Raw genomic sequence first — 71,729 nt, forward strand, 5'->3', positions numbered from 1 at the left:
TATATATATATATATATATATATATATATATATATATATATATATATATATATATATATGGGGCTGCAAAAGTAGGTATACAGTAAGGATTATTCCAGTACTATAATAGTGGTGCTAGGTTTCATTTAATACTAACTTTTGTGTGAACGTTTTGTTTTTCATTACTGTATACCTACTTTTGCAGCCCCCTGTGTGTGTGTGTATATATATATATATATATATATATATATATATATATATATATATATATATATATATATGCATTTGCCCTGTGATAGACTGGCAACCTGTCCAGGGTGTCCCCCGCCTCTCACCCAATGTCAGCTGTGATTGGTTGCAGCTCACCCATGACCCACAGTGAATAGTAAGTGGTATATGTTGTATTCAGTTACGTGACTTTTGCTTGTGAGTTTATTTCCAGTGAATGAAGTGGTGGTTAGGCAAACCAGTTCCAGACTGCAGACAGCTGATCTGGGTAACGTCATCCAAAAATCCCTGTTCAAAAATTCATATCCCGCTCAGTTGACTTGCACCTGCATATTACTTCCCATCCGTGGAGTTTATGCAGTAGCCCACCAAAACCAGAACCAATTTGGCTTCCGTTTTGTGAAACCGTCTCCAACTATTTTCACAGTTTAGAGGCCAATGCACACTCAAGATACCTTCAGAAAGTTGCTCTTTGCAATGGGATAGATCTCATCTCGTCATCTGTAGCCGCTTTATCCTATTCTACAGGGTCGCAGGCAAGCTGGAGCCTATCCCAGCTGACTATGGGCGAAAGACGGGGTACACCCTGGACAAGTCACCAGGTCATCACAGGGCTGACACATAGACACAGACAACCATTCACACTCACATTCACACCTACGGTCAATTTAGAATCACCAGTTAACCTAACCTGCATGTCTTTGGACTGTGGGGGAAACCGGAGCACCCGGAAAAAACCCACGCGGACACAGGGAGAACATGCAAACACCGCACAGAAAGGCCCTCGCCGGCCACGGGGCTCAAACCCTGATGAGTTGCAATTTGGTCCTCCAGCTGTTCCTTTTTTGTACCTTTAACTTTTCCAGCCTCTTATTGCCCCTGTCCCAACTTTTTTGAGATGTGTTGCTGTCATGAAATTTCAAATGAGCCAATATTTGGCATGAAATTTCAAAATGTCTCACTTTCGACATTTGATATGTTGGTTCTATTGTGAATACAATATCAGTTTTTGAGATTTGTAAATTATTGCATTCTGTTTTTATTTACAATTTGTAGTTTGTCCCAACTTTTTTGGAATCGGGGTTATAATAATAATAATAATAATAATAATCCTCCAAGAAGACCATTGCCTTTGTCAGAGCAGGAGAGCAGCCCAATCCTACCAAAAGAACAGCATCGGCAGGCATCCTTACCTCAGCACAGGACTGGCAGCAGTTGGTTGACATTGGACGACAGCTGAAGTTCCCCAGCCACATCACGGCCACCACCATGCGACCAGAGATTGTCCTCGTGTCTGAGTCAACCAAGCAAGCTGTGATGCTGGAGCTGACAGTTCCATAGGAAGATCGCTTGGAAGAAGCTTTCGATAGGAATCTCTCAAAGTACGCAGAGCTGGTGTAGGTACAGTCGCCACCTATTGTCTAAGAACTACAACAGTCCGTCTAAGGACTACAACTCCCAGCCAACTTCCGCGTTGACCTACGTCACGCCTGGGCGGGATCACCTACGTCACATCCTCCACGACTCCATAAGGGACCTGGAAATCCGCCATACTTTCTCTTTGGCGTCTGCAACTACACGGGAACAGACCTAAAAGGAGGCACTTGCTTATCGGACCGTCCGAAACCATGACTTCTTTCTTGCAAGATCCACGATTCAGGGCGTTTTTCTTTTTGTTTACCCTTGATCACGGTAAACTCCAGAATCACGCGATTTTTAACTCAGTCGAGTTACAACCGGTTTTCAGTTATTCCTTATGAGTACGTACAACTGCAGCCCAAGCAGTTTAATTTGTAGTTAAGAAGCGGCTGGATCCCTTCTAACTAAAGCTGTGCACGTTGTTTGACCAGAGTTTTCCTTCCCACGAGCTACGAAGCGTCGGACCAAGAATTCTCTGTTTCCCACAGAAGTCTTTACGAGCTCCTGTGAAACTCAGCCTCTCCAAGAATTCTCTGCTTTCTACAAAAGGGCGAGATACTGAAGTAAGACTTGGCATTTTGGGCAAAAGACTAGTCTTAGGAATTAGTTTATTTACTTAGTGTGAATTTAAACTCAGGGACTGTTTAAGTGCGCACACTGATTTTGTGTTTCTATCATTTGTTCTATTTTTGATCTCTCAATTGTTTAATAGATAGGCTGTGCATGCTTCTCGATTCCTTACTAACATCCTTAATTTCCTTATTACACATTTTGACCGCATCAAGATTTCAGTGGATTCAGTACTGTTATAAGCTAGTGAAATTAGCCTACGGCTAATTCTTTTGTCTCATTAGCATCCAAGGCTAAAGGTATTGTCTCAAGGGAACATGTGGCGGTCCTCCCCCACACTCATATACACACCTTTTGTCTTAACTCCACGAGGTAGGATCCTTGGGCCTTAGCTAGCCACATACGGCTAATCCTTTTGTCTAATTAGCAACCAAAGCTAACTCTCTTGTTTTACTTAGAACCACATGATCACCAGGCCTCTCACACACAAACACATGCTAGCTAGCCTTCCTTTGCCTTAGCTAGCAAAACAAAGCTAATTCTTTTGTCTTAGCAACCAAAGCTAATTCTTTTGTTTTACTTAGAAACACGTGGTCAACTCCCCCCACACATACACACACCTAGCCAGCATTCAAAGCTAATTCCTTCGTGGTAGGCCAGAAGGCTTTATACACACACTACATGTTTCATGTTTAATTTCCTTTTAATACACACACACTACATGTTTCATGTTTAATTTCCTTTTAATACACACACAAACATGCACACACATATACATACCTCACTGTTTGCTGAAGATTTCAACTGTTATTATTCAATTTTATCTTTGTTATAATAAATTCCATTATTATTGAAACTGGGTGTGTTTATTTTGTTGTCCCAATACTTTTGAAGTTGTCCAAATCTCAAAAGAAATTTAGAGCAGCCAGTTGACCTAATCTGCAGGTCTTTGGACTGTAGGAGGAAACCCACACAGGCATGATGAGAATATGCAAACTCCACACAGAAAGGCCCCAGTCAACCAACAGGTTCAAACCCAGAATCTTCTGGTGCCTACCACTGCACTAGCGTACCACTCCAACTTCTCATCTCATCTCATTATCTCTAGCCGCTTTATCCTTCTACAGGGTTGCAGGCAAGCTGGAGCCTATCCCAGCTGACTACGGGCGAAAGGCGGGGTACACCCTGGACAAGTCGCCAGGTCATCACAGGGCTGACACATAGACACAGACAACCATTCACACTCACATTTACACCTACGGTCAATTTAGAGTCACCAGTTAACCTAACCTGCATGTCTTTGGACTGTGGGGGAAACCGGAGCACCCGGAGGAAACCCACGCGGACACGGGGAGAACATGCAAACTCCACACAGAAAGGCCCTCACCAGCCCCGGGGCTTGAACCCAGGACCTTCTTGCTGTGAGGCGACAGCGCTAACCACTACACCACCGTGCCGCCCCCGCTCCAACTTATTTATCAATATCCATAATCTCAATTAATGTGAGATCTTCAATTGTCCAAAAGATTGATGTCATTATTAATTCTGGGCGGCACGGTGGTGTAGTGGTTAGCGCTGTCGCCTCACAGCAAGAAGGTCCTGGGTTCGAGCCCTGGGGCCGGCGAGGGCCTTTCTGTGTGGAGTTTGCATGTTCTCCCCGTGTCCGCGTGGGTTTCCTCCGGGTGCTCCGGTTTCCCCCACAGTCCAAAGACATGCAGGTTAGGTTAACTGGTGACTCTAAATTGACCGTAGGTGTGAATGTGAGTGTGAATGGTTGTCTGTGTCTATGTGTCAGCCCTGTGATGACCTGGCGACTTGTCCAGGGTGTACCCCGCCTTTCGCCCGTAGTCAGCTGGGATAGGCTCCAGCTTGCCTGCGACCCTGTAGAAGGATAAAGCGGCTAGAGATAATGAGATGAGATTATTAATTCTGAGCTTACTTTTGATTTCAAATTGTTTCACTGGTCTGCTTTCACTTTGGCTAACATTTCCTACATTACTCAGAGCGCCGGTGGACTGTCCACTGAGAGTGGTGCTGGGATTTAGCCCTACTTCATGCCAAACTTAAAGTGCATATCACGGGTAAATTCAGGAGCAAGATCAATGTAATTCTCCTATTTTATATTAAACTTTGGTCAAGTATCTGTCACATTTTGCATTTTGTGCAATTTTTTACCTTGCGCAATACCAGAAAAATTCAGTTGAAATCAAGCCATTTGAGGCGAATTGGTCCGCCTCTGAAAAAACTTGCCATTTGGATTTCCCGGCAAACAATGATTTTCGTGACGTCACGTGTGGGACGCCTCCCTCTGAATCCTACGTCAGCGCTAGTTTGTTTATGAGAAAACGACCTGGTGGTTTTCTGCAAATTTCTTCAACGTTATCACGTAATTTATTAAAATGGTTAACAGACGTATCGTAGGAGGGTGTAGCAACACCAATCTTGATGGGATTAGTACTCATCGTTTTCCAAAAGACCGGACAATGAGAGAGAAATGGGAGCGCTTGGTCTACACAGGCTGTGCACTGAAACCGTGCAAGCTCGCGCAGCCTGCTCGCGCTTCCGTAGGTAACGTCACGATTCTGGCTCCAGACTCCCTTGGGATTTTTCCAGACGCGTTTTGTTATTTTATTTTTTTCTGCTGTAGACAGATGGCCTTGTGCAAAAATTACCCTTCTGGATGAGTGTGTAAAGGGACATTCTTTCATATAAAAAAAAAACAAAATTGGTCCAGGATATACACTTTAAGAGACTGATGCAGCAGCACTTGAGACCTTTGGTCAGTCTAGCTCTCTCTCCTCCTCATCTATACACTCTGCTCAAACAGGCAGTGTTACAAAACTTTCATTTCCCTGCCAAAACCACTGACAACTTTGTCTCATCTCATTATCTCTAGCCGCTTTATCCTGTTCTACAGGGTCGCAGGCAAGCTGGAGCCTATCCCAGCTGACTACGGGCGAAAGGCAGGGTACACCCTGGACAAGTCGCCAGGTCATCACAGGGCTGACACATAGACACAGACAACCATTCACACTCACATTCACACCTACGGTCAATTTAGAGTCACCAGTTAACCTAACCTGCATGTCTTTGGACTGTGGGGGAAAGTCGGGGAAACCGGAGCACCCGGAGGAAACCCACGCGGACACGGGGAGAATATGCAGACTCCGCACAGAAAGGCCCTCGCCGGCCACGGGGCTCGAACCCGGACCTTCTTGCTGTGAGGCGACAGAGCTAACCACTACACCACCGTGCCACCCCTGACAACTTTGTCAGCATGACAATTCGTAGATCAGTAACTAGCTAACCTCTGCCCTAACTCAACTCGTCTGTCAATTCACAGTAGATGCATTCTGGGAGTCCAGAATTTATTGTCTGCACTAAGTTTATGTTGGATTACTAAATAATATGCCATTTAGTATTGCTGAAAATTGTTTGTTTTTAGGGGCTAACAGTGAAACCTGACCTTTAGGTATCCCTGATGTCCTTTATTGTAGCTGTGTTATCAGTGTGCCACTGTGATACAACTTCTCACAGGAATAAAGAAAATACAGCACCATCTAAAGCATTAGCACCAGAATCACAAGTGTGTAACAAATATTTCAATATAAAAATATAATGTGTTTCAGAGTAAAGTTTGCCTTTAAACGTTATCTAAAATCACTAAGATTGAACCTGACTGAGAGACTAAAAGCTGCTATACAGTGTGATCACAGTGGTCTGCGTTTTAATTTGATTATCTCTTAGTTGTTTTATTAATTTTTCATTATTTAAACACAGACACTCATGGAACACTTTTTAGCAAGTCTTTACTTTTGAAACTGTAGAACGTTAAAAGCTGACCATTCAGATGAACAAAAGGTTATTCAGATTCAAATGGGGCGGCACGGTGGTGTAGTGGTTAGCGCTGTCGCCTCACAGCAAGAAGGTCCGGGTTCGAGCCCCGTGGCTGGCGAGGGCCTTTCTGTGTGGAGTTTGTATGTTCTCCCCGTGGGTTTCCTCCGGGTGCTCCGGTTTCCCCCACAGTCCAAAGACATGCAGGTTAGGTTAACTGGTGACTCTAAATTGACCACGAGTGTGAATGGTTGTCTGTGTCTATGTGTCAGCCCTGTGATGACCTGGCGACTTGTCCAGGGTGTACCCCACCTTTCGCCCGTAGTCAGCTGGGATAGGCTCCAGCTTGCCTGCGACCCTGTAGAACAGGATAAAGCGGCTACAGATAATGAGATGAGATTCAAATGGATGATTTATGAGTTTTCACAGTCCTGTTGTTTTTTTGTCAGCATGAGTAGGTATTCATCAAATGTAGCCTTTATTTTTACTTTATAGCACAATTTTAAAATACCTAACACCAATATTAATATAATACACTATTTCAACAGATTGTTGTTTTTTTTTTGAAAGAGTCTGGCATATATGGCTCCAAAATTGTAAATGAACAAAGTGACTGATATACCATCTGAAATCCGATCGTCAACATACCCCATGGTCTGTTAAACATGCACACTGTTAAAAGGTTTGGGAATTAAAGTTTTAGGTAATTAATTTTTGAATGCAACTTTTAATAATATAATGAGAGATCTACTAGATCTAAATTGACCATAGGTGTGAATGGTTGTTTGTCTCTGTGTGTTAGCCCTGCGATGACCTGGCGACTTGTCCAGGGTGTACCCCACCTCTCGCCCATAGTCAGCTGGGATAGGCTCCAGCTTGCCTGTGACCCTGTAGAACAGGGTCAAATATGCTTTTTCAACATTTCAAGCACCAGGCACAAATTTGTCGCCTCAATTGGGTGGACAATATAAATGACTAAACAGCTGTTCAGGATGATCTGCTACCCTCCTCCGGCTGAAGAGGAAGTGTTACATGTTGTGCCCTTTCTGCAATCTATTTGTTCCAATCACTGAGATAGCTCAAAAACATGACCTGAAAAAAGAACCATTTTGAACAAAATTTTAACATAAGAGGTCTGTCTGCTTTCAAAAGGACGTGAAACGTATGCTAATTTTCAGAGGAAGGATATGTGCAGTCTATGTGGGAGGTGGACAACTGACTCCAACATCAACAGGGTGTGATGCTTCTGTAGCTACAATTTTTTTTTTAATCCAAATTACAGTAGGTGTCTCATAGGATACCATATTGCCCTTTCTATTTACTGACTAAATCACCAATTGTTAAATGTATACTATCCCATAACATCCTGGTATTCACCAAACCAGAAGCAAATACATGTATAATTTGTAGATAGATAGATAGATAGATAGATAGATAGATAGATAGATAGATGTAGTGAATTTGCAATGGCCATGATAGATAATCTGTCATAATGCACATCAACTGTCTATCTATCTATATAGCGCCTTCCACAATTATTGGCACCCCTTATAAAGATTAGTAAAAAAGGGTTAGAAAAAAGGGTGGCACGGTGGTGTAGTGGTTAGCACTGTCGCCTCACAGCAAAAAGGTTCTGGGTTCGAGCCCAGTGGCCGGCGAGGGCCTTTCTGTGTGGAGTTTGCATGTTCTCCCCGTGTCTGCATGGGTTTCCTCCGGGTGCTCCGGTTTCCCCCATAGTCCAAAGACATGCAAGTTAGGCTAACTGGTGGCTCTAAATTGACCGTAGGTGTGAATGGTTGTTTGTCTCTGTGTGCCAGCCCTGCAATGACCTGGTGACTTGTCCAGGGTGTACCCTGCCTCTCATCCATAGTCAGCTGGGATAGGCTCCAGTTTACCCGTGACCCTGCACAGGATAAGCGGCTACAGATGATGGATGGGTTAGAAAAAAAATCCACCTTTTGGTGAAGTCACTTCATCTAACACTAGAAAAAATGTGAAAAATCCAACCTTTAATTGAAATAAATTTATTCAGAGAAAAACCCCTGATCAAGAAATAATTATTTTCAACAAAAACACATGCCACTATTATTGGCACGTCTGCAATTAATACTTTGTACAACCTCCCTTTGCCAGTAAAACAGCACTGAGTCTCCAAAAACGTTTTATAAGTTTGGAGATACAGAGCAGGGCATCTGAGACTATTCCTCTTTACACAGTCTCTCCAGATTATCCAGGGTCCTTGGCTCTCTCTTGTGCATTCTGCTCTTCAGCTCACCACACAGATTTTCAGTGGGGTTCAGGTCAGGTTATTCGGTGTTCAGCGAATCATTTTTGTATTGATTTGAACATATGCTTCCTACTGGAAGATCCAATGATGAACCAGTTTTAGTTTCCTGGCAGAAGCAGCCCGATTTTGATGTAAAATATCCCGCTATTTCATGGAGTCCATGATGCCATGTACCCTAACAAGGTTTCCAGGGCCTTTGGAAGAAAAACAGCCCCAAAACATCACAGAACTTCCACCATATTTTACAGCTGGAATTGGGTCCTTTTCATTATAGCTATCCTTCTTTTTACATCAAATTTTTGTTACATCAAACCATAGAACATGGTTCCAGTCAATTTCACAAACTTCAGACTTCATGCTTGTGGTTAACTGACAGAAAAGGCTTTTGCCTGCCATACCTTCTGAATAATCTGTTGGCATGGAGGTGGCATCTGATGGTGGTTTTTAGAGTCTTGGAAACCCTAAGATTCTCCTACATTCCTCACCCCTTAAACACTCCTTTCATTTTTATTTCATTATAGTTACTGAAAACTGTGCTTAATTTGGAGGTAAAATCAGGACACTACGTTGCTTGCTTGAAATAAAACCTAAGAAATAACCATGTAGTTGGGCTCTTGGCTGAAAAATATTTGGATAAATGTTGTGAGATATGCAGACGTCCATTATTTCATGCACTACCACTATATACAGTACAAGCTGCTCGACTCTACCCAGTCTGCACGGACAAAAAACGCCCCCATGTGTTAATCTATTTTATTAAAAAGAACATATTTACAGCAAAGGTGATGTTCTGTAGAACAAAATCCAGGAGGGAAAAGAAAGAGTACCCCAATGACAAAACAGTAGCAGACAATAAAATATTGACTTCTTAACTGATACTGCAAGGTGTTTTTTTTTTAAAAAGTATGCAATTTAATGCTACAAACAGGCTTGATACTGAAATGGAAGTCTTTTCAGTCCAGTCAAATATTTGGACTGGTGATATAAATTTAGCTTAAAATGTTGCAGTTTCTAAATGTAACCAAATCCTATGTACATCTGAAATTCTACACCTTTTCTACATGAAAAAAAACCCAAATGCATACATGTGATTTATGTAAAGAACAACACATTCAAAGGAAATTATTCTGAAGTGTTTGGATAGCAAAAGAAATCTGTGCTTGAAATGAGAAAAAAAAAAAAAGATAAAAATGTAGATCATATTTTTCCAACCATAACTGCAAATGGACAAACATGAATAGCAGCAGGCTTTCTGGCGAGTTCCCCATTGCCTCCAAAGTGCTCGGTTTAACGGTAATTGACACATAGGGCCCAACCTTCGTTGCTCAACATAAGGCATTTTACAGGCAGTAAGGTGCACAAGTCTTAGGTCTGGAATATTCAGATAATCAGGTATTCACATGGGTTCATAGTACCTCCATGGCTATGACCAACATGCAGACCTCCTTTTGTGAAAGTTGGAGAAGAGCAAAGAAAAACAAAATAAGGAAGCTTTCTCCCTTAAGAAATATCTACACATGACGTATGCAAAACTGAAATTCTGTAAAAGGAACTCACTCAACCATGCAATTAAAAGCAGTCTATGGCCAGTACAAAGTGATAGATGTTTTAACGGAGATTTTCAGTTGCTGAAAGTGGTTTGTTTTTTTTCCCCATTTCAAAACCATCTCGCTTGTATCAGAATAGTGTAAGCACAAACAGTCATGAGACGATGCAAGCTGTCCAAACAGGAATAGTCAAACCAGCCTCCATGTGAAATGTAATACAGCACCAATGTTCCTCCCACGGAGAGAGTCTTTGTCAAATTGATTAATTTGACGGTCCATTCAGTAAATTGTGAGGCTGAGAGAACGGTTCATCTTTTTCCCAATAAGCCGAGAGCTTCTGGAACCAGACTGGATTGTGGAACGTGTCAGGACTCTATCTATGGACAGAACTCTCTCCTCTGCTGCAGCTTTGGCAAGCTGGGCTTTTTTCAGTTCCCTTGGGGGGGGTAAGAGAAAAAAATTGTAATTTACATCGTCAGACTTTTTAAACTATTAATACAAAGCTTCACATTACACTTAACTGTTTAACATTTCTTCTAAGCATTAAAACTTAACAGCCAAGATGAACTCTAAGTGGTGGTTCGCGGTTATTCAGGTTTTTAAAACAAGTAAATGAAAAATGTGATTTTAAAATAAATCAATTGCAAGACCTACAATGACTCATTTGATCTCATGAAGCTTACATACACAGACTCAAAAACCAAATGAGACATCAGTCTGTCAAACAAGACCTGTTAAAACTAAGCAATTTATAATACAGCTTTGCAGCAAATCACATACTTTTGGAGTAGGGCATTCTTGAACTTCTCTGCATTAAGTTCCACACGCAACTGATCAGCATTCATCCTGGAGGTGGTCAGCAGAACAGGGTGTCTAATGAGGTCGGAGGTCGATGGACGGCGTGTGGGGTCAGGATGAATCATAAGCTATAAGAAATTATAAAAATGTATTTACTGAAGTAAGCAGGAAACTACCATTTTAAAAATTAAAGGGGGAAAACACATTTACAGTTACTGCACTAATTCATTCAAAAATATATATATTTATTTACCTTTAAAAGGCTTAAAAATTCTTGAGAGAGCACTTGTGGAATATGGGGTAGGATTCCTTGTCGGATTTTGTGCCATTGTTCTCCGTTGGTTGGCAGAGGCTCAGCTCCAGATGCACTGACAACCGTCAGAGCCAAAGCAAAGATGTCTGATTTTGTCAGGTTACTATAGTCCTGAAAGGAACAACAATATACTCAATACATCAAGCAAGCTAAAACACCACCATCCACCAGTGCACAATCATAATCGACGTGGAATGTGTTTAATGGCTTGGTTAGCTAAAACCTCGACAAACATTCAAGACGACTCTGCATAGTTAAGGTTTTGAGTTCACTGATGCACTATATAACCAAAAGTTTGTGCACATGACCATCACACCTTCCCCCAAACTAATGCCACAAAATTGGAAGCACAATTACATTACAATTTCCCCTTCACTGGAATTAAGAGGGATAGCACAAACAGGTTCCAGCAGAACAACACCCCTGTACACAAGTGCATGAAGACATTCATTTACCAATTTTGGTGTAGAAGAACTCAAGTAACCTACACAAAGCCCTTGGCTCAATCTAATTTAAGTCCTTTGGGATGAACTAGAATGCTGACTGTGCCCCAGGGCTCCTCGCCTGACCTCACTAATACTCTTGCGGATGAATGGATAAATCCCCACAGCCATGTTCCAAAACCAATTGTAAAGGCTTCCCAGAAGAATGAAGGTTATTATAACAGCAAAGGGAGACTAATCTGAAACAGGGTGTTCAAAAAGCTCTCCAAATATCACAAAACAGTGTTAACCTGTGAGCAAAAATGTTTACATCACTGCTTACATATGAATCCTACCTCAAAATGACCTCTATAGAAATTTTGCTCTGAAAGAAAACCATTGTTTTACCTCCTGAAGAACTTCATTAGCCAGGTATCTACTGTCACCCTCCTCAACTTGTGGGTTCGTCACCCTGGTCACATGGCCTAGGTCACCTAATAATAATAATAGGCTGTCAGTTAATTTGCAATTTAACAGAACTGTATATTGCATGTAAAATCGTAGGCAGTGTGTGCATACCTATTTTGTATATCACATTAGTGCTGGGCCCATCCTCCTCCTCATCTTCAAATTCACTACTCACTGCAGATTTCCTTGAAATAAATATATTACCTGAAACAAATACATAAAAACAGAACTCGTGTATTTGCACATTCATGGTTCTATACTTCAGCGTCAACATTTAAATAAATACCATGTATTAAAATGTAATAAGACTTAATTACAACATCACTTCGTAATTCATAAAAATATGCAATAAATATAGAAAGGGGAAGGGGGGAAAAAAAAAAAAAAACCCCTACAGAAGCCACTCCGAGATGCATTTAAGAAAAACATTTTAGAGTAGTTCGTAGTACTGAATGCCCAGTTTTCTATATGGCCATGAAAGCTCAAGTACACTTCAGTGGATGTGGTCCGCTGATCGTGCATGCACGGTGTCCATGATGCAAATTTCATCATACACACAGTCTGCACAGACGGTCCACACAGTACCCAGCTTTTGTGTCTGGGTGGACTGTGCGAATTAACTGCACATGTACAAAACTCTGTGTGTGTGGTGGTAAGTGCAAAATACAGAAGAACATTTTCTTCTTCTAGTATCAACACGAAACACTAATGAAGCTCTTCCCTTAAATTGCAAATATGGGTTAGATGCCAAATCTGCATACAGGTTCACGACAAGCAGTTAACAAGCCTCTAGTACCACACCCCTTTTTCACACAACATGATGCACCCTACTATGTAGGGTGCATCATAAACTTTTTTTTTTAAATATATAAATACACAAGGGGAAAAATGCTTTTTTTTAAATAATAATAAAGCAACAAGACATTTCCCATTAATCTTAAAAGTATCTGATGAGAAGAACTCACTTGGCTTAATGTCCATGTGCACAAGTGCTGTCGAGTGGATGTACTTGAGCCCACGGGACACCTGCAGGAGCAAGTCCTTCAGTTCTAGCTCAGACAGAAAGTGCATACGTCTGTAGTTCTCAGCAATAACATCAGACAAGGTGCCGCCGTTGCAGTACTCATTCTGGATCAGCATGTGGTCGTCTTCAGCCCAGGCAGAATAATATCTCACCACATGAGGGTGCTGTCCAAGAACTGCATGTGCATAGACTTCACGAAGTGCATTTTGCCTGTTAGTTGCAAATAAACAAATAAATAAATGAACGGACACTGAGAAACTTCCAGTCTATTAAACCATGTACGAATTAAATTCGCACAACCGCTTTAACAATAACCAGTCACAAAGCAACTTTATTAGGGAGCAGATTATGGATAATAAACAAGCCACTGCAATCAGTATAGCGATAAAAAGATAAATGAACTTTATCTTCAAAGTCTGTAGAATGTAGTCGATATCAGTAATTATTACTTACTCATCCACAGATCCTGCCAAAGGCTTCTTGGAACGCTTGACTGCATAGATGCAGCCATCTAGTCTTTTCACACATTTGTACACCGAGCCAAACTGTCCAGAACCAATCTTCTCTAGTTCATGGAACTCTGATGTATATCTGGACACCATGTTACTCTCCATCATCGTAATTCTCTGTAGATAATTTTTTTAAATTACAATTAGACGACATTACCCCAACATACACAAAAAACAATGGGTTTTTTGTCTAAACTTAAAAAAAAAAACAAAAAAAAAAAAACTACCTTTGAAGGTGGAATAATTTCGTCCTCAATCTCAGCATCACTTGGCTCCATGTTGTCTCCACAGGAGCTACAACACAGACAGAGAAGATGAATTATCATCACATCAGACACCAGAGAGGTCTGGGGGAAGCACATGGTGTGGTTGAGGAGTGAGCGTCCATGAGGATCTGGTTTCTTGCCAGTGTGTTGACGCACAACCTGAGCAGTAAACGGATTTAACGAACCTCACTGCAAATAACTCAACTCAAATAAACTCATCTAAAGATTTAAAGTCAAAAGTTTTGTATTAACTTTTTTAAACTCCAAAAGTTAATACAAACGTGTAAATAACAACCAAAGCCGTTAGAACCAAGCCAAAGAGCTTACTCATTCCAGTGAGAGCGCTTTCTGTGGTTTCTTTGTTGAGTTGATGACTGGACGACCACTGAATCCGGGGTGAAGGGGTTAATGTTCACTAGAGGGGTTTGGTTTCGCCTTCTGTCGAGACTCGCCTTTCCTCTGGAATCCACATTCTTGAAAAGCGCGACTCTCCTGCTTGCAGAGGCTGAAGTCCTTGCTCTGGACAGCAAACTCTGCAAAAGAGATGTAAAGAATAATAATCAATCCTTGAAATATGTAAACCACTCCTTCAGGTTAAATCATGCAAAACATGGACAAAGCTGTGAGCTGCTGCTATAACCAGTGAGATGATTCACTGCATGTTAAACATGATGTAACCTGTACAGTTAGTTAATAGCTACTGGCTCACTGAGCTCAAAAGTCCCTCATCTGGAGGAAGAAACTACAGCCTAATATACAGTGGTGCTTGAAAGTTTGTGAACCCTTTGGAATTTTCTATATTTCTGCATAAATATGACCTAAAACATCATCGGATTTTCACACAAGTCCTAAAAGTAGATAAAGAGAACCCAGTTAAACAAAAGAAACAAAATTATAATACTTGGTCATTTATTTATTGAGGAAAATGATCCAATATTATATATCTGTGAGTGGCAAAAGTATGTGAACCTTTGCTTTCAGTATCTGGTGTGGCCCCTATGCAGCAATAACTGCAACTAAACGTTTCCGGTAACTGTTGATCAGTCCTGCACACCGGCTTGGAGGAATTTTAGCCCATTCCCCCGGACAGAAAAGCTTCAACTCTGGGATATTGGTGGGTTTCCTCACATGAACTGCTCGCTTCAGGTTGTTCCACAACATTTTGATTGGATTAAGGTCAGGACTTTGACTTGGTCATTCCAAAACATGAACTTTAATCTTCTTTAACCATTCTTTGGTAGAATGACTTGTGTGCTTAGGGTCGTTGTCTTGCTGCATGACCCACCTTCTCTTGAGATTCAGTTCATGGACAGATGTCCTGACATTTTCCTTTAGAATTTGTTGGTATAATTCAGAATTCATTGTTCCATCAATGATGGCAAGCCGTCCTGGCCCAGATGCAGCAAAACAGGCCCAAACCATGACACTACTACCACCATGTTTCACAGATGGGATAAGGTTCTTATGCTGGAATGTAGTGCTTTCCTTTCTCCAAACATAACGCTTCTCATTTAAACCAAAAAGTTCTATTTTGGTCTCATCCGTCCACAAAACATTTTTCCTTCTGGCTTGTCCACGTGATCTTTAGCAAACTGCAGATGAGCAACAATGTTCTTTTTGGAGAGCAGTGGCTTTCTCTTTGCAACCCTGCCATGCACACCATTGTTGTTCAGTGTTCTCCTGATGGTGGACTCATGAATATTAGCCAATGTCAGAGAGGCCTTCAGTTGCTTAGAAGTTTCCCTGAGGTCCTTTGTGACCTCGCCAACTATTACACACCTTGCTCTTGGAGTGATCTTTGTTGGTCGACCACTCCTGGGAAGGGTAACGATAGTTTTGAATTTCCTCCATTTGTTTACAAGCTATCTATCTGACTGTGGATTGGTGGAGTCCAAACTCTTTCGAGATGTAACCTTTTCCAGCGTGATGAGCATCAACAACACTTTTTCTGAGGTCCTCAGAAATCTCTTTTGATACGCTTCCACAAACGTGTGTTGTGAAGATCAGACTTTAACAGATCCCTGTTCTTTAAATAAAACGGGATGCCCACTCACACCTTCAAATTAACTGCTGATCCTTCATACTTTTGCCACTCACAGACATGATATATGGATCATTTATCATCAATAAATAAGTGACCAAGTATGATATTTTTGTCTCGTTTGTTTAACTGGGGTCTCTTTATCTACTTTTAGGACTTGTGTGAAAATCTGATGTTTTAGGTCATACACTACCGTTCAAAAGTTTGGGGTCACTTTGAAATGTCCTTATTTTTGAAAGAAAAGCACTGTTCTTTTCAATAAAGATCACTTTAAACTAATCAGAAATCCACTCTATACATTGCTAATGTGCTAAATGACTATTCTAGCTGCAAATGTGTGGTTTTTGGTGCAATATCTCCATAGGTGTATAGAGGCCCATTTCCAGCAGCTCTCACTCCAGTGTTCTAATGGTACAGTGTGTTTGCTCATTGCCTCAGAAGGCTAATGGATGATTAGAAAACCCTTGTACAATCATGTTAGCACAGCTGAAAACAGTTGAGCTCTTTAGAGAAGCTATAAAACTGACCTTCCTTTGAGCAGATTGAGTTTCTGGAGCATCACATTTGTGGGGTCGATTAAATGCTCAAAATGGCCAGAAAAATGTCTTGACTATATTTTCTATTCATTTTACAACTTGTGGTGGTAAATAAAAGTGTGACTTTTCATGGGAAACACAGACGGTGTATGCTATCTAATCATTACATTCTGCCCTGTTTAGCATTTTCTACGAATAAAAACAGGGTTTAAACGCTACAGAAGTTGTTCTTTAGTGCCTTTATTTTACAGTAAGTGCGGTACGGACCTTTGGAGTGTGTGGGGTGTCGAACAGCCGCAGTTTTCTGAAGGTTTTATGGGGCGGGGTATCCGGACAGTCAGGAATGGGGAAGCTCGAGCCCTCCACGTCGTCCTGAATGCACGTCGTCCTCCTCTCCGGCGAGCTGTCGTAAGCGCGAGGACTTTTTCTCGGTGATGGGATCTTTGCTCCACAAAAGCTCACTCTGAGGTGAGACGGAGAACCGAAACCTTCCTCGTCCCAAGACTCGGCGTCGTCGTCGTCTTCTTCTTCTTCTCTGGTTCGGCTCAGCGGGCTGCTGCTCAGCTCGTCGGCTCTCTTCTCCGTGCTGTTTCGCCGCAGGGATACCGGAGAATCCAGCTCGGTAAAACCGGACTCAGCGCCGGTACTGTTATTAGCCTCCTCGATACTGTCATCTTCGCCATCGCTGTTTGAAAAGTGCAATTTCTGGCGAATCGGCCGAAGGTTTGGAGAGAAGTCTCCGTGCCGTCGGCAGCCGAAACTCATTTTCTCGGCCAGAAGGAAACACAAAGATATAAACCCAACACAGGCGTTAACGCTAATCAAATTATCCGTCTAAAGAAAATAAACTGAACGAAACAAGCTAAGCATATCAAACAAACACGACCTACTTAACTTTAGCTACCGGGGAATCTGAGCTCCCAGTAGAGGCGTAACGACTCCTGGAACTAGCTAGCCACTTAGCTAAACACAACTTCCCTTAGACCGGTCCTTTTAGTCACAAATAACAACAATTCTGCGGGTCTTCTGCCGTCAAACGACGACAATACAGTCCAGTTTAAACTCCAATATCCACACAACCGAATTAAACAAGCTCTTACTGAGAAGTAAGGTGATTTGTTACTACGAAACACCAAAACGGCTAAGTTTTTTTTTTTAATTTAAAACAAAACAACTCATTCTCCGAGTCTCTTAAGTCAGCTCAATGCGCTAAAAACGTAACCTAATGTTCACAAAAACCAACGCGACGTTAAAAGGTCAAAACCAAAATCTTCAAAAATTACACCGATTTAAGACAATTTTGTTTATGAAAGTAGCTCGAACCTGTTGCTGCTGCTGCTCCTCCCACCTAACAACAAGCGTGGTCAAAGTCTTCCCGCGCCTGTTGGTCAACTGACTCACTGTCAACCAATCAGAGCGCACCATCAAGTTTGAATGATGGGCGGTTCCAGAACGCCAACGTCATCGAGGGGGTCTTTTGTAACCTGGCCGGATTGGACAAGGATGCGAGTCAATGATCTCTGAGTTGACCAGAGGCCATGTTTTGTCATGAAAATTTGATTTTAGACATGCGGATTAGTTTTTCACTCGCACAGTGGTACTTTGCAAAAAGTAAGAACCTGTAATATTATAATTATTCGTTAGGAAAACAAAGGTCGTTTAAAACTTAAAGCTATACGGCCTTTTGATTTCATAAAATCGGTTAAATTTAGGTCCCTCTGAAATTTGGTCATTGTGGAAAAAAAAAAACCCAGGCCATTCTGTAGCTGGGAAGTTATGTGAGTTCAGGGGATTGCCCAACAAATGTATGAACTCAGTCAAGCAGACAGAGGAAGTCCGGTGTGCGCATGCGTACGTTTACCTGTTTCTTCTTTTGGGTTTTACGTCAGCTGGCATCCAGTGCTGCACTGCTGCCATCTACAGGTTTACCTTGGCCGTGCACTGACAGTTACATGCTGCTTCTTCCAAAAAAGCGTTCAGGCCACTTTTTATTTTTTTTAAACTGTTGCTAAAAGAACAGCTGATCACACCGAGGTGCTCGCTGACCGCCAATATTTATTAGTTTGGTCCTGCGTTTCCTTTCCTTCGCAACCTAACGTCTTTTCTTCTTGCTTTCTGCTACTGTAGTCGGTCTTTCACGTTTCATTCGCACGCTCACGTCCTCCATTTCCCTCTCCTGTTTCAAAGTTGTATCCCACAATGCTTTGCGCAAACGGTGAAAGCCCACCATGTGATGCATAATGTAGTATCTTGAATTGGGTCATGGTGAAGCAGGAAAAATAGCGTAGAATTCATTAATTTTTCTATTAAAAAAGAAAAAAACAATCAAATTGGAAGTCTGTGATTCAAATTCAGTAGCTTTCAGTCCACTAAACAAAAATAATTGGGTATCAGGGAAAATTCTTTTTATGACCTAAACTTAAAATCTGAAAGGCATCCATAGCTGTAGCCGCTTTATCCTGTTCTACAGGGTCGCAGGCAAGCTGGAGCCTATCCCAGCTGACTACGGGCAAGAAGCAGGGTACACCCTGGACAAGTCGCCAGGTCATCAGAGGGCTGACTCAAAGACAAACAACCATTCACACCTACGGTCAATTTAGAGCCACCCATAGGCCATTTGCAGGAATTGGTCACGTGTCAATTTTCCCCACAGCAACAAGCCCCAAGCTAACTTGACATTCCTTGACAACCATAAGAGTTTGACTGGTGATGCGAAGCAATCCATTTCTATAATAGCCGTTTTTACCTTTTCTACTGTCTTTTTTGACCCGGATTTTCATGTGTACTTGGAAAAAGTTTGTGGTTTTAACTTCTGTCATAAGTTAAAGCGAATCATTGGCCGTAAGTGTTTTTTGGACTCAAGTTGGTCGCCGCCGAAAGAAATTCACATGCGAAATGGCGGATATATCTGTATTTATATATCTGTATTTATTTTCAAGAACGGCGGCACGGTGGTGTAGTGGTTAGCGCTGTCGCCTCACAGCAAGAAGGTCCTGGGTTCGAGCCCCGTGGCCGGCGAGGGCCTTTCTGTGCGGAGTTTGCATGTTCTCCCCGTGTCCGCGTGGGTTTCCTCCGGGTGCTCCGGTTTCCCCCACAGTCCAAAGACATGCAGGTTAGGTTAACTGGTGACTCTAAATTGACCGTAGGTGTGAATGTGAGTGTGAATGGTTGTCTGTGTCTATGTGTCAGCCCTGTGATGATCTGGCGACTTGTCCAGGGTGTACCCCGCCTTTCGCCCGTAGTCAGCTGGGATAGGCTCCAGCTTGCCTGCGACCCTGTAGAAGGATAAAGCGGCTAGAGATAATGAGATGAGATGAGATTTTCAAGAACCTTCACACATTAAGCGAATGATAAAGGTAGAAAAGGAGAAATTAAAAGTTATAAACATACCTGAGAAATCCGCCATTTCGTACATGAATTTCTTTCGGCGGCGACCAACTTGAGTCCAAAAAACCCTTTTACAGCCAATGATTCACTTTAACTTACGACAGAAGTTAAAACCACAAACTTTTTCCAAGTACAAACGTAAATTCGGGTCAAAAAAGACAGTAGAAAAGGTAAAAACAGCTATTATAGAAATGGATTGCTTTGCATCGCCAGTCAAACTCTTATGGTTGTCAAGGAATGTCAAGTTAGCTTGCCCACCACGGCCTTGTTGCTATGGAGAAAACTGACACGTGACCAATTCCTGCAAATGGCCTATTAGCCTAACCTGCCTGTCTTTGGACTGTGGGGGAAACCAGAGCACCCGGAGGAAACCCACACAGACACAGGGAGAACATGCAAACTCCACATAGAAAGGCCCTCGCTGGCCGCTGGGCTCGAACCCAGAGCCTTCTTGCTATGAGGCAACAGTGCTAACCACTACACTACTGTGCCACCCAATCTGATTAGGGGTCGCCACAGTGGATCTTTTGTCTCCATTGCTCCCTGTCTTCCGCATCCTTCTCTACCACACCTATGACTTTCATGTCCTCTCTCACCACATCCATGTATCTCCTCTTTGGCCTTCCTCATTTTCGTGTGCCTGACACCATCCTCAACATTCTCCTTCCAACATGCTTTGCATCTCTTCTCAGGATGTGCCCATACCATCTCAGTCTCATCTCTCTTAGCTTTAATTTACGAATACAGTTAACTAATATTGTCCTGGCATCTAAATATCAAAAAGTCAGTTCTTCTGCTTAAAAGGTCAAACGCATTCATAAATTATGCATATTAGGAATATGGGGCCACCCTAGATTACCCATGTGGGTTTCGACGTATTTTCACCCATAAAAGAAAAAAACACTTCCAAACTGTTATACGTGCTTTGAAGAATCTAAAAAGTGCATCTACATAGTTGGCCTACTATTTAAAAAAAAAAAAAAAGTGACAAGGTAGGGAATTAAATTGTCTGGGTTCTGGTATAAAGATACAATGCGCGTGTAGTGTGACTTCAGAGCATTTGGTTGTCTAAAAACAGATATGCATCATTTTAAAAAAAAATTAAAAGCTTAGGACTGTTTTTCATTTTTTGCAGCACACACCAAAACCCACATGGCTGATCGAGCTAATCTAAAAGGTCCCCAACCCTGGTATTGGAGGGTTGGTAACCAGTGCTTTAGATACACCAGTGGTCATTGGTGCCAAGATCATAGTTCATCTATATCCATGCACAGTGTATTGGTTGCTGACCAATGATGGACTTTTATCAACCCAGCAAGGACACTGGGCTTTTTAAATGGTCCAGCAAAGCTGTTGCACTTGATACGCTTGTACCGGCAACTTACGCAAACAATACTATATTAGTGTCTCTGCTGTGCTAAAAATGGTAATCTCTGCACAAATAATGATTGGTTCCTCTCTATTTTATATATGTAAAAAATTGCACAGAATAAGATGGACTACTACAATCAGCAATTACATAAGTATGTCGTAGAGAGGGTTCATAAAATGGCCAAGGCAGGTGTAAATGGAATATTGTTCAATTTTCATTTATTAAGATCCTAAAAAGTCAAGTATTCAATAGAAGAATCAAATAAATATTTACAGCAAAAACTCCAGTTTCAAAACATTATGTACATAAATCCACACAAAAATATATTCAGTTCTCTTCAAATAGAGCAATCATGATGCTAGCAATTTTGTTTTGGATACTTGACTTTCTCAATTGTTCACTGCAAGCACATGCACACGCATGAACATCCCACACATGGTGATTTTGCTTAATTGAAGGTCATGCTTTAATCATCTAGGCCTGGGGTTTCTCCTTGTTGAATACGTGATGCAATTCTGATGGCCTCCTCCAGTGAAGGCTGATCGCTGAGCTACAAAACAAAAACAGAGAAATATATTGCAATGCAGTTTCAAAATATTTACCCCATGATTCCATCCATATGTCCTAAAACAACTAGAAAATTAATTTTTTATATAACACAGAGATAGTGCTTTTTATTTTATATATAAAAAACAAGTGTTTTCCTGGGAAACACACCACTCGTTTTTTTTTTTTTTATACGAAGTGCGTCCAGAACACTGAGTAACATTTTCCAATATCCTCACTTGTGAGGAAGTCAATTAATTGTTTTGATTAACTGCCGTGTTTTTTTGTGTGTGAGAGAAATGGTTTCGATATAATAAAAAGAAAATTACACATTGGCTTGAATATATGAAGTTTATCTTCTCATGTTAAACTCATTTTCATACGAAATACATCGCAGATCTGAGTGACATATTTTCCACCATCTTCACTCTGATTACGTCACTCCCAGTGTTTTCCTGCTGACTTGACGCATATTGTCAAAATGGCAAACAGGTTCAAATGTAAAATTCTTTTGATTAAACTTGCATTTTTTATGGATGTCTATATAATAAAGAATATTACACGGTGGTGCAAAGACGAAGTTTATCTTCAAGTGGTGAAATATTTTTCAACACGAGAAGATAAACCTCTCACCTTCATGCCACCATGTAATATCCTCTCTCTCTCTCACACACTCTCCACATTCACTGTATATGAGTAATCGCATGCTCTGATTGGCTCCTCTTCTACTAGGATATCAGCTCATATAACCATGAGTAGAGAAAAACAAAGTGACGGCTTTATCATCAAGTATTTAAAAGAAACAGAAATAGCTAAAAGAATAATTTAGCCCCCCAATATTTCCTGTTCCACACTACAGCCCAATTGGTGACGGTAATTCACCTTTAAGTTGGTTTGCCAACCCCCCAATAAGTAAATAAAACAAAACATACATACATACAGTGGTGCTTGAAAGTTTGTGAACCCTTTAGAATTTTCTATATTTCTGCATAAATATGACCTAAAACATCATCGGATTTTCACACAAGTCCTAAAAGTAGAGAAAGAGAACCCAGTTAAACAAATGAGACAGAAATGTTATACTTGCTCATTTATTTATTGAAGAAAATATTCCAATATTACATATCTGTGAGTGGCAAAAGTATGTGAACCTTTGCTTTCAGTATCTGGTGTGACCCCCTTGTGCAGCGATAACTGCAACTAAATGTTTGCGGTAACTGTTGATCAGTCCTGCACACCGGCTCGGAGGAATTTTAGCCCATTCCTCCATACAGAACAGCTTCAACTCTGGGATGTTGGTGGGTTTCCTCACATGAACTAGTCACTTCAGGTCCTTCCACAACATTTTGATTGGATTAAAGTCAGGACTTTGACTTGGCCATTCCAAAACATTAACTTTATTCTTCTTTAACCATTCTTTGGTAGAATGACTTGTGTGCTTAGGGCCGTTGTCTTGCTGCATGGCCCACCTTCTCTTGAGATTCAGTTCATGGACAGATGTCCTGACATTTTCCTTTAGAATTCGCTGGTATAATTCAGAATTCATTGTTCCATCAATGATGGCAAGCCATCCTGGCCCAGATGCAGCAAAACAGGCCCAAACCATGATACTACCACCACCATGTTTCACAGATGGCATAAGGTTATTATGCTGGAATGCAGTGTTTTCCTTTCTCCAAACATAACGCTTCTCATTTAAACCAAAAAGTTCTATTTTGGTCTCATCCGTCCACAAAACATTTGTCCAATAGCCTTCTGGCTTGTCCACATGATCTTTAGCAGACTGTAGACAAGCAGCAATGTTCTTTTTGGAGAGCAGTGGCTTCCTCCTTGCAGCCCTGCCATGCACACCATTGTTGTTCAGTGTTTTCCTGATGGTGGACTCATGAATATTAACATTAGCCAATGTGAGAGAGGCCTTCAGTTGCTTAGAAGTTACCCTGGGGTCCTTTGTGACCTCGCCGACTATTACACGCCTTGCTCTTGGAGTGATCTTTGTTGGTCGCCCACTCCTGGGGAGGGTAACAATGGTCTTGAGTTTCCTCCATTTGTGCACAGTCTGTCTGTCTGTGGATTGGTGGAGTCCAAACTCTTTAGAGATGGTTTTGTAATGTTTTCCAGCCTGATGAGCATCAGCAACACTTTTTCTGAGGTCCTGAGAAATCTCCTTTGTTCTTGCCATGATACACTTCCACAAACATGTGTTGTGAAGATCAGACTTTGATAGATCCCTGTTCTTTAAATAAAACAGGGTGCCCACTCACACCTGATTGTCATCCCATTGATTGAAAACACCTGACTCTAATTTCACCTTCAAATTAACTGCTAATCCTAGAGGTTCACATACTTTTGCCACTCACAGATATGTGATATTGGATCATTTTCCTCAATAAATAAATGACCAAGTATAATATTTTTGTCTCATTTGTTTAACTGGGTTCTCTTTATCTACCTTTAGGACTTGTGTGAAAATCCGATGATGTTTTAGGTCATATTTATGCAGAAATATAGAAAATTCTAAAGGGTTCACAAACTTTCAAGCACCACTGTACATGGCAGAGTGTGTTGCCGAACCAACAGAGGACAAAATAAAAATTTTTACTCAAAAACAAAATCCCTTTTTTTCCCTCAAGAGTTATAGCATTTTTCATAAATTGCTGCTGTCATTTCACCAGTTTGTTTACAATCTAAGCAGAAATTGTCAAATGTTTTGTATAAAAAGTTTTTATTTATCGAATTTGCAAAAAACAAAGACTAAAAATGCTGTTTCTCAGAATCCAGTGAATGTGGATAGAAGAATAAAACCGTTATTCCACTCAATCTCGTCATACATGGCTTACAGCCAACTCATCGCTACATGCCTCGTCAGCTATCAGCTCATGTACGACTCGATTTTGTGGAATAACTCATATTTTCCCCCCCGTGTGTGTGTACGTGAGAGTGTGTGAGAAATGTAATTGATAGGTTAATCTGCGATGAATGGTTTGAGATGGTTTAAAGATTAGACATTAAACAACTATTACATCCCAATCAGAAGAAAAAAGTAACAATCCAATTTAAATAAGAAATTAATCAGGACAGAGAAATTGGATGATATTGCTGTTTTCAGCTTGAGTGAAGAGTAAATCGAACTGTCTAGCTCGAGTATAGGTCATGGAAGTCCAAAACATTTTGGGCAGTTTGTATGTGTGTTCACTGCTTCAGATGGGTTAAATGCAGAGGATGAAGCTCACTGTGCTTGAAGTGTGCATGTGACAAATAAAGGTTTCTTCTTCTTCAGTTAAAATATTACCATAAAATAATACATTGGGAAGAAATAATCAGTTATAAAGCCACACAGGAACTCCAGCTGAGAAAATATTAAAAGGTCATAGGCAATGGTCAGAGGTGAAACATAGAATATCAACTTTATTGTCTAGAAGAATGACCCAAAAAGCGAATTCAATCTTCCTAGTGTCTAATTTGGGGCGGCACGGTGGTGTAGTGGTTAGCGCTGTCGCCTCACAGCAAGAAGGTCCTGGGTTCGAGCCCCGGGGCCGGCGAGGGCCTTTCTGTGCGGAGTTTGCATGTTCTCCCCGTGTCCGCGTGGGTTTCCTCCGGGTGCTCCGGTTTCCCCCACAGTCCAAAGACATGCAGGTTAGGTTAACTGGTGACTCTAAATTGACCGTAGGTGTGAATGTGAGTGTGAATGGTTGTCTGTGTCTATGTGTCAGCCCTGTGATGACCTGGCGACTTGTCCAGGGTGTACCCCGCCTTTCGCCCGTAGTCAGCTGGGATAGGCTCCAGCTTGCCTGCGACCCTGTAGAAGGATAAAGCGGCTAGAGATAATGAATGAATGTTTACATCTCACTTATGCGCACTTTCACCACCAGGGGACCGTCGTCGTGATGTCGTTTAAGCCAAACAGACCGGGAGCAGTTCTGTGTTTACTTACAAACCGAGCATACGTGTACAGACTTTGGTCGTGAGAGTTTGTGTAAAATGTCTGAAAGCGATAGCGATTTTGAAGTAGGAACTCTCCAAATTGAATATCAAGAGGTGAAGCCATATATGCATGAACCTATGGCCGTTGCGAAGCAGTCGGTGAATGTGGCTCACTGGTTTGACCGTGCGGCCTCGGAATCGGACAGTGACTCGGCCGACTCTGATCGCGGTGACCCCGGACCTCAACAAGACTCGCGCCCAAACGATTTATCCTGGTAGTTATGATAAATTCCTACTTTCGTCATAATACTAAATAAGAGCCCTTTTGAAGAATAATTAAACCGCCCTCCCTAGTGGATATAGGGAACGATTACTTGACAGTGCACCAGTAGACCACATTAGCCTGCCATCCGCGGCATTATACTATTTATAGCCTACTCTGAGCGAGGAAATATCCGTTTGTCTCATTTCCACAATGATTGTACAGGATCCCTCAGGATTCTTGACTTGTCAATTGCAAGCAAAAGTAAAAATGTTTACCTCCAATCTTCTCCTTTTTGCTTGAGCGTTGCTGCTCCGTTTCTTCTTTGACTGCTTGATTTTGTTTCACACGCACAATCCACTCTCTCCGCCTCTTCCGGAAAAACAACCCTCTGGCTTCACATGCACAATCCACTCTCTCTGCCTCGTCTCCTCTTTTGGAAAAAGCCAACGCACTTGCGCCGCCTCTTCTCCGCTTTCGGAAAAAGCCAACCCTCTCGCTCCGCCTCTTCTCCTTTTTTGGAAAAAGCCAACCCTCTCACTCCGCCTCTTCTCCGCTTTCGGAAAAAGCCAACCCTCTCACTCCGCCTCTTCTCCGCTTTCGGAAAAAGCCAACCCTCTCGCTCCGCCTCTTCTCTGCTTTTGGAAAAAGCCAACCCACTCGCTCCGCCTCTTCTCCTTTTCTGGAAAAAGCCAATCCACTCTCTCTGCCTCTTCTCCTCTCTCGGAAAAAGGTAAAAACTTCTTCCTGAACTGGTCTCGTTGTTACAGTTCACTGCACAATGATAAGGCATGGGGTTTTCTTTGGAAATTCCCAAATGCATGTCTGCACTCAAGCCGAACGGCAATGTAAGTAAACGGAAGTGGACTCAACTCAAGCGGTTTGTTTGTCTTAAATGACGTCACACGTCGAGTGGTCACGGAAATAGCTGAACAGAAATTTGCTACGATCCACGCCAACTTATTTTAATTATTACTTATTAACAATACTTCTTGGGACCAGAAGAAAGTTACAGAGGGTTTTTTAACAAAGTTTCAAATGTGCATAAAATTAAAACCGTTGCCTATGAGCTTTAAGTGTTTCAGTTAAACCCAATCTGCTTTCCACACCCTTATACCATAAACACCACTGTTTTCATCACATAAAATAAAGGATCTGGGCAATTCATCAGCTCCACCCCAAACAGTATTCAAGTTAGGCTAAAACATCACATTGCTTGCTTAAAGGTTGGTAAATACTATTTTAACTCCTTGAAAACAGTTTGTGTTTATGTACCTGCACAGCAATGTGTGTGCCATTAGAGGTAGCCAGCAGAGTAACTGGATGTGGGCTTGTGGATACCACCGGCCGCTGCTGCTGCTCCTGTACTAGCTCTCCGTCCTCAGTCTGGAACACAGACAGATCTGGAGTCACAATTGCTACCTACAATACAAATAAAAAACAAGTCGCATCAGCAAACACACAGGACAAACAGGCCATAGCACATGTTAGCTGAGCACTTAATTCAGTTGAATGAATGCACATACAGATTACAAACTTCTTGGGGGGGGAATAATGATTTGAAAGAATTTGGAAGCAAATGTGAGCTAAATACCTGTCCTTCTGTGCCATCTGCAGAAACCATGGTGACAGAATGACCTTCTCCAGGGGAGAGCATTGCCTCATGGGCAGGGATGGTTATAGTCGTTCCTTCTTGTGTTACCATCGTTATTGTGCCACTCATTGCTTGAACGTCTGCCTGAGAAAAAACCTGAATAGACAGTGGAGGTATTGGTTATTCACATTTTCTTTGCACTACATTATCAGGTACAATGTGACCAATTTTGATAGGCCACTGCCAGTATTCATCAACAACAACAAAAAAAAAAGTTCAGTTTTCTAAAAATTTGTGATCTGAAAACAAGATTTCATATCCATGACAAGATCAAGATACTTGATTTTAACATTCATGAGGTGTGGGGCTCTACAGCTCAGGGGTGGGTTTCCCAAAAGCATCGTAGCACAAAGATCATTGTTAAATGGTACAGCGAGCATCACAATGAACACACTCTCTCCTAGTTAAGATGCTCTTAGTGTTAAGAAGCTTTTGGGAAACCCACCCCCAGGTTAAGATACGCTCCGTTCACAATTTGACTTAATTCGATTCCGAGAATATTTTGAACAAAATTTTAATGCTGAAAAATGGACCGAAACTCATGTATAAAATTAAATAAAATCAAAAATTGCAACGAACAGAAGTTTAATATTGTAAACAAAATTTACTAAGGTCGCCATATCTTAAGAATAAACATTTATAAATTCTCCCAAAAACCTCTCGGACTTGGAGAAAATGATCAATGGAAACATGATCAGTTCTGTAGCAGCGCGTGAGGCATCAATTTACTCAGAAATAGAGCTCCAAAGTCAGCTAAAATGCCAGACTTCTGCAACCTCTTTCTCAGGCACTACAGTAGTTGGTGTCATTTGAAGTCACTGAAGAATTTCTTAACTGTTACAATGGGGTTATTTAACCATATAATCTATAACGCATGTTGACATTGGTGGCCACAAATGCAGATGATTCGCGGTAATGGCGCAAACTCTCCATAAAATAATGTGATCATGTGACCAGCATGCTTGCTATATATTTAACTCTATGTAGGCTACTCAGACTGGGACCTCTGGTGTTCAAACAGTGCAATTTCATTAGATCAATAATTAACAATGCTGATTTCCATGATGTGTATTATGGAAATGTGTGATTCATATCACTGCATTTTTGCATCATGATATGATGCGATGCGTCATTACACTTTTAACAACAACCCATATGCAAGAAATGAAAAACAAAAGTTTCTGCTCGTTTATACCATAAACACAACTGGTGTCGTGTTGATGCAGTTTGAGAGAAATTAAACTTAACCAAATTGTAACTGTGCATCAGCACCTGCTCAAATCACTCTAAAAACACATCACTCCAAAACAGGTTCTGCTGCACGTGTTCAGGTGGAGAAACAATAAAATGTTTATTTCAAAAGCAGAAATATAAAAAACAGAGAGACACACATAGCAATAAAGAGAGAGCATGTTTGTTACTATTACTACTATTATTTCATTGTAACTATTAAATATCAATTCCCCATTCAACTACTAATAAATGCATTTATCACTCAATGTACTGTATTTTCAAGCTGTAGAATAGCACAGAAATACATCTAATCCTAAATTCCTTGTTGTGATACTTTAAGGGCCAAATTTTACGTTATTAAAAAGTTTAAGGAAACAAACATTTACTTAACACAGAAATTCAGAGCAATATCTGAATAAATATCTTCATGAATAAATGGAGAATTACACACGATGATAATATACATATTACTTTTATTTTAAACTGTTCCAACCTGCTGTGTGCCGTCCTGAGATATGAGTGCTACGTGCTGCTGGCTCATCATCTCCGATCCTGCTGAAACCTGCTCTGATCCTCCATCCTCCTCCACCACAGCAGGGGTAAACGTTAATGCAGGGTCATCAATGGCTTCTGAACAAGATATTAACACAAATCAAGTTTCATGAAAGAAAGCAATATCTGAAACAGTTTTTTTTTTTAAGAACTGTGAAGAGACAGCACTTTCCCCTCCCTCTGTATCATGGCTAAAGTGTCCTTGAGCAAGGCACCCAACCCCCAACTGCTCCCTGGGTGCTGTAGCATAGCTGCTCACTGCTCTGGGTAGGTGTGTGTGCTCATTGCTCATGTGTGCATGCATGTATTCAGATGGGTTAAATGCAGAGGAGACATTTTGCTGTGCTTGAGTACACGTGACAAAAATAAAGGCTGCTGCTTCTTTTTACCCAATCAAATACTCCAGTAGTTACATTAATGACATTTAGCACACTCTTATCCAGAGTGACTTACAACATACCCAGAGCAGCCTGGGGAGCAGTTGGGGGTTAGGTGCCTTGCTCAAGAGCATTTCAGCAATTCCTGCTGGTTAGGGAATTGAACCAGCAACCTTGTTTTGGTCACAAATGCCGCTTTTCCACTACCAACGCGGCTGAGCCGTGCCGTGCTGAGTCGAGCTGAGTCGAGCCGAGTGGGGCTGTTGGAGTTGCATTTCGACTACAACCGCGCTGAACCGTGCTGGCTGGAAGTGGGTGGACACATTGGGTGGAGTTAGCGAAAGTGGGTGGACGTCAGGTGATGTCGTTAGGCGGCGCAAACAGTGACATCAGTGATCTTTTAAGCGGTAGTCTCACAACCCGGAGAGTAAACAATAAACATGGAGGACATGGAGTCGTTAGTGTTGCTGGTCTTGGTGTTGTGGCTTGTTGTCACCGACAACGCCAACAGATACTGGCAAGAGCGTATAGATGAGGCGAGGCGCATAAGGCTTCAGAAATTCTCGTAATTCGTAATTCTTCTTCTTCCGGGTTTGCGGTGTTGACAGATCCCAGCGTGCTCGCGGGGCGTGTGTGGGCATGTGAGGACACTCCTCCTCACCAATCAGTGCACAGGGGAGTGTCTGCTCACGCCCCTAGCCCCACTCAGCTCGGTTTGGCTCGCTTCAGCCCCACTCCAAAACGGTGCGAGTTTTGGGGGCTAAGCAGGGCTGAAGTGAGCTGAGTCGTGCTGGTTTTGGATAGTCGAAACGCGAGCCGTGTCGGGCTGAAGTGAGCTGAAAAAGGGTAGTGGAAAAGGGTCAAAAGCTGCTTCTCTTACCATTTGGCCATGGCTTCCCCCATGGTTTTCATCTCTTTTGAATCCATCTGTGACTGCACAAACAATTTGTATCCCAGTCCCTAAACCATGCTAGTTTCTGCATGCAGTGAATACAATGCACTGAAGCCCTTTGGCTGTGTACATCAACACTGCTACCTCTACTGCCCTTCCTAGACTGCTTATAAAAGTTCATCATACACTGCAGCCATCAAATGCACAGAAGAGAACATGGTATTGCTGACGTGAACTAAACCAAAACAACCATTTATTTTTAGATAACCAGTACTTGACACTGTTGCGCACTTTTTTTTGGCTTGTCACACGATCATGCCGCTTTTCCTCGCAGCCACTCTCTTGCTCAGCTCATAATGACAATCTGATAAATACTGACAGAGATTTTATGGAAAAACCGTTCTCAAAAACATCTTTCGAAGAAAGAACAACAGTTAGGGGATTTGATTTTTTTTTTTCAGGGGCAAAAGCACTTTTGTACAAAGATTTTTTTTAAATTAGGTTTTCCTTTAATGTTCACCAGCTGCTTGAGTGTTTTTAGATGGTTAATACCATGACACCATGATATTTTAGACTAGGTCATCAATGAAAATTTCAAACCACGACATATCTATTCACAACAGTCTGCTAGTATTAAAAACAGCTCCAACACAGATGACTGACCAATTAAACTATGATCATCTTGGAGCCTTAAAGCAGATACGCAGAGCCATGGCCTCACTTTCGTTTATAAATGCCATGAGACCTCAAGAATGGCACAGGAATAGTTTTAAGCATTAACAATAAATCTAATATGGTAATTTTTTACAATTAAAGTGATTCATATAGGTAGCGGTCCGAGTGAATGACCTTGGTGTCCGTAACATCACAGCAGGAAGTCTATCGGTGCAACTCCGATCCTCCATTTTGAGCTAATTTATTGTCATGCCACGTAGATGTGCCAGCAACACAACAGAAGGTGGATTTATGTTGCATTCATGGTCCACGAATGTTCAAACTGCAAAGATTTGGACACGTTTTGCGAGAAATTCATGGGCACATTGGGCGCCTATGAAGTGGTCTCTCTTCTCCTCTGCACAATAATTTTAGTAATTGCCTAAGTAGTTTTAGTAATTGCCTGAGCCGAGCACTAATGGCAGAGTACTCAGTAATGGAGAAAATGGAGAGGGCGGCACGGTGGTGTAGTGGTTAGCATGGTCGCCTCACAGCAAGAAGGTTTGGGGTTCGAACCCAGCGGCTGGCGAGGGCCTTTCTGTGCAGAGTTTGCATGTTCTCCCCGTGTCTGCATGGACTTCCTCCGGGTGCTCTGGTTTCCCCCACAGTCCAAAGACATGCGGTTAGGTTAATATGGGACGGCCTTGGGCTGAGGTGCCCTTGAGCGAGGCACCTAACTCCCAACTGCTCCCTGGGCGCTGTTAGCATGGCTGCTCACTGCTCTGGGTATGTGTGTGTGCTCATTGTGCATGTGTGTGTTCACTGCTTCAGATGGGTTAAATGCAGAGAGGAAATTTCACAAGTGTGTGATGAATAAAGTTGTTCTTTCTTTCTTTCATTTTACTGAAGACTTGTACGAGACCTCTGATCTGTTGAGGAGCGTTGGCTATAAGCCCGTATTCAGAGAGGGTGAAGTACCAACAATTAAATAAAACTACAAGAAAAGGAAAGCATTTATTTTATTTTTTAAAAGGAAAGTAAGTTCAGTTGCACCAGTTCTCCTGGAGTGTGAGCCAAGGGTTTTACCAACAACCCTCGGCTCAAACTACGGGAGAACTGGTGCAACTGAACTTACTTTCCTTTTAAAAAATAATTTTAGTAATTGCCTAAATAGTTTTAGTAATTGCCTGAGCTGAGCAGTAATGGCGGAGTACGCCGTAATGGAGAAAATGGAGAATGAGTGGACCAGCCTTCTGATTTCTTCACTGGATCTTGCTGCCATCTCGCCCTTACGTGGAAGAAGTGAATGAACGGAGAACTGAACAAACAACCGAAAGTCAGATTGTTTCAAAAACAATCGGCCACAAGATCAGCCTTCAAGAAGCGAGAACACAGACGGATAAGCTCTGACTCTCATTTGGATACAAAACAACAAAAACACAATGTTTACCTGCATTTAGATTAACACGTAACCTGTATTGTGTGTTTAAGTTACCGGTATGAGATTATTTAATTTGCTTCAGAATGTGATTGTCTCAGTTCATCTGATTATTTAATTAGCCTTTTATGGTTTATCAGTGAAAAATGCATGCATGTACATGTATGCTGCATAAGTTATAACACCTATCCTGTTTTAATGAGAGTCAACCCACAATCTCATCTCATCTCATCATCTCTAGCTGCTTCATCCTGTTCTACAGGGTCGCAGGCAAGCTGGAGCCTATCCCAGCTGACTACGGGCGAAAGGCGGGGTACACCCTGGACAAGTCGCCAGGTCATCACAAGGCTGACACATAGACACAGACAACCATTCACACTCACATTCACACCTACGCTCAATTTAGAGCCACCAGTTAACCTAACCTGCATGTCTTTGGACTGTGGGGGAAACCGGAGCACCCGGAGGAAACCCACGCAGACACGGGGAGAACATGCACTCTGCACAGAAAGGCCCTCGCCGGCCCCGGGGCTCGAACCCAGGACCTTCTTGCTGTGAGGAGACAGCGCTAACCACTACACCACTATGCCGCCCTCAACCCACAATCAATGAAGTCAAATTAGTCTTAGTTCAGCAAGTTGGTAACGGTATTTCTTACTTTCACCATAAATTTTTATTTATATGACTTTGGTCTATAGCTGTCAAAGGTCTCAGCCTTAAAACCGGTTCTTGCTGTGACGTCACGCACTCAGGGCTGGCTGGCTCAGCAGGGCAGCTCAAATGCCAACTTTGCAGTCGATTTTAACTTTCAAAAATATCTTTTTTTAATTCCCATTTATGCAGCATACAAGAGTCAAGGGTGGAGCTACTATCCACTCAGAAATTTATCTAAAAATAAAAAGGTTCTGCACATTTCCTTTAAGATGTTCTATACATTTACATTTCTGTTTTGCACTGACCTGTAGGTGGCTCAAAGTAGGCCTCCTGCTCCTCTTCAATGGGTTCGGTGTCATTGTGTGCAGTGCGTTTGTGCATGGCTAATGTGGAGATCTGCTTGTAGGTCTTCCCACAGTGGTTGCAGTTGTAGGGTTTGCAGGGAGTATGGACCACATGGTGCTTGTAGAGACTGGAGTACTCAGTAAAGCGCTTATCACAGCCAGGCACAGTGCACACATAGGGCTTCTCACCTACAGATGCAAACAAAATTTTACTTATTATATTAAATAGGGTTTTCCAAAATTGTTGCTGTTTTATTAGTTATCAAATACTCATATCTTCATTAGGATGTGGTAGAAAAATGTCGGTACCTGTGTGGATCCTCATGTGGTTTTTGTAGTTGGTGGCGCTAGCAAAAGCTCTTCCACAGTTGGGTTCAGAGCAGTAGTACGGCCGCTCACCAGTGTGTGTTCGGATGTGAACCTTTCGAATATTTGAGGTGGTGAAAGATCTCCCACATCCTTCAAACGGGCACTTGAAAGGCTTCTCTCCTAGAAATACAAGCATGTAAGAATCTACCACACCACCAACACTTTTACAAAGTAACAAAACATCATTTTTGGATAACCACTGTTGTAAATGCTTTCCATTGGCTAGACTCGACGTACCGGTGTGTGTTCGAGTGTGTTTTTGTAGGTCTCCAGATGTCTTGAAAGACTTAAGGCAGTTGAGCTCCTGGCAGCGATATGGTTTTTCACCAGTGTGTGTTCGAACGTGACTTTTTAGGCCATATCCTGTTAGTTAACATAAAATCAGTATGACTAACTGTACAGAATAATAACACATTAAAGTGTGCCTGGATGCAATACAGTACCTGTTGCAAACTTTTTTCCACATCCCAGATGATCACATATGTAAGGTTTATCCCCAGTATGTGATCGTTCATGTACCTTTTTAAGAGAAACAAATGACACATCACAGTAATTATCAGATAATTAATCAATACACCAATAAAAATGTTAAATAAAACAGACCTTACCACTGTTCTTGTTTTAATTTTGCCACACTCTAAGCAGTCATAAAGCTTTACCTTTAAATGATGCGCTGTTGTGTAGAGCTTTCCACAGCCCTCGTGTTCACACCGAAAGGCCTTCTCCCCAATATGCTGCACTCTTTGAGACCTGCCCTCCTGACCCTGGAGTACAATCTGAACACACAGGACACACCAGTCACACAAAAACATATCATATGATTCACATGGTTGAAAGAAAACTGTAAAACAGTGTCAAAACTGATCAGAAAGAATACAGAAGACTGCACCTGCATATGCACACTGCCATCAGTGTCGCTTCTACTGAGCAGCCCTGTGCCACATTCTGTTCCTTCCATCTGAAAGAGCAGTTCAGGTATATTAGAATTCAAAATTTTAGCAGTGACTTCACTTTAACACCCCAACAAACAAACCATTCTTATTGTGACCCAAGTGTTTGGTTTTTTTTGGTTTTGGGTTTTTTTTGGTGAGGTGTAATTGTAACCTTGGTAGAATATTGTTCCAGCACACTGATGGTGTCGGGGTCAATAGTGCCCTCTGCTTGTAGGTCTGCCACTGTGCCATCAGCCTGAATAGCCAGAATGGTGCTTGATTGGGGCATGTGCTGGATGTAAGCAGTTGTGCCATCTTCCAACTGGACAGCCTGTAATCCACCCTGATCATATGTTTCTGAAAATAATTATATGCATTTATTCTAGATTAATACAGACTTTAGTCAAAGAGCACCTTCATATATGCAGTATTTAGTACATTTGCTTGGGTGAATTTAAATGTTTCAGTGCGTACTTGTAATTCAATTAAAGTGAGAACATGATTTGACCCAGGTGTGTAACAGATTTACACAATGCAAACTGAATACCAGAAGACAGATCAGAAGTGCCCTACATGTGTAATAAAGCCTATATATCTGGGTCAAATATCAAAATAAGAAATGTTGGAATATACTCGTGTTTTTAAGTTACTCATTTTTATTTAGGACTGGTTCAAAGTTCTACATTCTTGGTTAAGTTCTGTCATTTTTTTCCCAAGTGTTTTCAAAAAGTTTGCTTACAGTTTCCATAGCCAAAATTTCTTACTAGTGACTGGATATAATTTTTTTAGTCCCACACTTTCCCCTACATCTCTCAGCTCAACCAAATTTATGCACCAAATCAGGTCAAATAAAATTCCAAACAAAAGTATCGGTTTCACTGGTTCAGACATTTTGGGGGGGAAACAGCATTAACAGACAACAAAGCATCCTTTAAAAAGTACTATGTCATATTAATTGTTACAAAAAAGAATAACTTCTAGGATAGTTGTACCTTTGGGTGTATGAATGTATGCCGTTGTCCCATCCTCCAGTTGCACAGTTTGGCCATCCTCTAGCCTTAGACCTTCCCCAGCTTAAAGTTATATGACGGTTAAAAGACATGTCTTCAGTCATTAAAGAAATGTAAAGTATGTATAGGTTACATAATAAATTAATCATAAACGAAGCACAAATAAGTAAATAACCTGAGTTAATTTTAGGCCTGCGCAAGGTACCTGCTTTCGGCATTGGTAGGTGTTGCACATATGCTGCAGAACCATCCTCCAACTGGATCACCTGTCCTTCCATTATCTTGTTGTCTTAAAAATAAAATCAATAAAAAAATAAAAATAAAAACCACTCACTTCTAGGAATACATTCCAAGAACTGTAATACACATATCTGCATTCATTGAGCTAACTGAAATGCATGGATATAGAGTTGATATTATCCTATTTCGATACCTTTAGGGCTGTGTTGTATGTATGCAGTGGAGCCATCTACCAGAGTCACTGCCTGCAAACTCACTGTATCCATTGCCTCAATGTGGTCACTGTCTGCAAATCAAAAGTTATGAGTTACAGACCTGTACAGGAATAAATAAGGGTAGCATGCATGAAAGCAAACATACTTTAAAATTTTTTTTAAAATACTGGCCTACCTGCAACTGTCACAGCCTCAGCGAGACAAAGAGTGACCTGCTGTGGATCACCCTCAACAGTTTGGAACTCCATGCTCTGGGTGTCCCGATTTACCTGGGCCAAGAGCATGGTCTACCTAGGAAAAGCATCCAATCAACAACTTTACATTTGTAAGTTGAAATATGCTGAACAAAAAGTTGTTCTTGTTTTAAAGGTATGCCCATGTCCAATTTTAATCCCAAGTTAGTTATGAGTAGCAAGATTGTAAGGGCAATGCAGTGCATACTGGGAATTCCATTAAGAAGCGACTTTTACTCTTATTGAATGTAGACATTATCTGTAATTGGAGAACACAGTGGCATAGTGAGTACCATTGCCACCTCACAGCTCCAGGATCCAGGCTTGAGCCAAGAAGCCTTGTCACATGTACACTCAAGCACAGACTTAAGCACACAGTGAAATTTAAGCCATCTGAAACAGCGAACACACACAAGTGAGCAATGAGCACATACACATACCCAGAGCAGTGGACAGCTATGCTACAGCACCCATGGAGCAGTTGTGGGTTAGGTGCCCTTGCTCAAGGGCACTTCAGCCCAAGGCTGCCCCATGTTAACCTAACTGCATGTCTTTGATCTGTGGGGGAAACCTGGAGGAAACCCATGCAGACATGGGAAGAACATGCAAACACCACACAGAAAGGCCCCTGTCGGCAGCTGGGCTCGAACCCAGAACCTTCTTGCTGTGAGGCGACAGTGCTACACCACCGTGCTGAGTTACTGTTTGTGGGACGTTTCACATATTCTCCCCATATCCATGAGAACTTCTTCCCGCTGTCCAAAAACATGCAAGCTGGTAGTTTGGTTATCCTAAATTACCCATAGGTACACGTGAACGCATGGACTGATGTCCAACCCTGGGTGAAACTGGCCCATCTTAAGCCTGGTGTTCCTGGGATAGGTTCAGGATTCACCATGACTGATCAGGCTAAAATGATTACTGAAGATGAATTAACATATCTGTAACCAACTTATTGATTAAAATAAATCAAATGGCTAAATATTTAAAAACTGTACAACTCTTAAACCTTCTCTAAAAAGGCTTTGATTAACATTCTAAACCGATATTATTAAATCCAAACCCATAGGCATACCTGATGGAAATAACTTTCCTGGAATTAGAAAACTGTAGTGGTTTTGCACCTAAGGGCGTTTTAACTTAAGGTTTATGCCCAAATATCCAGGCAGGTGACCTAATCCTTTAGCGATCATCCAACTAACATATCATCCGAACACAATTATCACAGCAAATATTTCAAGAATCGAATATCAGGAGTTATAATTCTGAAATGTTTCAGAAAAGTCAACCTTAAACGTGTATTCTGCTACACCAAGTCAAATGCCATTGAAATGCTTGCTTTTGGGGTTAAAGGTGTATAATTTTGAAATGTTTCAGGATAATTAAGAAGTCTTAACTACATCTTTAAGCCTACTGTAAGCCTTGAGGAGCGCATTAACGCCAAGGGAACTTGGTTTTCTGATAGGCGCCTGTCCTAACTAGCTAACCACTTTAGCTTAGATTTTCGAAACATTATGGTGCTAAGAATCTTTGGGTCGATAACTCGGCCCTAGCATGACTTGCAACTAGAAATTTTAGAAAAGAAAAACGTTCATTGATCTATCTTCTTTCCACGCTGAATGTGTAGAAAGTTAGCCAAGCAGTTAGCAAAACACACCCCGCTAGCTATGCTAGTTTGACGTTAGCAAGCATGCTAAAACATCCAGGTTTTAGATTTCTTTAACACCTACACGAGGCTTACTATGTTACAATAGTTTATTATCCAAACCAATACATTTAACTCGTACAATTAGTCTATTAAAAGTTTAAAAATCTTATACGCCTATAAAAGAAAGCTGCTGTAAGCCCTAGCTAACTCCGTTAACTTGAAGAAACACAACAGGAAGGTTAACAACGTTGTAACCGATAAGAACACCGTGTCCAGTTGCCTCTAATAAATAAAACATTGTTTCCCGATGCATTTGAAATGTTTTTATTAAGAACAGGCTTCCTCCGGAACTTCCCGGATATTTCCATCGGCACCTTCTCCCTCTCTGCACTGACTGAGGAAATAAGGCACACTGGGTAAAAACACATTTATATACTAACCTCCAAAAATTTTCCAACAATCCCTTCGTTCGACCGCCATGCATCAGGGCAGGAAACGCTCTGCCGAGAACACAACCCCGGAACATGAATAACCGCAGTGATACCCGTCAAAGGGTGGGCTGTAGCTTCATACTGGACTCATTTGATAGGCTGTTAAACACAGAGAGCAGTTATTCTCGCGTTTTGATTTGCTAGACATATTTTAACTCGTTCATATTAGAGAGTATTCAGAGTCAGGGGCACCATGATAACGCCATTCTGGTCTGTGTTTCGAATTGTTTACCGATTAATAAACACCAGTCTTATTTAAGTACTCAAGGAGGATGTGTTTTTACTTTCCGGCGAGTGTGGGAGTCTGTTTCTGACCGCTTTTAGGTTTGTAGGTGTGAAATTTCCTGGTAACGCTTAGTGAACAACAAAAAGTTGTTCATGTTTTAAATGCGTGTCCGCGGCCATTTTGAATTGCATGTTGGTCATAAGCAGTGAGGTTGTATGGGCAATGCAGTGCACACGGGGAATTCCGTGTCAAAGGTGTTTACTTGGATTAAGTGTGTACAATACCTGGAACAGATTATTTTTCTTAAAATAAGTGAATGATTCAAATTTATAGTAGGCACTTAACCACCCACTAACTGAACTGTTGCAAGCATTCTCCGATTATATGAACTTAGAACTTATTTACAATAACATAAACTTACAATCTCATAATTTGCTATGGAATTTAGATTAGATTCACTTTATTCATCCCACATCGGGGAAATTCACGTGTTACAGTAGCAAGAAAATGTCAAACAGATAACAAATAAAACTGAAATAAAAATTAGACAAACGAAGGATTAAATACAGAGGGCTATTTGCATTATCTACCGTGAAAAAGTATAGAAAAATTGCACATTACTGGTAGACTCTGTATATATACACACATATATACATAAATTATATATATAAGTATGCATAAAAATAGTTTAGGGCCTATATTATTCCACATAATAATTGCATCGATGAGAGAGGTAGTAGTGGTGAAGTAGTGCAAATTAAACGACAAACAGGTTATTGGTGCTATATTACAAGTTGTGGGTGTTATACAGTCTGACAGCAGTAGGTATGAATGACCTGCGGTATCTCTCCTTCTTACACCGTGGGTGTAGCAATCTACTACTAAACGAGCTGCTTAAAGCCCCCACAGCCTCATGTAGGGGGTGAGAGGGGTTATCCATGATTGAGGTCAGCTTGGCTAACATCCTCCTCTCACCCACCACCTCAATGGAGTCCAGAGGACAGTCCAAGACTGAGCCAGCCCTTCTGACCAGTTTATTAAGTTTCTTAATTTATATATACTAGTGCATCTCAAAAAGTTAGAATACCATGAAAAAGTTCCTTTTTTCATAATTTAATTCAAAAAGGTAAACTTTCATATAGTCTATATTCATTACATGTAAAGTGAAATATTTAAAGCCTTTTTTGTTTTAATTTTGATGATAATGGCTTATAGCTCATGAAAATCAGAAATCCAGTATCTCAAATTATTAGAATATTCCCTAAGATCAATAAAAAAAAAGGATTTACAATACAGAAATGTCCAACTTCTGAAAAGTATATTCATTTATACATTCAATACTTGGTTGGGGCTCCTTTACCATGAATTACTGTATCAATGCGGTGTGGCATGGAGGTGATCAGTCTGTGGCACTGCTGAGGTGTTATTGAAGCCCAGGTTGCTTTGATAGTGGCCTTCAGCGTATCTGTATTTTTGGGTCGGGTGTTTCTCATCTTCCTCTTGACAGTACCCCATAGATTCTCTATGGGGTTTAGGTCAGGCAAGTTGGATGGCCAATCAAACACAGTATCATGGTCAGCAAACCATTTGGTAGTAGTTTTGGCACTGTGGGTAGGTGCTAAGTCCTGCTGGAAAAGGAAATCAGCATCTCCAAAAAGCTCGTCAGCAGATGGAAGCATGAAGTACTCTAAAATCTCCTGGTAGATTGCTGTGTTGACTTTGGACTTGATAAAATACAGTGGACCAACACCAGCAGATGACATGGCACCCCAAATCATCACAGACTGTGGAAACTTCACACTGGGCTTCAAACACCTTGGATTCTGTGCTTCTCCACTCTTCCTCCAGACTCTAGAACTGTGATTTCCAAATTAAATGCAAAATGTACTTTCATCTGAAAAGAGGACTTTGGACCACTGAGCAACAGTCCATTTCTTTCTCTCCTTAGCCCAGATAAGACACTTCTGACATTGTCTCTGGCCCAGGAGTAGCTTGATATTAGGGATACGAAAGTTGTATCCCCTTTCTTGAAGATGTCTGTTCGTGATGGGTCTTGATACACTGACACCAGCCTCAGTCCACTCCTTGTGAAGCTCTCCCAAGTTCTTGAATCAATTTTTCTTGACAATCCTCTCAAGACTGCGGCCATCCCTGTTGCTTGTGCACCTTTTCCAGCCACCCTTTTCAGCAATGACCTTTTGTGGCTTACCCTCCTTGTGGAGGGCATCAGTGATCATCTTCTGGACAACAGTCAAATCAGCAGTCTTCCCCATGATTGTGGTTGTGTGTACTGAACTAGACCGAGAGATACACTGTGTTCATACTGTTTTAATCAAACTCCAGCGGTCTCAAAAGTAGCCGATCACCGGCGGCAAATCGCCGGCTATGGCTTGTTATGCCGCCGGCTATTGTCAGTCGAGTCACAAAATTTAATATTAAATATTTCTGACAGCAAAAAAAGTTGTGAATGTAAATTACATCCACTATGCCATGTATGTCCGTTGCCGCGTCAACTGTGTTTACATCCTCGACATGAGTGCAGCCATTACTGCCGCCTGTGTTGCCAGATTGCGCGTTTTCCCGCCCAATTTGGGCGGTTTTAAGTGCATTTTGGCGGGTTTTGAACATATTTTGGGCTGTAAAACGTCAGCAGTATCTGGCAACATTTTTTTACTTAATACAAGAAATTAATGGATGCCAACATTTTTGCCAAAATGGTATTTTATTTTCCATTGTTTCGGCAGCTTCAGCATCATACTGTGAGATTCTGTTCAAATTGTTTTTTTCTTCTATGAAGCCTGAGCCATTTATTTTATTAGTTTATAATTATTGTTTAATTTAGTCTTCAGGAGAGACTGCCTGCACACAGTACTAGTATTAATAGTTTTTTTTCTTACATGAAAGCTGAGGCATTTATATTATATTTTAAGGTAACTTCATGTTGTGCTGTGAGGTTCTATGCACTTTAACTTTAGAACCAACAGGAGCATTTGGATAAGTAAAGCCTATTTTTCTGCATTTTTGTAGTCCTGGTAATCTTTTATATTGGTAAAGTTGTTTATAGGACCATTTCTCAGTGTCTGTTTTTTTTAATCAATAGTTTTTCAGTAATAACTTAATATTTAATATATCACTCAATTTTAAACAACCCCCGCGCCTCCCCCATAGTCTCCAAAATTTCTGTGGGAAACACTGGCGTGCGTAACAACGCTAATCAAGCTTAAGCTAGACGACCCGCCTCAAATACCCGTCCCGGGTAAATGTTATCCCAATTTTAGATGGCCTGTTCCAAACCATCCCGCCCCATGAAAAATTCGTACTTGCATATCTCTCTCTCTATCTATCTATCTATCTATCTATCTATCTATCTATCTATCTATCTATCTATCTATCCCTGCACGCTTTGCGTGCATTATGTCTGCCACTGGCAGACATTTTACCATTTTGCACCCTGCTGTAAATTATTTGTACCCTACTATTCTCCCAAACTTTGAAGCCCCTGAACTCGAAATGAAATATTCTAATATTTTGAGATGGGTTTTTTTTATGTTTTTGTACTGTATGCCATACTGATTAAAATTATGTGTAATGAGTCTATAATATATAACATTTTCACCTTCTTAAATAACTGATGGAAAATATTGAACTCATCTCATTATCTCTAGCCGCTTTATCCTTCTACAGGGTCGCAGGCAAGCTGGAGCCTATCCCAGCTGACTACAGGCGAAAGGCGGGGTACACCCTGGACAAGTCGCCAGGTCATCACAGGGCTGACACATAGACACAGACAACCATTCACACTCACATTCACACCTACGGTCAATTTAGAGTCACCAGTTAACCTAACCTGCATGTCTTTGGACTGTGGGGGAAACCGGAGCACCCGGAGGAAACCCACGCGGACACGGGGAGAACATGCAAACTCCGCACAGAAAGGCCCTCGCCGGCCACGGGGCTCAAACCCGGACCTTCTTGCTGTGAGGCGACAGTGCTAACCACTACACCACCGTGCCGCCGAAAATATTGAACTTTTTCACAATATTCTAATTTTTTGAGATGCACTAGTATATGGGTCTGTCTCAGAAGATGGGTACTGTGGGGGTACCCCACTAAATATACTCACAGCCAATAAACTATAGATTAGATTAGATAGAACTTTATTGATCCCTTTGGGAGGGTTCCCTCAGGGAAATTAAGATTCCAGCAGCATCATTACAGGATAAACAGAGAATAGAAAATAGATTAAAAAAACCTTCCAGTTAAATTAAATTAAGTATTTACATATACAAATATAAAAAAGAATAAGATATGGGGAAGAGAGGGGGGGAAGGGGCCACATCGCATTCCCTTAAAAAGGTTGTAGTCCACTGAAAAGTCTACAGCTATCACTAATTGTATTTTAAGTTGTAACTTTATACACCTAAGGATTGGTGCGCTCACAGAATAATCATAACCGTAATAAAACATCATGCAAAATATTTGATCACCGTTTTAACTCCATTTTCCGCATACCCAAAACCAATACGATCGAGTGTTTTGATCTAAACGGAAAGCCTCAGGGTCAAGGTCACTACCTCACCAAAAGTAGGAACTTAAACTCACTACGCCATATAAAACTTTAGTTATAAATCTGCAATTTTGTTTTTTAAAACAAAAGCTGAAAGTTAGGTATAGAATATGTTTCTTACAGAATATGTTACGATGGTAGCTGGTCTTGTATGAATTTCTGAGCTATAAAACGAGTTGTGGTCTATTTTTTACCGTAGCGTGTTATTTGTGTGCAGGGAAGGACACACATTAACAATTTGCATGTGTAGAATGGAATTTTCCACTCCAACAGAAGTTGATCGTGCTTCCATTTGCGGTCTTTCTGTTACGCGGGTGATCTGTTCGGACGTTATCACTGAAAAGGTGAGTTTTGACAGTTTTATTTTGTTTTAGTCTTGCAGTGTAAGGCAATAGAATGTTTCTTTTTCATCTTACTTTCATATTTCGTAGTGTTTATGTATTTTTGGCCAATATTTTGCAACCATGATAAATTTAGATCGCACTTTTGATAGAATCTATGGCCAGTCATTTTGCCCTGCCCCCGCCTCGTGCTCCGTCCGGTGCGGTAGTGATGTCCCGTTGCTCGTGTGCCGCAGCAGAGACCCGCGCGACCTTCAGCCAGTACAGTCACTGTTCTTTTACCACCGCCGTTATTCTCATCTTTCTGGTGTGTTCTTGATTTTTCCATTGTGTCCCATTTCGCCATATCAAATACCCAAAATGTATCATATTATTCATATTTAAGTGAATAATCAATTCAGTCATCATAACTTGGCATTTTTAACCCAAGCAATCAAAAAGAGGAAATTTATTCAGTATTTTCACTCATCTGTGAAGGAGGGGCTTTAATTCTTCATGACGTAGTTATTTTGTATGTAAATCAATTTTACAAAAGCATTTGAATTGCAATCAAAAAAAATTTCCACAGTGAAGGCCAGATAAAGCAAGATACTATCTTTATTCTTATTAAACATGACAAAAGAAACATTGAGTGTTAGGTAAATGCAAAAAAATAGTAAAATTAGAAAAAAAAATTTTTGACCATAATGTCCCAAATGAGAGACCAGTTTCGTACACCTGTGAAATTCCTCTCTGCATTTAACCCATTTGAAGCAGTGAACGCAGCACGGTAGATCACAGACAGGTAGTGTTTGAGGTCAACCAATCAGGGGTGGGTTTCTTAAAAGCATTGCAGCACAAAGATCATCGTTAAATGGTCAAGTGAGCAGCACAATAAACACTCTCTCTCCTAGTTAAGATGCTCTTAAGAGGCTTTTGGGAAACCCACCCCAGAGCATGTGTGCGATAAATAACTCTGCGTACTACGTCACACCGCGGGAAAACCGAGTGTTTGTCCTTCATTTGTCAAAGGTGATAGATTGTTTTTCATAGGCATTGTTCCTGGTTGTTCAGAAGCATCTGGTTGTTCTTTACTTATTAGTACAACGTCATCTTGTTCATCGATGATGTTGTACTAGTAAGTAATGAAGTCGTAAGAAACCACAACATAAAAATGCTAAATTAATTGACTTTGCCTCTAATATTATCTGAAATCACAAATGCCAACTATTGATCACAGTTTATTATGAAGTCATTACGCACTGTCAAAATGTTATAAACGAACATATTCCTTCCTAGATCCATATTAAATATTATATTATCGTTCACTTATCTAAGTTAGTAGTGTTTATGTCTCTACCCCAGGTAGTGTTTATATCTCTACTCCAGGTAGTGTTTATATCTCTACCCCAGGTAGTGTAGCACATCTAAGATAAGATAAGATGGCCTTTAATTTTCCCACAAGGGGAAATTTACATTGTTGCAGCAGCAAAATAGAAAATAAACTTCATATCTTTTCACCGCTATGCAATGTTCTTTATATTATATGGACACACCCACAAAAAAAACCATACACAAGTTAATCAAAAGAATTTTCATTTTGAACCGATTAGCCATTTTGACAATGCACGTCAAGCAGAGCATTTTTTAACATAGTTACTGGTCTCCTAGTCAATGCCAAACCAGCTTCACTGGGAGACCAAATTTTAAACCAAGTTATGTCTTATCATTTGGTTCAATCAGTTGCAATTAATTAACCAAGTACCATGTAAGTATACATTTAACAAGGAAAATGAAGATCTATGTTATAAGATATACACACAAGATCATGTTGGTTAAGAAAAACAAAACTAAAATTTGGTTACTGAGATGACTGATGTCAGAATCCGATGTCATTAGTGTGTAACTTTGAGTGTCTTTGACATAACATTTGTGCTTGGTAATTGCTCTTGATAGCTGTGTAGTCACTGTAGTGTGTTTGTCTGTATGGTGATTGGTGAACCATTTTGCATCACAGAATATGCCGCAGCGGTGCAGCCGCATGGACTCTGGGGCCTGTGATTGTATTGCCCAGACCAGTTGGTCTCCTAGTGGAAAATCCTTAAAAAAATGCTCTGACGTCAAGTCAGTGGAAAAACACTGGGAGTGAAATATTGGGAATTATTATAGATACAGGACACTTTTTCGATTGAATAAAAATGTATTCAGTTCCCTTCTAGCAGGTTTCATTCATTTGGCTTGATAGCATATCGCTTATCCTACTGTACATGCATTACATCACTCTACCTAAAGCCTCGGTCACAACCAGCCTTACGTGCTCCTATGGCCGGTCTACGTGCAAAAAACGCAAGAAACGCACAGAGGGCGTGCGTGTGACGTGCTGATTTTCGAGCCGTAGACTGGCCGCAGACCGGCCGCAGAGGTTCTTTGTCATGTCAAACAAACTCTACGGGCGCTTACGTTTTTTTCAGGTTGCAAAACAAACTTACGGCCAACGTGCGTCTTTCTCCATGAACAAAAAAAAACGCAGCGATTTGGGAAACGCCAAAAATCGCACAGCCAAAAAATCATACGTCCTGTTGTGACCTAGGCTTAACGGTGAATGAGCGTTTAATATGGTTTGATATTGCATGGCTGTCAAGACAACATGATGTCACACATCGAAGTTGATATTCAGTGAGTTTTCTTTCTCATCACACACAAACAACCATTCACAGTCAATTTAGAGCCACCAGTTAACCTAACCTGCATATCTTTGGACTGCGGGAGGAAACTCACGCAGACACAGGGAGAACACAGAAAGACCCTCGTCGGCCACTGGGTTCGAACCCAGAACCTTCTTACTGTGAGGTGACAGTGCTAACCACTACACCACCATGCTATTAGTGCATGTATGGAAAAGTAAGAATTGCACTGCATGTTGCACACTGCACTTTTGTGCACATCACAAAAAATAATAATAAAAAACCTCGAACGTGAACAAGACAGTGTTTATCAGCAGATCGCAGCTGTGGTTGGGTGAGGAATAACCGCCGCCTGTCGGTGTTTGTATAAATGGCGCACACGCATGCGTCGAGACCAGTGGCGGCTGGTAGTCTTTCAAACAGGGGAGGCTGGTCGGTTATGATATTTCCAGATTTTAAAAGAAAAAACACATCAATTTTTCCCATACTCTTGCCTCTCATCTGGCTGATTGTTGGCAGGGTCACAAACTGTGAAATAACAGGTTCTTTTGGCCCATTAGCCTACTGTCCAATATACATGATGGTGGTGTTGGGGGGGGATATTTTAACATTTTATATTTTAAAATTGTGGCATGTTGTTTAAAAATTGATCATTACTGAAAGCAGCTCTTTGTCAGGAACCTCAGCAGTAACAGCAGAGTGTTCTGGAATAGGCACAAGCACTGACCTTGGAGAGCCAAACATAGAGCTGGGTGCCACACATTTCATTCAATGACACTTTCCCTATATTTTACTTATTTTGACTGAGAAATGTTTTATTGACAATTTTGATAACCCTTCATTTTTTATCCAGGTCTGTAGTGTGAAATGTTCTCGGCTGTGTTTTTGTTTAAAAATGTTTTCCAAATTGTAGCTGTGTTTAATTCATATCCAGAGAAATATATATTCCAATATAATATACTCAGCATAAACATTTTAAATAGATTCTATATTTTTGGTCCATCCATGACATATTACTAAAGTAGCCTATTTACTGTTGTTGATGTGGGTCACTTGCTGTTAGCCAATTCACTTTCTCGTACCAGGAGAGCTGAAAGGAACGAGTATTATTCCCTACCTTTTTCACCAAGTCAATTTGAGGCGTTGGTCTACCCTGCTCTTTAATTTTATTTTTTTCCTCAAAAGGAAGACTGGCAAATGGCTTCGCCAAAATTAAATCAGCATCCCTGGGATCACTCTAATTTCACCTTCAAATTAACTGCTAATCCTAGAGGTTCACATACTTTTGCCACATACAAACATAATATTGGATCATTTTCCTCAATAAATAAATGACCAAGTATAAGATTTTTGTCTCATTTGTTTAACTGGGTTCTCTTTATCTACTTTTAGGACTTGTGTGAAAATCTGATGTTTTTGGTTATATTTATGCAGAAATATAGAAAATTCTAAAGGGTTCACAAACTTTCAAGCACCACTGTAACTTACAGCTTAATGTCAGCTCTGTTATTCTCAGGAAAAAAAAAAGAGATCTTAACAAAGTTGCGAACAAACTTGCTAACAACCAAGTAAGCATATTAAACTAAGCTAATGCTAACTGGAGAAATGATGAGGTCATGCAACAGTATTTTGCTATTTGATATCTTTATCCAGCCACAGGGTAGAACACCATATCCTCCTGAGAACCAACCCATAGATTTGGCCTCTGTAGTTGAGATTTGTTTTACGTGCACACCCTCTTACTCTTTCAAGCTATTCACTTGAATCCTGGTGTGTTGTAAAGAATACATCCTGGGCTTTCCAATGATATATCATGTGACTAGGAGGTTTGCTGGGAAATTCCTAGTAAGGAAATCACAACAAAAGAAATTAGAGACACATTTCTTTCTTGGTTCCCAGGAGGATATTCTGCAAATACCTGCAGTTAAAAATAAATAAATAAATAAACAAACAAACAAACCAACCAACACTGTACCTTATCAAATTTCTAGATTGTGTTTTACCATTGAATTAATGAAGTTGAAAGTTTGCAAGGTTCTGTAAGTTAATTACTGATTGTAGAACTTCAGCTGCTGTCTAAAGTTACATCTACATCAGATTCATTATTAAATAGAGATATACTTCTAGTCTAAATGTTTTTTTGGTTTGTTTGGTTTTTTTCCCCAGCAACCACACAATATTCTCCAGAGGAGACCGTTGGAGACCACCTTATCACAGAACAGACTGAACAACCACAGCATGAAACCACCACGCAATCATATAGTTCAAAACCACAGCATACACACTGACACTCAAGAGGCTGAGACTGACCTCATTCAAGTCATATGTCAGGTGAACAAAGCACACTATGGTCAAGGTTGACCGTTTGCCGAGTATACTCCAGAGCATACCTGTTTGGCAAACCTCATCCTTTTCTTTCTTTCCAACCCTGCTTAGTGCTTTGGGAGGGATATGATGGTTACAATCGACACTGGCTGTACCCTAAATCTGAGATCATCAGTCAGCGTAGATAAACTTGGGTAAGTCTATACTATAATATGAATGATTGATTTTTTAAAATGTGCAGATGCATCATTTCATGCACAGTGGTTAGTGATTTCATGATAGTTCCCAGCATCAAAAGAGATTCTGTGTCTGTTCTTTAAATTATGAACACCTTAAACCATTATCAGGTCCAGACTTGCATTATCCCGTACTCATATGTGTGAAGATGAGGAATAATAAGTTGGTCATGTAAGGGTTTAAATGGTGATACAATCAGAGCACTAATAATTGTTATATTGGTTCTACAGCTTTAATGCAAAGATTACCAACAACAAAAATGAGGATCATTTAGGGCCACTCTTGCACAATCTCCAAACCATAGGACACATGAAGCTGAGTTTGGTTATTGGGCAAACAGAAACTGATCTTTTATTTACTGTTGTGGGTAAGTGCATGATGACACTGTACTTAAGTGTTACTAAGATTCAAGCAATTAAATTAAACTCAATCCATAAATGAAGTGTATTATTTGTTGTAGAAAACAACAGAATGTTTATATCATTGGGCACAAGGACACTCAAGTTTCTGAAGGTAATCTCTGTGTGTGTGTGTGTGTGTGTGTGTGTGTGTGTGTGTGTGTGTGTGTGTGTGTGTGTGTGTGTGTGAAGACTTGGCAATCCAAGACACCATGCTCACAACAGGTTTTAGTATAATTTAAATGCATGATGTAATATGTCCCATCTTTTATAGTGTGTTATTGACACTGAAAAGCAGATGCTTGTTCTTGGAAATTCTGTACGGGAGCAAGTCCGTTTTGTTGGAAAACATGAAAATGAAGGTTAGAATAATTTGTGGCATTTTTATGTTATTTGAGCTCTATTCTACTATACTTACCAAAATCTCATTTTCTAATTTCTGCTCAACATTTCAGTCTCCATGGGATAAGAAGAACCAACAAATATCTCTATTCTTATCTCATGAACAGATGTATCGGCAAAGGAAATTAGATTAAAGAGCCTGGGGGTCATTACAGGAATCCATCAAGCCTGTTGGCTGTCTATCACATCTCCCTTTTTCCACTTCCTCTGTGCAGAGCTCATTATGAACTGATTATCCTGGCAGGGCATTGCTGAATTATGAATAAAGAGCAAGTGTCATTCTGACATCCACACTTTGATGAGCTGTATGCATATGTCATTCATTTATGATGGTAGATTTAGGTTTTAGCTTCAGTAATAAAAGGATTGTAATCATGGATAAACAAACAATTATTATGAGGGTCGTCTCACACCAAATATTGACTTTGTTTCATTTATTATGGCTTACTGCTGTTTATCTTTTTTTTATGTTGAAATATTTAATTTCATTATTTTTAAGCCATTTTTGGTCTACAGCATTTCTTTACATGTACCTAAGACTTTTGCACAGTACTACATATAGACATTTGTATATACTGAGATCCTCTAGGGCAGATGTATTCAAGCTTTTTCTTCATAAGCTGTACTCCCCAGTTGTTGCAGGTTTTTTGTTTTGTTTTTTAAAAAAGAACTCATTCTTGACCTGTATTTGCATTATTTTTATACATTATGCTGCTGCCACATGATTTGCTGATTGGATAATGGCATGATTGAGCAGGTGTATAGATGTTTCTCATAAAGTGGTTGGTTAGTTTATGTATCTATACAACATATATGTACAGACATCATACATAGCAATTTGTTTCTATTACATAAAGCATTGTTTTTTTTGAAACCCTACATTTCCCTAAATTGTGCAACTCCTTTAGCTAAGAATGAGCTAAAATGACAGTTTAGCATTACGACCTGCATCATGCATATTATTTAGGTAAATGTCACTAATAGCAAAATTGTTTTGTATAAGAATATTTTACTAGAAAAGATTGTAATGACGTCCTGTCATAAACTATTTTGTCAACTGTATGTTTTAATTAAATAAAAGTTAAGGACATTAAATACAATGGTTTGCTGTCTGTTAGCAACAGTATGAATTATTATTACTTGGAAAATATTTGACTATTCTTACTGTTTATGATCATATGTTTGGAAAAAATTTTTTGTAAGTTTACCCAACTAAACTATGTTTTAAACGTGCAATAGTCTATATATTTTTTTATTTCTTATTAGTACCACTAATGTGTAAAAATATGTAGAACTTATAAAAAATAGTATTTAAACCATAGCCTCACAAGTGTATTACATCAATGAGAAACCCCATTAGGAAACCTGTCTTCCAGTCTAGACAGCTGGTTTGTGTTTGGATGGGCCTCATATCAGTCCTTTTATTAACACAGTCTAAAATCCGTTCACTCCTCCACAACTCAGTCTCACATCAGCAATCACCCAGTGATATCATGACATGCAAACTCAAGTTAAGCCACCATTTTCTGGGCAGAGCTTTGCGTATATGAATGGGAATGGAGCAAACGCAAGGTGAAAAAAAATCTTCCAAATCTTATTTAGGTCTACATATTAAAGGGCCAGTTCACCCTTCCCAGAATCCTCTGTGCCAAGTAGTGAGTCGCCATTTTCCATGCCAGCGATATTCCAAAAACAATTTATTCCAAAAACATCCTAGGCCATAGAGCTTAAATTGCAATGTGAAATTGAAGATATTTTATCAAAGTATCTATATTTTAAATTCTTTTGATCATTCCATTCTTGTATGGTTATTCCTTTGTAATGGACCAGAGTTGGCCTGGACTGTCTCATGGGTGGATGAAGGCCCAGTTTTTTCATGAAGGAAAGAACAGATAAGGCATATTTTATTCAAAGCTCCCACATTTGAGATGTAGATGAACAAAAAGTTTGAGATGGGTTTTGAAGGAATCACTAACAGTGAATTTGCTGACGTTTTGCTGCACACAGAGCTAAAAGGTAGCAGTCACGTGTGTGTGTGTATATATATATATATATATATATATATATATATATATATATATATACACACACAGTGGTGCTTGAAAGTTTGTGAACCCTTTAGAATTTTCTATATTTCTGCATAAATATGACCGAAAACATCAGATTTTCACACAAGTCCTAAAAGTAGATAAAGAGAACCCAGTTAAACAAATGAGACAAAAATATTATACTTGGTCATTTATTTATTCAGGAAAATTATCCAATATTACATATCTGTGAGTGGCAAAAGTATGTGAACCTTTGCTTTCAGTATCTGGTGTGACCCCCTTGTGCAGCAATAACTGCAACTAAACGTTTCCGGTAACTGTTGATCAGTCCTGCACACCGGCTTGGAGGAATTTTAGCCCCTTCCTCCATACAGAACAGCTTCAACTCTGGGATGTTGGTGGGTTTCCTCACATGAACTGCTCGCTTCAGGTCGTTCCACAACATTTTGATTGGATTAAGGTCAGGACTTTGAATTGGCCATTCCAAAACATTAATCTTCTTTAACCATTCTTTGGTAGAACGACTTGTGTGCTTAGGGTTGTTGTCTTGCTGCATGACCCGCCTTCTCTTGAGATTCAGTTCATGGATAGATGTCCTGATATTTTCCTTTAGAATTCACTGGTATAATTCAGAATTCATTGTTCCATCAGTGATGGCAAGCCGTCCTGGCCCAGATGCAGCAAAACAGGGCCAAACCATGATACTACCACCACCATGTTTCACAGATGGGATAAGGTTCTTATGCTGGAATGCAGTGTTTTCCTTTCACCAAACATAACGCTTCTCATTTAAACCAAAAAGTTCTATTTTGGTCTCATCTGTCCACAAAACATTTTTCCAATAGCCTTCTGGCTTGTCCACACGATCTTTAGCAAACTGCAGACGAGCAGCAATGTTCTTTTTGGAGAGCAGTGGCTTTCTCCTTGCAACCCTGCCAAGCACATCACTGTTGTTCAGTGTTCTCCTGATGGTGGACTCATGAACATTAACATTAGCCAATGTGAGAGAGGCCTTCAGTTGCTTAAAAGTTACCCTGGCGTCCTTTGTGACCTTGCTGACTATTACACGCCTTGCTCTTGGAGTGATCTTTCTTGGTCGACCGCTCCTGGGGAGGGTAACAGTGGTCTTGAATTTCCTCCATTTGTACACAATCTGCCTGACTGTGGATTGGTGGAGTCCAAACTCTTTAGAGATGGTTTTGCAACCTTTTCCTGCCTGATTGGCATCAACAACGCTTTTTCTGAGGTCCTCAGAAATCTCCTTTTTTCGTGTCATGATACACTTCCACAAACGTGTTGTGAAGATCAGGCTTTGATAGATCCCTGTTCTTTAAATAAAACAGGGTGCCCACTCACACCTGATTGTCATCCCGTTGATTGAAAATACCTGACTCTAATTTCACTTTCAAATTAACTGCTAATCCTAGAGGTTCACATACTTTTGCCACTCACAGATTTGTAATATTGGATCATTTTCCTGAATAAATAAATGACCAAGTATAAGATTTTTGTCTCATTTGTTTAACTGGGTTCTCTTTATCTACTTTAGGACTTGTGTGAAAATCTGATGATGTTTTAGGTCATATTTATGTAGAAATATTGAAAATTCTAAAGGGTTCACAAACTTTCAAGCACCACTGTGTGTGTGTGAATATAGGGTAATAAGTCAGAGTTTTGTGACATTTATGATGCATCATAAATGAAATAGGATCAGAATGTGGTGCTGTAGTGGCATGCATTGTGTTGTGTCACCACTAGATGGACTCAATGTCACCCTTTAGTCGCCTGTGGCTCACTATAGCAACCATATTACACAACAAAAAAGTCCAGTGGACTGCAAGCTGGGGGAATATATGAACTTTCTCAAGAATCCATAAAGGTATGCTGCTTTTTCCTTTCTATGTAATGGTTACAGTGATTTCATAGTGTTTTTGTGAAAAGTGTATAATTTCAGGAAATAAAAAATAGAAACCATGTTTAATTAATTGCAGCCCTCTGTTGCAGAATGGCAACAGTCTCCATACATCAGCTCTCTGACAGTCAAAGTTTCATCCCTGTGCTACTTGGAAAGGACAGAAATGTCACCTATATACTGGACACTTCTGAGGCAATGACTGCAATTCTGGGGACAGTTAAAAATCTGATTATTCAAAGTCTGCTTACCAAGGCTTCTCTCAGAAACTCCCTCTTTAACATCATCACCTTTTCATATAAGGTGTCTAACACATACATTCATATTCTCTCTCTCTCTCTCTCTCTCTCTCTCTCTCTCTCTCTCTCTCTCAATATACTAGTGCATCTCAAACAACTGGAACGTCATGAAAAAGTTCATGTTTTTGTAATTTAACTCAAAAAGGTAAACTTTCATATATTCTATATTCATTACACATAAAATTAAATATTTCAAGCCTTTTTTGTTTTAATTTTGATTATTATGGCTTATAGCTCATGAAAATCAGAAATCCAGTATCTCAAATTATTAGAATATTTCCTAAGGTCAATCAAAAAAGGATTTACAATACAGAAATATCCAACTTCTGAAAAGTATGTTCATTTATACACTCAAAACTTGGTTGGGGCTCCTTTTCCACAAATTACTGCATCAATGCGGTGTGGCATAGAGGCAATCAGCCTTTATCACTGCTGAGGTGTTACTGAAGCCCAGGTTGCTTTGATAGTGACCTTCAGCTCATCTGTATTTTTGATTCGGGTGTTTCTCATCTTCCTCTTGACATGGATTCAAGTTGACTGGCCAATCAAGCACAGTAATATCATGGTCAGCAAACCATTTGGTAGTAGTTTTGGCACTGTGAGCAGGTGCTAAGTCCTGCTGGAAAAGGAAATCGGCATCTCCATAAAGCTTGTCAGCAGATGGAAGCATGAATTGCTCTAAAATCTCCTGGTAGACAGCTACATTTACTTTGGACTTAATAAAAGACAGTGGACCAACACCAGCAGATGACATGGCACCCCAAATCATCACAGACTGCAATAACTTCATACTGGACTTCAAACACCTTAGATTCTGTGCCTCTCCACTCTTCCTCCAGACTCTAGGACCTTGATTTCCAAATGAAATGTAAAATTTACTTTCATCTGAAAAGAGGACTTTGGAAACCACTGAGCAACAATCCAGTTCTTTCTCTCCTTAGCCCAGGTAAGATGCTTCTGATGTTGTCTCTGTTTCAGGAGTGGCTTGATATTATGCCACACTCACAACCTGCCGTAAGTGTTTTGGACACTCACGGGTTGCAGAGTTTGGCAGCTCACAGCCGTGCTGCAGGGTTGCGGTGAACCCGGGGGAAAGTTTAGGGGAGGAGTATGGGCAAAGTACTTGTCAAGTACAGGTTGCACACCTGACTTCCTCGAGGCGTGGGAAAAAATTGTGCCATTAGCCCACGGAAAGCATATATTTAACACGTGATCGGTGCGTGTTCAGTGAGTGTGGAGTGCGTGTGACTTGCATTTTACCAGTTTCCTGCACTAGGAGTACGGGCCACACTTGTGAAGCATGTGTGACGCACGTAAATAGCACATGACAATCACTCATAACTTGCGTGTGACGCAAACCAGGAGTGGGTATAAAACCAGCGTGTCCGCAGCATTCTGCATCTGTCTTTCGACTGAAGAACATTGGATATTTTGTGGGAAAATTTTGAAAAATTTCAGTTTAAAGTTTAGAAAATGGGACCCAAGAAGAAGCGAGCGAAAGTGAAGTAACCCAGCCTGAAACAGCAGAGGCGGAGGAGGAGGAAGAATTTGATGATGATGGTAGCAGCACCGGCGAGCCCTGCACAGACAGGGAAAAGTATGTCTTCAAGCCGGCAGAAGGCACAGCATCCCGCCAGAGGTATTTTCACAGGTAAATACTAATTAAACCTCTTGCACTATAATACACATACAGTATTTTAAACATTCATTTCGGTATCTATATGCTTCTGTAATTAATATTATATATGCTGATTTTCATGTATGTTTCAGCTAACGATGCCCAGAAGTGAGGACATTGCAATCCCATCATCACTCTCAGGCCATTGTGCCATGCTCAGTGATGAGGACAAGGACATCCCGACACCCCATCCCACCACTCAGCAGGAGCAGGACAGTAGCTTGGAGTCATAGTCAAAGTGTGTTTCAATGCTCAAACTGTTGGGCTATTTAGTTGGGATTTTTTACAATGTAATAAAATGCATTATTCCCTTATACTCATGTTTTATTATTTGACGTTTGCATGGTAAATTAACATATACTCAAATAAAAACAGCAAATGAGGTGGTCTTCTTTCCTTCTACAGTGCTACATGCTCGGTTCCTTCGTTCCTCCCCCAATATATATACCCAGAGACTTGCCCCTCGTGTCGCGTGTGGGTCGCATGCGCTGCGTGCACACCACACATGGGGGTAGAAAGTGAGATGTACTTCTGTCTTGGGGGCCGCACAAATAGCAAGTGTGGAATACTTGTGTAGTATTTCTGAGGCACGTCACTTGTACAATGACCGTGTGTCACTCATGTGCCTTACTGTCATCGCAAAAAGACCCTACTAGCCATGCTGCTGACTTGATTCAGGCATACAAAAGGAGTACAGGTCCCGTACATAGTGTATGCGTTCTTGATTTTTCGCAAAACCCATAGAATTTGCATGTGCAGGACCAAAAGTCTCCACGGCCAGTCTGCGACCTTCTACGGCACTGAACATATGCAAGTGTCGCACGAGTCTCAAGCACTGTTTTGCCAAATTTTTTACCATAGACCGCCCATAGTAGCACGTATGGCATGTTGTGAATGAGCCTTTAGGAATGTGACAGTTGTAGCTCCTTTCCTGAAGACGTCTGTGTGTGCTGGTTCTTGATGCACTGACACCAGCCTCAGTTCACTCCTTGTGAAGCTCTCCCAAGTTCTTGAATCAACTTTTCTTGACAATCCTCCCAAGGCTGCAGTCATCCCTGTTGCTTGTGCACCTTTTTCAGGCAGCCTTTTCAGCAGTGACCTCCTGTGGCTTACCCTCCTTGTAAATGGTGTCGATGATCGTCTTCTGGACAACTGTCAAGTCAGCAGTCTTCCCCATGATTGTGGCTGCATGTACTGAACTAGACCGAGAAACATACAGTATTTATATTGTTTTACTGAAACTCAAAATGAAATACGCTAATATTTTGAGATTTTGTTTTTTAGATTTTTTGCACTGTAAGACAAAATTATCAAAATTAAAATAGAAAGATGCTTGAAACATTTTAGTTTATGTGTAATGAGTCTAGACTATATTAAATTTTTACTGTCTTACAGTGGTGCTTGAAAGTTTGTGAACCCTTTAGAATTTTCTATATTTCTGCATAAATATGACCTAAAACATCTTCAGAAAGGGAAAGGTTCTCCTTTGTTCATGCCATGATACACTTCCACAAACATGTGTTGTGAAGATCAGACTTTGATAGATCCCTGTTCTTTAAATAAAACAGGGTGCCCACTCACACCTGATTGTCATCCCATTGATTGAAAACACCTGACTCTAATTTCACCTTCAAATTAATCCTAGAGGTTCACATACTTTTGCCACTCACAGATATATAATATTGGATCATTTTCCTCAATAAATAAATGACCAAGTATAGTATTTTTGTCTCATTTGTTTAACTGGGTTCTCTTTATCTACTTTTAGGACTTGTGTGAAAACCTGATGATGTTTTAGGTCATATTTATGCAGAAATATAGAAAATTCTAAAGGGTTCACAAACTTTCAAGCATCACTGTAAATAACTGATGGAAAATATTGAGCACAATAAGCCATGTACGATGAGATTGAGTGGAATAACTGTTTTATTCTATCCACATTCACTGGATTATGAAAAAAAGAGCATTTTTATATTTTGCAAATTTGATAAATAAAAACTTTATACAAAACATCCGACAAAATCATTTCCACTTAGAATGTAAATAAACCAGCGAAATGACACAGTTTGTGAAAAATGCAATAATTCTTGAAAAATAAACAATGTTCTTACCAGCAAATACTTTTATTCCATATTTTGCTTTTTTTTTTTTTTTTTTGAGGTTTTCTTCTTCTTTAGGGTTTTTTTTGGCGGTTGGCAAACCAACTTAAAAGGTGCGTTACTGGCACCCACTGGGCTGGAGAGTGGAACAGGCGGGGGGAACTATATTCTTTTAGATATTTCTGTTTCTTTTAAATACTTGAGAACAATTTTTGGGGTTTTGTTTTCAAGTAAAGTTTTTATTTAATCTGCGGTTGGTTCAATAATGCTCCGCCATTTTGTATTTCTCTACTCACGGTATATGAGCTGATATCCTAATAGTAGAGTAGCCGATCAGAGTGCACGATTGCTCATATCCAGCGAATGCAGATAGAATATATAAGAATTTTGAAAATAAAGTAAAATGTTCAATATCCTGAATATTTAATATTAAAGCAAAAAGGGGATGTATCAAATACAGTGGTGCTTGAAAGTTTGTGAACCCTTTAAAATTTTCTATATTTCTGCATAAATATGACCTAAAACATCAGATTTTCACACAAGTCCTAAAAGTAGATAAAGAGAAACTAGTTAAAGGAATGAGACAAAAATATTATACTTGGCCATTTATTTATTGAGGAAAGTGATCCAATATTACATATCTGTGAGTGGCAAAAGTATGTGAACCTTTGCTTTCAGTATCTGGTGTGATCCCCTTGTGCAGCAATAACTGCAACTAAACGTTTCTGGTAACTGTTGATCAGTCCTGCACACTGGCTTGGAGGAATTTTAGCCCATTCCTCCATACAGAACAGCTTCAACTCTGGGATGTTGGTGGGTTTCCTCACATGAACCGCTTGCTTCAGGTCCTTCCACAACATTCCAATTGGATTAAGGTAAGGACTTTGACTTGGCCATTCCAAAACATTAACTTTATTCTTCTTTAACCATTCTTTGGTAGAACAACTTGTGTGCTTAGGGTTGTTGTCTTGCTGCATGACCCACCTTCTCTTGAGATTCAGTTCATCAACAGATGTCCTGACATTTTCCTTTAACGCTTCTCATTTAAACAAAAAAAGTTCTATTTTGGTCTCATCCATCTACAAAACATTTTTCCAATAGCCTTCTAGCTTGTCCATGTGATATTTAGCAAACTGCAGATGAGCAGCAATGTTCTTTTTGGAGAGCAGTGGCTTTCTCTTTGCAACCCTGCCATGCACACCATTGTTGTTCAGTGTTCTCCTGATGGTGGACTCATGAACATTCGCCAATGTGAGAGAGGCCTTCAGTTGCTTAGAAGTTACCCTGTGGTCCTTTGTGACCTCGCCGACTATTACACGCCTTGCTCTTGGAGTGATCTTTCTTGGTCGACCACTCCTGGGGAGGGTAACAATGGTCTTAAATTTCCTCCATTTGTACACAATCTGTCTGACTGTAGATTGGTGGAGTCCAAAGTCTTTAGAGATGGTTTTGTAACCTTTTCCAGCCTGATGGGCATCAACAATGCTTTTTCTGAGGTCCTCAGAAATGTCCTTTTTTCATGCCATGATACACTTCCACAAACATGTGTTGTGAAGATCAGACTTTGATAGATCCCTGTTCTTTAAATAAAACAGGGTGCCCACTCACACCTGATTGTCATCCCATTGATGGAAAACAAATGACTCTAATTTCACCTTCAAATTAACTGCTAATCACATACAGGTTCACATACTTTTGCCACTCACAGATATGTAATATTGGATCATTTTCCTCAATAAATAAATGACCAAGTATAATATTTTCATCTCATTTGTTTAATTGGGCTCTCTTTATGTTTAGGACTTGTGTGAAAATCTGAAGATGTTTCAGGTCATATTTATGCAGAAATATAGAAAATTCTAAAGGGCTCACAAACTTTCAAGCACCACTGTACTAAGAAACTCTGAATTTCATGTTAATATTTCAAAGACTTTACTGTTGTATTCAATCAAAAAAGAATACTTATATACATACATTATATATGTAAATAAAGTACTTTCCTCTTAGACGAACCAGTACTCAACACATTAACCACATTTTATGCATCTCCCTAGATAACATCATTGTCTGAGCACATGATTCCTTGTGCACCCGATACAGTGTACCAGGCCCTCAGCTGGATCCATACTCTCAGGACAAGCCCCGGAAATGATCTCCTTACGGCACTCATCACAGCATTTTCAGATCCTGCCTGTCAGTCTGTCCACCTCGTGATGAACAGCCTCCCAGACAACCCAGAGAAATGCCTGAATGCTCTATGTGCCTGTGCAGCACGCCCTGTGCATACATTTCACATAACAGAAAAGCAAGATTTGGACAGGGACATTTTGGACTTCCTAAAATGCTTAACGTCTGCCACTAAAGGGAGTTGTTACAGGCTGTCTCTAAACTCTAATGCCCCGGCTGAGCAGGTGAACCCCTCGGTCAGTGGTAGGGTAGGAATATTCAAAAACATCACCCATTGTATGTTACATTAATTTATACCACAGCACTACTGATTTCTCAAATATGATTGGTCAAAAGGTTTCGATTTATTTTTTGTAAGAGCACAGCTCTGACAATGGAGTAAGGTATATTTCATATGATAGGTTCTAATATGTTATGGTGTCTATATTAACAGCTCATTTATAGGAACTTTTATGGCTGATGGGTGGCACGGTGGTGTAGTGGTTAGCGCTGTCACCTCACAGCAAGAAGGTCTGGGTTCGAGCCCCATGGCTGGCGAGGGCCTTTCTGTGCGGAGTTTGCATGTTCTCCCCGTGTCCGCATGGGTTTCCTCCGGGTGCTCCGGTTTCCCCCACAGTCCAAAGACATGCAGGTTAGGTTAACTGGTGACTCTAAATTGACCGTAGGTGTGAATGTGAGTGTGAATGGTTGTCTGTGTCTATGTGTCAGCCCTGTGATGACCTGGCGACTTGTCCAGGGTGTACCCCGCCTTTCGCCCGTAGTCAGCTGGGATAGGCTCCAGCTTGCCTGCGACCCTGTAGAACAGGATAAAGCGGCTAGAGATAATGAGATGAGAATGAGATGAGTCTTCAGGACACAGGAGTTTGCACTTTCTGGTTTCTCGGTAATATGAAAAAGAGGCTGACAAGGAATGACTTTTATATCTGATAACTCGTCTCACGAATGTTCCATAACATTAAAAACAACTATGTTCTGTTAATCATTGCCATCACATAACCCCATCACTGATAATTTTCCTGGAACAGAATGCCAGGTTATGTTTTATTCCTTACAAATTCCTGGGTTTGTCTTAGAGCAAGGTATGTGGCTCATTATTAATATTAATATGTTTTCATTCATAACAGGTAACCCTGCTGCACTCATCAGAGCACCAGATTCAACATCTGTCATGCTCAGAGAACAGATGTCAGGTCTCACTCTATAAACCATTTCATACAGTCTGCATTTCACCATACTGGTATGTTCTCTATATTAAAGTCTAGAAGATTCAGGGGTAAGGGGTTCCAACAAGTATTAGCATATAAATACAAGGGGATTCAAGTAAACAGGAACATTTTATTTCCTCCAGGTGTTCCATGGGAAATCCCTTTAGTTTGACATCGTGTGTTTTAGGAAAGGTAGCAAAAGGTGCTGAATTCTTTCCAGGTTGCCGAGTGTTAGCAAGAAGAGAAGTAGATGGATATTACTACTTGGGGACAATTGTACACCAGCTACAGGTAAAAACCAAAGTTCTACAAGTGCTGCAAATTAGTTTTCAATCCCTTTAAGTGTCATGTGTGATCACAACATAAAAGTTTTGCTTACCTTAGGACAGGAGCGGACTCTTCATGGTGAACTTTGATCAGTGTTTGCCCAAAGATGACACCATGGTGGAAGTGGGATCACCTCAGTTAACATGCCAACCTGACATGGTGAATATAACTCAGGCACATGAGCACAGTATAGTACCAGGGGACACCGTGTTAGCTCCCTGGGAACCTCAGATGAGCAAATATGGCCCTGGCAGAGTTGTTTCAGGCGTGGAAATCAGAGATACACTGAAGGGTAAGACCAAGATTTAAGTAGGTCAGAATAAAGAGTTTTAATTGAACTACTCGAACCATGGGATAAAGGTGGTTGTTTTGTTTCAGGTGGAGTGGGAGATGGACTCGTGGTGCTGTTTTGGAACGGAATCAGACTGCAGGTTCCAAAAAATCTGGCTGTATGGATACCTGCTTCTCACCATGAGCGAATAATCAAGGAACTCCAATCTCATGTGTTTCGACCTGGTTGCTTAAGCCATAGCCACTGTAGTCACATTAATTGGTCACCAGTCTGCTGCATAAATCATTGTCTTTCAATGACTCCTGCAATGTGCCTTTGTCCAATCAAGAGCTGTCCCCTATCCAAGCAGTGCCTTTTTATGGACAATCAGTGGAAGGAGCAGGAGAATAAACCTGACCAAGTAACAGAGTTAACAACTTCTCAGGAGATGAAGACTGATTTGTCTTCTTCAGACTCAAGCGAAGATGAAGAAGAAGTTGTTGCAAATGAAAAGTTAAATTCCACACAGTCCGATCTGGTGAGCCGCTCAGTGAACACAGATATCTCATACCTGAAAAAGGCCTGTACTGAGCCACAGAGTAAACCTGCCTGGAGGTACTGGAGAAGAGGATCCCCAGAGCCACACCACAAAAAACCAGGTAACTGCTTCCCTCATCACAGGCCATCTCTGGTTTCATCAATTGAACCAAAGATCCACAAGTCCATATGAACAACGCACACATCATATTTTCTGCTAAGGCTATTGTATTTCAATTTTAAAACATTTCGCTGTTTGTATGCAATTATACTGTATATTAAATATAATTTAACTATGTTGTTTCTTTTGAATTATGTTGCTTCTTAGGGCAAGTAGTTAAGCCTCCAGATCCAGGTTATTCTTGCACTGGAATAAACAGTGAGTCTGGATATTCCTCATCCAGTTCTGCAACTACAAATCACAGCTCATTATTTGAAATGGTTCCCCATTCCGTAAGAAGAGGTATAACAGTAAGAGAGGCATTTGGCTGGACTGTATGGAAACCTCTTTCTGGAGCACCATCTCCACTGGCTTTTACATTAAAGAAAATTTCAGCTGAATTAAGATTATAAATCTGCTTAAATTGCTCAATAAACCTGAGGGAAAATGAAGTAAAAGCATTTAATATGACATTTACAGAAACTGTATCTGAGATTTAGCAGGAATGTAACCATTGATTATGGTTTTTGCATATTGTAACATGACAAAGATAAAAAATATCAAATTTCTAATGATTTTTTAAATGACCTTTTTTATTTACATGTTTTGTCAGTGACTGGTGAATATCTTGCACATTAATAGCTGTTTTGTGATGTACACAAATAATTTGACAAATCATGGGGATAAACGATATTTGTACCGTAGCATGAGCTAAACTCAGTCTTGAAACACAAAACGGTGAAAGAAAAGGCAGAAAGGCTGAGGTGGACATCATTTTGACATCCTCCTATGCCAGTCGAAAATATTTAGCAGTGTAACAGCACCTTAAAGGTCAACATCTAGAAACAAATTACAGAAAAGGTGAATTAGGCATGAATTAAATGGGATGAAAAGAAAATGGTGTGATATGGAAATAGAGGGGAAAAATCTGCACTGTATCCAGGTGATCATGGACACCAAGTGTGTCACACAGGGAAACCACTATTTTCAAACTGTGCTGGAATTGTTGCACGGTGTTAAAAGAAGATGCCACGACAAATGGAACCGATGTGTAAGCTAGTTTTCATCCTATGAAAAAAATTAAGGTCCTTTCCCTCATAAGCGTAACCTCAATCTTCCTTCAGCCAGAGGCACTTGGCCATAAGGCTTACAGCTATGCACCCATACAGCCCATCCTCTGTTTATACAGGTGTTTTTTTGCATTTGTTTGTTTAAAAAATTATATATATAAAAGTGACTGATTAATTTATTGATTTGTTTTGGCTTGCTGACTTTATTTTTCATATTATTTAAATCAATGCTAATAAAAAAAATATCTGGGTTTCACAAAATTCTCAATGGTATTCTTAGTCCTTGACCTAGTGAACTAGTATGGGGATGCTTTAATAGAGACTACAAAGCACTTCCGCAAGTCACTCTGGATAAAGGCATCTGCTAAATGCTGTACATGTAAATACACTATAAATGCAGTAATCCATGCAAATGATATTACTTCAAGTCATAAAACTAATTAAGCTAGTCTTAGACCAAGACTAATTAGTTAGTCTTCTTATGTTTAAATTTATACACTCAGAAGCCTGAGTAGGATGCTTCTGAAATTTCATGAATACCTTTTTTCATATTTTTAAATGCATTTTTAAAATAACCTGTCAAATATATGTTGCAGCCCTAATGCATAGTAATTGATTGATAGTGCTGTGAATTATAAGAGAAAAATGTAACTCCTACAATAACCTGCAGCAAAATACTGTCAAAATCTATATATGTGTTTATTTCTGCACCAAAGGTTCACAAAATAAAAGGCAAAAGTTGTATTGCACATAATCTGATCATCACTGTTAAAATTTAGTACTGCTGATGAACATACCCTGAGTAGTACATATACACATTACATTTAGGCACATTTTACATTTCATTAAGTGCATCAAAGAGCTTAAATTCAGTTCAAAATTTCATTTTCAGTGCAATGAAATGAGACTGCTTTTAGATGACCAGATGATTCACTGTATTTGGAAACATTTTGTCAAACCCTGAGGATAGGAGCTTGAGGTCAAAGGCTGAACGTGAGTCTCCTGCTCTCCCCTGAATTGATGTGCACCACCTGGGTCTGTGGGCAGGCATCCTGCATTGCTGCTGTGATGGCATAAGTGCCCGGAGACACTTCAATAAGGAAATCTTCTGGCTCGGACAAACCCTTTAACAACATTGAAACAGGGCACTTAAAGTTATTATTCCACGAGGCTTCCTAAAATTTGATTGCAAGTCAAATTAGTTTATATATATATATATATATATATATATATATATATATACACACACACACACACACACACACACACACACACACACACACACACACACAGTGAGCAAAATAAGTATTCAGGCACTTTTGTTTTTGTAATGTAATATGCTCCCAATGCATACAATCCACTTCAATTTACACACGTCTTCTGATTTTGTATTACAAATATGAAAAAAAGGGAATACACACACACACACACACACACACACACACACACACACCCTCACTGTCCACTTTAATAGGAACTCGTTCCTGATTCTAATATTCCTGTTCTTGGTTGGCAGGAGTGGAACGCAATGTGATCTTCTGCTGTTGCATACTGAGACGCTTTTCTGCTCAACATAGTTATAAAGAAGGATTATACAAGTTGCTATATCCTTCCTGGCAGCTCGAACCAATCTGGCCATTTTCCTCTGACCTCTCTCCTCAACAAGGTGTTTGTTTCCACCCACAGAACTCTTGCTCACTCAGTGGTTTTGTGTTTTCGCACCATTCCATGTAAACTCTAGAGACTGTTGTGTGTGAAAACCCCAGGAGATCAGCAGTTTCTGAAATACTCAAACCAGTCCATCTGGTACCAAACACCCATGGCATAGTGAAAGTCACAGAGATCACAATTTTTGCCATTCTGATGTTTGAAGTGAACATTAACTGAAGCTCTTGATTTGTATTGGCATGATTTTATGCCTTGTGCTGCTGTCAAGGGATTGGCTCATTAGACAACTGTATAAAAGAGCATGGGTGTTCCTAATATAGTGGCCAGTGAGTGTATATATTCATTTATACTCCATAAAGTATTTGGACACTATATTAAAATGTGTGTGTGTGTGTGTGTGTGTGTGTGTGTGTGTGTGTGTGTGTGTGTGTGTGTGTGTGTACACCGTATGTAAAGGTTACATAAAGATGACCTTTTATGTAATATCAAAGTTCGAGACATAAATACTGCAAAAAATACCCTCATATAAAATTGCACTTGGTGTCATAAGACAGCCAGCCACTGGTTCAGAAGATTTCATGCAACAAGTTGCAATCACGGTGAAAGTGAAGGTGCTTCCTAAAAGTTCTCAGGAACATTATTGAACAACACTTGAATGGACATCCCTGTCAATCTTAATCATCTCTGTCCACACGGTGGCATAGTGGTGAACACTGTCGCCTCACAGCAAGAAGTTTCTGGGTTCAACGGGGGCCTTTCTTTGCGGAGTTTGCATGTTCTCCCCGTGTCCGCGTGGGTTTCCTCCGGGTGCTCCGGTTTCCCCCACAGTCCAAAGACATGCAGGTTAGGTTAACTGGTGACTCTAAATTGACCGTAGGTGTGAATGTGAGTGTGAATGGTTGTCTGTGTCTATGTGTCAGCCCTGTGATGACCTGGCAACTTGTCCAGGGTGTACCCCGCCTTTCACCCGTAGTCAGCTGGGATAGGCTCTAGCTTGCCTGCGACCCTGTAGGACAGGATAAAGCGGCTAGAGATAATAGATGGAAGTTGCAATCATGGTGAAAGTGAAGGCGCTTCCTAAAAGTTCTCAGGAACATTATTGAACAACACTTGAATGGACATCCCTGTCAATCTTATCATCACTGTCCACACAGTGGCATAGTGGTGTAGTGGTTGACACTGTCACCTCACAGCAAGAAGTTTCTGGGTTCAACGGGGGCCTTTCTCTGCGGAGTTTGCATGTTCTCCCCATGTCTGTGTGGGATTCCTCCGGGTACTCTGGTTTCCCCCACAGTTCAAAGACATGCAGTTAGGTTAACATGGAGCGTCCTTGGGCTGAAGCGCCCTTGGGCGATGCACCTAACCCCCAACTGCTCTCCGGGTGCTGTAGCATGGCTGCCCACTGCTCTGGGTATGTGAGTGTGCTCATTGCTCACATGTGTTCACTGCTTCAGATGAGTTAAATGCAGAGAGGATTGTGTGTGTGTGATAAATAAAATTGTTGTTTTTGTTCTTCTTCTTTATACAATTGGTTCGATGATATGTAGCCCGGGAAATCCCATGCTGCTTTGCACAGTCGTTCCGATCTGAAAAGACAGCATGGAAACTATGGCCTAAAGGCTCGCCTGAGTTAGGGAGCCAATCAGAGAGTGGGGAGGGGTGGAAAGACAGTGACGCGTACTACTCGACAAACAGAAGCTTGTAGTTTATTTGGGACTGTTTACGGATCACATTTAACATGGCGGCGAGCAATACGAACCAAACTTTCGATCAAGCTTTGTCTTGCACAAACGGCAGTAATCGTTTGGTGCCATTGTTTTCCTATTTTTGTTTTGCCTTCTCTTACCGTCTCTTCTTCGCCTCTTCGTCGCTCTAACTACGTCACCGGGTACAACTGCCATGATTGGCCATGGGCTACGTATACGCCAAATGATAGACATTCGCAACGTCCAATAAACGGCCGTTGACAATCGTAAACCACACCTCCCCTACGAGAAATTCAATAGGCGGATTCCAGACCATATTTCACTTGTGATATGGTCTGGTGTTAACCAGACTAGATGATATGCAGGTGAATCGAACATTCATGGAACAACTACTAATCGCTCCCAGACAGACTTCACAATGCACTCTCAGACTAATCATAAAGAAGATAATCCTTAAACCAGCAGTCACTCAAAAAGAGTTGCAGGATGGCCTGAAAGCAGCAGGAACTAATGCTACACGGGGGGGATGAACAGCACCTCAATCATCTCTGTTCTTACACCCCTCTGCTAAAAAAGAAGCACATGAATGTGTGTCTCAAAGTATTTAGACTAATCAGATTTCTTTAGGATCAGTCAAAAATAAAACTGGCCATAATTCAGCTCATTATGTTTGGATTTAAGAAAGAAAGCACAACTTTATTCATCACACACTTGTGAAATTCCTCTCTGCATTTAACCCATCTGAAGCAGTGGGGTTCATGCACAGACATGTGAGCAATGAGCACACACACATACCATAGCAGTGGGCAGCCATGCTAACAGCGCCCAGGGAGCAGTTGGGAGTTAGGTGCCTCACTCAAGGGCACCTCAGCCCAAGGCCGTCCCATATTAACCTAACCGCATGTCTCTGGGGGAAACCGGAGCACCCGGAGGAAACCCATGCAGACACGGGGAGAACATACAAACTCCACACAGAAAGGTCCCCGCCAGCCACTGGGCTCGAACCCAGGACCTTCTTGCTGTGAGGCGACAGCGCTAACCACTACACCACTGTACCGCCCTGTAGACATCTCAAAGCCATAACTACCAACAACTTCATAACAGTGGTAATTTGTGGTGTCTGAACCCCCCCCCCCCCCACACACACACACACACACACACACGCACACAGTTTACATGTTTGGTTATGTTTATGAATATATACCTTTTTGTTTGTATTTATAAGTACAAAGTCAAAAATATGTGTTATATTTGAAGTGGATATATGCACTGGAAGTATATTAAATAACAAGTGTGAATACTTATTTCCGCTCACTGTATATAGGAATTACTTACAGTGTAATGAGCCCTTTTAGAGGTTAAGGTAGAGGTTGGAATTTGTCTTGAAGTCTGTTGAAGCTGCTTAGCATGAAAGCGACACACATGGGTTCGCTCCTGTTCATGAAGCTCTGGTGTACTTCCAGACCTGTAAAACTTCTGTAAGAAAAACACATGCTCAGCAAGTCTGGTAGCAGAAAGGCAGAATGAATAAAGAGAAATTATTATTATTAGGCTGTACCTTGCACTGATTGCTGGTTTCAGACATGCACTCCACTATTTTTGCAAAAGCATTATCCAATGTCACATGGGCAGCTGGGTGTTCCAGAAGCTTTGAATAAACAACAAAGTTAAATGTAATTATTGTAGTTGTCATTGTGAATACAGGATCCTCACGTACATGTGCAAAATGCTTTTCCCATATGAATTTTCAAGGAAGTTGGAATCAGAGCAAAGGTTCACTACAGACGTTGACTGGTTATCAGTGGCTCTTGGGCAGTTGTCTTACAAAATTCTGATTAAGAGAACAGAACTTTAATTGCTGGCAGGCCACACAAAATTCCCAGAACAAAACCTACATTTCTGAATAAAATATTTTAACAGGGCTATTTCACATGCCAACTGATACCCTGGGCTCTGACCCAGCTCAGGACAACTCAGTGGGTAATGGCAGGACTTTCTCCAGAGCTACCACTGCTCTGCACAAACTTTATTGCTCAGATCTAATTCTATAAGATCATTCAAACACTTCTCATTCCTTTGCAATGTATGACTCTAATAGTTAGGGCCAACAGACATATCTGATAGTAGAGATGAAAGTCTAAGATTAACTGCCGGAATCAGGTGTGGCATCTTGATTGTTTGGAATGAAATTCTGAAGCTACAGTGGCCATTTGCAGACAAGTTCAGACACCCCTGGAATAAACCAAATAAATATTGGTTATGGGCAGCACAGTGGCACAGCAGGTAGCAATTCTCCAGGGTCCCCGGTTTGATCCTGAACTTGGGTTACTCCCTGTGTGGAGTTTTGCATATTATTGTGTCCACATGTTCATATCAGTTTCTTCCCACTATACAAAAACATGCAGGTAAGCGGATTGGTTACGCCAAATTGCCATATAGTGTTTGAATGTGTATGCACTAAATACCAGGTTAGTTTCAGATGCAATGACACATGAGCATTTAATTCCCTGCCTTGCAATATTAGAAATATACAGGAGCTATGTGAGTTTAAGATTAAATTAAAGATAGACTGCCTTTCAGATTTTTCAAGTTTGGGTCATAAAAAGAATTTTCCCTGACACCCAATTATTTTTATTTAGTGGACCAAAAGCTACTGAATTTGAATTACAAACTTCCAATTTAATTAGTTTTTTTTAATAGAACAATTAATGAATTTAGGGCCACGTGGTCCTAAATTCTCCACTATTTTTTCCTGCTTCACCATAACTCAGTTCAAGATACCACATCATGCATCATGTGGTGGGCTTTCCCTGTTCACGCAAGGCATTGTAGGATACAAATTTGAAACAGGAGAGAACAATGGAGGATGTCAGTGTGCAAATGAAACGTGAAAGACCGACTATGGTAACAGAAAGCGAGAGGGAAAGACGTTAGGTTGCAAAGGAAAGGAAACGCAGGACCAAACTAATAAATATCGGCGCTCAGCGAGCACCTCGGTGTGATCAGCTGTTCAATTAGCGACAGAATGATGTAACTGTCAGTGCACGGTCAAAGGTAAATCTGTAGATGGCAGTAATGCAAAACTGTGGATGCCAGCTGCCATAAAACCCAAAAGAAGGTAAATCTGCATATGCGTACACGGACTTCCTCCGTCTGTTTGACTGTGCAACGTGCGCAATTTCATGCACATTTGCTAGGGAATCCTCTCAAATTAAATAACTTCCCAGCCACAGAATGGCCTGATATTTTGTGAGATATTACAGAAATAAACATATCACAATGACCAAATTTCAGGGGGAACCAAATTTCACCAATTTTATGAAATCGAAAGGCCATCTAGCTTTAAACTGCCATCTTAAGCAGTCACTGTGTTTTAAGCTATTTTGATACTGTACTTTATTGTTTCCTTTTAGAATGAATTAGGCTTGCTAGTCTTAACTTTTTCTTTTTTTGCTAAACTTGCATTCATTATGATATGATCAGGACTTCATTTAAACTAGCAATGATAAACTGGATGTTTCTGTATAAATATTGATTTAAATAAATAAAATAAAATACATAGTGTCCTGTGATGGACTGGTGTCCTATCCAGGGTGTATTACCTCCTTGTGCCCATTCCTGGGAGAGGCCCCTGATCCACCACAACCCTGATCGAGAGAGAAAATCAAAGTCTGCTTTATTGTCAATACTGCAATATGTACAGGACATACAGAAGATTGAAATTGCGTTACTCTCAAACCCATGGTGCAGCAATAAACATTAAGCATAAGATATATGACTAATACACACTAATCATAAAGATGTAAGAGTCCCTGATATTGACATCAGAACAATAAAAGTGACATAGGCACCTAACAGATTAAAGTCTGTGGGTATGGCTAGTGCAATTACAAACAGTAGTGCAAATTGGATGAGCTTATAGACTGCCTAAAGTGATACGTGTGTGCGTGCGTGTGTGTGTGTGTGTGTGTGTGAGACAAGTTCTTGATGATGGCAAAGTCCGGTATTGATGGTGGGGTGTCGGGATCCTGAGTTTGTGTACTGATGGGGAGGGATGCAGGATCCAAAGTGTGTGCGCACAGGGGGCAAAAGGGGGAGGGGGCAGAGTAGGGATAGATAGATAGATAGATAGATAGATAGATAGATAGATAGATAGATAGATAGATAGATAGATAGATAGATAGATAGATAGATGCTTGAAAGTTTGTGAACCCTTTATTATTGTCTATATTTCTGCATAAATATGACCTAAAACATCATCAGATTTTCACACAAGTCCTTAAAGTAGATAAAGAGAACCCAGTTAAACAAATGAGACAAAAATATTATACCTGGTCATTTATTTATTGAGGAAAATGATCCAATATTACATATCTGTGAGTGGCAAAAGTATGTGAACCTTTGCTTTCAATATCTGGTGTGGACCCCCCCCCACTCATTGCTCCATGCTTGAAAGTTTGTGAACCCTTTATTATTGTCTATATTTCTGCATAAATATGACCTAAAACATCATCAGATTTTCACACAAGTCCTTAAAGTAGATAAAGAGAACCCAGTTAAACAAATGAGACAAAAATATTATACCTGGTCATTTATTTATTGAGGAAAATGATCCAATATTACATATCTGTGAGTGGCAAAAGTATGTGAACCTTTGCTTTCAATATCTGGTGTGACACCCCCCCACTCATTGCTCCATGCTTGAAAGTTTGTGAACCCTTTATTATTGTCTATA

General features: G+C 40.5%; 4 protein-coding genes across 11 annotated transcripts in view; 1 reads left to right on the top strand and 3 right to left on the bottom strand.

Moving 5' to 3' along the window:
* Positions 1-9,054: 9,054 nt before the first annotated feature.
* wee1 (WEE1 G2 checkpoint kinase) lies at positions 9,055-17,624 on the bottom strand. Its single transcript, XM_060923777.1, has 10 exons — positions 16,509-17,624; positions 13,992-14,197; positions 13,626-13,692; positions 13,343-13,515; positions 12,831-13,099; positions 11,977-12,069; positions 11,806-11,891; positions 10,916-11,086; positions 10,645-10,790; positions 9,055-10,300 (listed from the first exon to the last, which is right to left on the bottom strand). The coding sequence occupies exons 1-10, from the start codon at positions 17,004-17,006 to the stop codon at positions 10,144-10,146; spliced, it is 1,866 nt and encodes a 621-aa protein (XP_060779760.1). The 5' UTR covers positions 17,007-17,624; the 3' UTR covers positions 9,055-10,143.
* A 3,568-nt stretch (positions 17,625-21,192) lies between these two features.
* Positions 21,193-38,705, bottom strand: znf143b (zinc finger protein 143b). 4 transcript variants are annotated; one of them, XM_060923778.1, is made up of 16 exons: positions 38,618-38,705; positions 36,472-36,587; positions 36,275-36,367; positions 36,017-36,130; positions 35,824-35,904; positions 35,004-35,188; positions 34,789-34,857; positions 34,559-34,675; positions 34,343-34,418; positions 34,137-34,262; positions 33,840-34,019; positions 33,492-33,719; positions 29,113-29,249; positions 27,327-27,482; positions 27,008-27,154; positions 21,193-21,550 (listed from the first exon to the last, which is right to left on the bottom strand). In XM_060923778.1, exons 2-16 carry the CDS (start codon positions 36,578-36,580, stop codon positions 21,467-21,469), a joined length of 1,902 nt encoding a protein of 633 aa, XP_060779761.1. In that variant the 5' UTR covers positions 36,581-36,587; positions 38,618-38,705; the 3' UTR covers positions 21,193-21,466. The 4 variants fall into 4 exon arrangements, with proteins under 4 accessions (XP_060779761.1, XP_060779762.1, XP_060779763.1 ...); XM_060923779.1 differs by lacking the exon at positions 38,618-38,705 and adding an exon at positions 36,823-38,585; XM_060923780.1 differs by lacking the exon at positions 38,618-38,705 and having other exon boundaries at positions 36,047-36,130; positions 36,472-38,585.
* On the top strand, positions 38,664-50,232 carry LOC132887953 (nuclear receptor-interacting protein 3-like). 3 transcript variants are annotated; one of them, XM_060923785.1, is made up of 8 exons: positions 38,664-38,731; positions 43,679-43,805; positions 48,632-48,796; positions 48,902-48,984; positions 49,258-49,394; positions 49,488-49,540; positions 49,700-49,787; positions 49,881-50,232. In XM_060923785.1, exons 2-8 carry the CDS (start codon positions 43,704-43,706, stop codon positions 49,892-49,894), a joined length of 642 nt encoding a protein of 213 aa, XP_060779768.1. In that variant the 5' UTR covers positions 38,664-38,731; positions 43,679-43,703; the 3' UTR covers positions 49,895-50,232. The 3 variants fall into 3 exon arrangements, with proteins under 3 accessions (XP_060779768.1, XP_060779766.1, XP_060779767.1); XM_060923783.1 differs by lacking the exon at positions 38,664-38,731 and adding an exon at positions 38,849-38,878; XM_060923784.1 differs by lacking the exon at positions 38,664-38,731 and adding an exon at positions 38,896-38,992.
* Positions 50,233-63,141: 12,909 nt separating this feature from the next.
* The window catches only part of akip1 (A kinase (PRKA) interacting protein 1), a 14,645-nt gene continuing 6,057 nt past the window's right edge, over positions 63,142-71,729 (bottom strand). For all 3 annotated transcript variants that reach the window (XM_060923788.1, XM_060923787.1, XM_060923786.1), the window contains exons 3-6: positions 70,597-70,641; positions 68,553-68,642; positions 68,330-68,470; positions 63,142-64,744 (exon numbers count right to left, since the gene is read on the bottom strand). In XM_060923788.1, coding sequence (XP_060779771.1) covers positions 64,601-64,744; positions 68,330-68,470; positions 68,553-68,642; positions 70,597-70,641 — 420 coding nt within the window. In that variant the 3' untranslated portion in view covers positions 63,142-64,600. The remainder of the gene's footprint in view (positions 64,745-68,329; positions 68,471-68,552; positions 68,643-70,596; positions 70,642-71,729) is intronic.

Source organism: Neoarius graeffei, chromosome 6 (assembly GCF_027579695.1).
Source record: "Neoarius graeffei isolate fNeoGra1 chromosome 6, fNeoGra1.pri, whole genome shotgun sequence".
Classification (NCBI taxonomy): Eukaryota; Metazoa; Chordata; class Actinopteri; order Siluriformes; family Ariidae; genus Neoarius; species Neoarius graeffei.

Bases quoted from the DNA above. Each gene is read 5' to 3' on its own strand.
- znf143b (XM_060923778.1), bottom strand. From the start codon at position 36,580: ATGCTCTTGGCCCAGGTAAATCGGGACACCCAGAGCATGGAGTTCCAA. The intron at 34,419-34,558 runs GTAAAGCTTTAT...TCTCTTAAAAAG, and splicing joins CAACAGCGCATCATTTAAAG to GTACATGAACGATCACATAC. The intron at 34,020-34,136 runs GTACGTCGAGTC...TTGTATTTCTAG, and splicing joins ACACACTCGAACACACACCG to GAGAGAAGCCTTTCAAGTGC.
- LOC132887953 (XM_060923783.1), top strand. The intron at 48,985-49,257 runs GTAAGTCTATAC...TTGGTTCTACAG, and splicing joins GTCAGCGTAGATAAACTTGG to CTTTAATGCAAAGATTACCA. The intron at 49,541-49,699 runs GTAATCTCTGTG...CATCTTTTATAG, and splicing joins GGACACTCAAGTTTCTGAAG to TGTGTTATTGACACTGAAAA.
- wee1 (XM_060923777.1), bottom strand. From the start codon at position 17,006: ATGAGTTTCGGCTGCCGACGGCACGGAGACTTCTCTCCAAACCTTCGG. The intron at 10,791-10,915 runs GTAAATAAATAT...AATTTCTTATAG, and splicing joins AATTTTTAAGCCTTTTAAAG to CTTATGATTCATCCTGACCC. The intron at 10,301-10,644 runs GTATGTGATTTG...ACCCCCCCCAAG, and splicing joins AAGAATGCCCTACTCCAAAA to GGAACTGAAAAAAGCCCAGC.